The 69,612-nt window shown below is 44.7% G+C and overlaps 3 protein-coding genes across 8 annotated transcripts; 2 read left to right on the top strand and 1 right to left on the bottom strand.

Annotated features, from left to right (window-relative positions):
- Window positions 1-18,643: 18,643 nt before the first annotated feature.
- On the top strand, window positions 18,644-33,837 carry LOC120974938 (uncharacterized). 6 transcript variants are annotated; one of them, XM_073510824.1, is made up of 5 exons: window positions 18,644-19,194; window positions 19,279-19,724; window positions 20,516-20,589; window positions 21,839-27,671; window positions 28,449-33,837. In XM_073510824.1, exon 5 carries the CDS (start codon window positions 30,103-30,105, stop codon window positions 31,432-31,434), a length of 1,332 nt encoding a protein of 443 aa, XP_073366925.1. In that variant the 5' UTR covers window positions 18,644-19,194; window positions 19,279-19,724; window positions 20,516-20,589; window positions 21,839-27,671; window positions 28,449-30,102; the 3' UTR covers window positions 31,435-33,837. The 6 variants fall into 6 exon arrangements, with proteins under 6 accessions (XP_073366925.1, XP_073366929.1, XP_040257541.2 ...); XM_073510828.1 differs by having other exon boundaries at window positions 20,499-20,589; XM_040401607.2 differs by having other exon boundaries at window positions 18,644-18,896; window positions 18,977-19,194; window positions 19,279-27,671.
- A 13,192-nt stretch (window positions 33,838-47,029) lies between these two features.
- LOC109737001 (ras-related protein RABC2a) lies at window positions 47,030-50,980 on the top strand. Its single transcript, XM_020296233.4, has 6 exons — window positions 47,030-47,455; window positions 48,346-48,414; window positions 49,097-49,162; window positions 49,988-50,109; window positions 50,292-50,420; window positions 50,613-50,980. The coding sequence occupies exons 1-6, from the start codon at window positions 47,311-47,313 to the stop codon at window positions 50,724-50,726; spliced, it is 645 nt and encodes a 214-aa protein (XP_020151822.1). The 5' UTR covers window positions 47,030-47,310; the 3' UTR covers window positions 50,727-50,980.
- Window positions 50,981-56,945: 5,965 nt separating this feature from the next.
- LOC109737000 (protein fluG) lies at window positions 56,946-65,414 on the bottom strand. Its single transcript, XM_073510815.1, has 18 exons — window positions 65,103-65,414; window positions 63,309-63,560; window positions 63,065-63,131; window positions 62,858-62,974; window positions 62,649-62,754; window positions 62,402-62,558; window positions 62,227-62,322; window positions 61,410-61,458; window positions 60,648-60,913; window positions 60,122-60,294; window positions 59,833-59,953; window positions 59,669-59,721; window positions 59,458-59,587; window positions 59,171-59,316; window positions 58,612-58,800; window positions 58,153-58,385; window positions 57,410-57,552; window positions 56,946-57,214 (listed from the first exon to the last, which is right to left on the bottom strand). Exons 1-18 carry the CDS (start codon window positions 65,268-65,270, stop codon window positions 57,152-57,154), a joined length of 2,529 nt encoding a protein of 842 aa, XP_073366916.1. The 5' UTR covers window positions 65,271-65,414; the 3' UTR covers window positions 56,946-57,151.
- Between the last annotated feature and the right edge of the window lie 4,198 nt (window positions 65,415-69,612).

Genomic DNA, 69,612 nt, shown 5'->3' with positions numbered 1-69,612 from the left:
ATACATTGTAGTGAATGACTAAATATGCAATCCCAGGCTACATAGCAACAAGGAAGAGTGTTACCTTAATGTTCTGATGATGTCTAGATATACATGTAATAAAATCTTATATAATGGGATGGAGCGAGTGTTGTACTACATAATTTTTCAATTGTTGTTTAGCTTCTAATATTAACTTGGTGCTTTTAGGTACATATATCATTGCCAAAGTTCCACACTTTGACCCTTTCTGGGGCAATGAGATATTCATGAACCAACATCAAGTGAGGAAACTGATAAAGATTGTTATTAAAATGGGTCCAAAGACGTCAATCGAACTATTTGTTTACACTTTATGCAAGACAACAGTGAACTGCAGGATGGTAAGTAAGAACCCTGTAGCCTTCTTTTTACTGCCCGTAATGAGTTGTGTTAGATGACAATGTATGAATCTTTTTTCCTTTCCAGTGGAACCTGAAGCAGTTTACTCAAGATTACCTCTCAAACTACATGATTGGTGGCCAGCCATCACAAGGGGTTGGACTAGAGTCATGCATGCCTTCTGCATCCAGGAGAGCACAATAGGGCCATTCTGCTTCACCTTGTTCAGCAACAGGAATGTATGTCGCCTCTTTCTTTACCATCTGTAATCTACAAGTATAGAACCCCGGTTCATCATTCTTTATTTGGTGCTTATGTAGTTCTTAAACATATGTACCTGTGAATCGAATAATGCATTGGTTGTTTGAACCAGATGGATATGAATAAAGCTAAGGCCTACTTTCAAGTTTAAGTTAGGTACAATTTTAAATAGCAGCAATTAAATTAGGGCAAATTTCAGGTCATTATGGCGCACTCGGTTAATAAAGCACAACATGTGCGATATACATCATAATCTGACACGGTTCACAGAGAGGAAACGTGTGTAACAATGCACCCAGTTGCCGTTTGCAAAGCGTGTGTGATGTCAGACACCATCGCATACGGTGCGGGAAAACTAAATGTGTGTGATTGTCTACCTATCGTACACGGTTTATAATCATGAACTGTTTGTGATGTGCCGGGCATCGTAAAACTCCCGTGCCTGGAATCTGCCTGGATTTAGGTAAAACCACAAAACTCCGACTACGATGGCAATGGGAGCATAAACGAGTAGCAAGGATGAAGCGTTTGGGGTATTCGAGATATCGGAAACGGTTATATAGGGACAACTGTATGCATCAAGGCTCCCTATCCCCGACGGTTTCTGGGTCGTGTGGGAAGGACCCCCCTATCGCCGTCACTCACTAGCCGACGGTTCCAAATGCCGTCGCGGAAAGGGGTTAAAAACCGTTTGTATGGCACTGACGTGTACTAGTGAATAGATCAAGTTGGCCAAACAAAACCCAAAATCGGAGAAGAAATACGAGGCTATTAGCAATCATGCATATAAGAGATCAAAGAAACTCAAATAACTTTCATGGATATCAAAAGATAGATCTGATCATAAACTCAAAGTTCATCCGATCCCAACAAACACACCTCAAAAAGAGTTACATCATATGGAACTCCAAGAGACCATTGTATTGAGAATCAAACAAGAGAGAGGAAGCCACCTAGCTACTAACTACGGACCCGAAGGTCTACAAAGAACTACTCACGCATCATCGGAGAGGTACCAATGGAAGTGGTGAACCCCTCTGTGATGGTGTCTAGATTGGATCTGGTGGTTCTGGACTCTGCGGTGGCTGGAATTGATTTTCATCGACACCCCTGGGGTTTCTGGAATATTGGGGTATTCATAGAGCAAAGAGGCGGTCTGGGGGGCACCCGAGGTGGGCACAACCCACCAGGGCACGCCTGGGCCTCCTGGCGTGCCCTGGTGGGTTGTGCTCCCCTCGGAGCACCCCCCAGGCGCAACCTTGGCCCATTGGGTGTCTTCTGGTCCAAAAAAATCTCCGTAAAGTTTCGTTGCATTTGGACTCCATTTGGTATTGATTTCTTGCGATGCAAAAAACATGCAGAAAACAGCAACTAGCACTTGGCACTATGTCAATATGTTAGTACCAAAAAATGATATAAAATGACTATAAAATGATTATAAAACATCCAAGATTGATAATATAACAGCATGGAACAATCAAAAATTATAGATACGTTGGAGACGTATCAGGTACTTGTCCTGTGCATGCTTAACGCAATGCCTACGTTCGCGCTCACCATCCTGCAAGTCCAGAAGAAGCTGCTTAGAAAGGTTGGCAAATGCATGCGGCAATTCTTGTGGCGGCAAGACGAAGAGATCTCGGGAGCCAACTGCAAAGTTACCTGGCCGGTGGTGTGCTCGCCGACGGAGTACGGGGGCCTGGGTATCCACGAGCTGCAGCACTTCAGCAGGGGCCTCCACCTACGCTGGCTATGGATCTCCTGGCACCACCAAGAGCGGCCATGGGTGGGCATGGAGCTGCCCTACAATGCGTACAATAGGGTCTATTCATTGCCTCGATAGCGTGGCCATCGGCGATGGGCGTTGGCCTCCTTCTGGCACTCTGCCTGGATTGGCCAAGGAAGCCTAGCACAGTAATTCCCGTCGCTCTTCAGGAACTCACGGAGGAAGAATAGATCAGTTCGGGACACACTCAAAGAAGACACATGGATTAAGGACCTCGCCCATGGCAACCCCCAACAACTGCTTTAGGAGTTCATGGCCATGCACCGAGCACTGAGGGGGGTGGCCGAGACCCTACTAGAAGGCACGTCGGACACACTGACCTGGACCAGAGAGTTCTCAGGGAGGCACTCGGCCAAATCAGCCTATCTGGCGCAATTCCAAGGGCGGATGGCAACATGCTTCGACAAATTCATCTGGAAAGCGTGGGCTCCGAGGAAGATTAAGATGTTTACCTAGCTTTTGCTCCAAAATTGACTATGGTGCAATGACAGACTACAACGGCGCGGCTGGACGAATGCCTAATTCTGTCAACTCTGCGTCAGGAATTTGGAGTATTCGCGCCACCTCTTTTCGAGCTGCCCGGAGACCAAGAAGTTTTGGGACGAGATCGGCGATGGCAGGGTTGCTCCTCGTTCACACCCAAGGAGAACTAGCACCAGAGCCACACCACTGTGATCGTCCAGAACACCCTAGAGCAAACTGAACCAAAGTGGCAACAGAGGGCAAGAACGATCCTGCTGCTGGCTTGCTGGGAGATCTAGCGGGAGCGAAACCACTGAGAAGAAATTACCGTGTGTTAGAGGCATCATCAAATGGATCAGAGATAGAGTCGAGTTGTGGTGGGTCACAGGAGCGACATGCATAGAGATCCCCTTTAGGGAACCTCCATGAGATATAGGCAAGGACAGTGAGGGCTCACCGTGTGTGGCCAGCCCCTTTTTGATCCTAGGATCCACACCACCACTGTATTTCTTCATGTTGCTTTCTGCTTATGATCAATGAAAAGCGAGCAGTTCCTGGATCTTTAAAAAAATCCATGTGTTCTGGAGAGGCTCAGTGCAAGCACTAGGAGGCATTTCGCTGTAAGAAAGGCTACCATAGGCACACAACTAGGTGTCGAACCCCACACATAGCAATACATATCACACGTACGCATAACATGCAAGTATGTGTTCGTACAACATGGCATCACAACATAACTCTACAAACTCAAGTATAGATACGGCTCGAAGAGCCATGCAAAGCATGTTTATTACAAAGAGGGGTATCATGACCCTACACATAAGGTCATACAAACAAGCGGAAGCATAAACTTGTCTGTGTACATACAATTGAAAATATAGAAGGCTAGAAAAATCTATAGACCCTCCCAAGAGTGCAAGATCGTAGCTGGGGAAACAAGCTACTCATCACCATCGATGTCTAGGTAGAACCCACCTGTAGTATCGGGGAACTCCTTGATACGTCTCCAACGTATCTACTTTGCTAACGCTTTTCCTCTTGTTTTGGACTCTAATTTGATTGATTTGAATGAAACTAACCCCAGACTGACGTTGTTTTCAGCAGAACTACCATGATGTTGTTTTTGTGCAGAAATAAAAGTTCTAGGAATGGAACGAAACTTCGCGAGGAAATTTTTATATAATATATAAGAATTTCTGGAGCCAAGACCTACTGGAGAGGGGCCCCTGGGTGGGCACAACCCACCAGGGCGCGCCCCCCTCTCCTGGCGCGTCCAGGTGGGTTGTCCCCACCTGGTGGCCCCGCTGACCCTGAAACTGACGCTATAAAATCCTATTTTCCAGAAAAAATTAGGGAGAAAGAATTATCGCGATCCACGAGACGGAGTTGCCGTCACCTCCTGTTCTTCATCGGGAGGCCAGATCTGGAGTCCGTTTGGGGCTCCGGAGAGGGGGGGTCTTCGTTCTTCATCATCACCAACCCTTCTCCATCGCCAATTCCATGATGCTCCCCACTGGGAGTGAGTAATTCCTTTGTAGGCTCGCTGGTCGGGGAGGAGTTGGATGAGATTCATCATGTAATCTAGTTTGTTTTGTTAGGGCTTGATCCCTAGTATCCACTATGTTCTTAGATTGATGTTGCTATGACTTTGCCATGCTTAATGCTTGTCACTTTGGGCCCGGGTGCCATGATTTCAGGTCTGAACCATTTATGTTATCACCATTATATCCATGTTCTAGATCCGATCTTGCAAGTTATAGTCACCTACTACGTGTTATGATCCGGCAACCCCGGAGTGACAATAACCGGGACTTCTCCCGGTGATGACCGTAGTTTGAGGAGTTCATGTATTCACTATGTGTTAATGCTTTGTTCCGGTTCTCTATTAAAAGGAGGCCTTAATATCCCTTAGTTTCCAATATGGACCCCGCTGCCACGGGAGGGTAGGACAAAAGATGGCATGCAAGCTCTTTCCATAAGCATGTATGACTATTTACGGAATACATGCCTACATTATATCGATGAACTGGAGCTAGTGCCGTATCGCCCTAGGTTATAACTGTCTCATGATGACTATCATCCAACAAGTCACCGATCCAATGCCTACGAATTTATCTTATATTGTTTCTGCTAAGTTACTACTGCTATCACCACCGTTACACTTGCTACAAAATACTGCTATCACTGTTACCGTTACTATTACTGCTGTCACTACTATCAAAACTATCATATTACTTTGCTACTGATTACTTGCTGTAGATAATTAATCTCCAGGTGTGGTTGAATTAACAACTCAGATGCTAATACCTTCAAATATTCTTTGGCTCCCCTTGTGTCGAATCTATAAATTTGGGTTGAATACTCTACCCTCGAAAACTGTTGCGATCCCCTATACTTGTGGGTTATCAAGACCTTTTTCTGGCGCCGTTGCCGGGGAGCATAGTTATATTTGTTGAGTCACTTGGGATTATTATCATATTATCACTATGAAGAATCTGAAGGATCTAAGACTAAGATATTTCCCTCAAGTATAAGGGGAGGTAAGAAACTGCCATCCAGTTCTGCTTTAGATTCACCTTCTGTTATGAGTAAACTTGCAACACCACCACATGCTATTAATTCTGATATGTTGCAAGTTATTGATGATGCTACTTCTACTATGAATAATGCTTATGATGATGCTAGTACCTTGCTTGATAATGATGATGTGCCACTTGGTGAATTTTTTGATGAACAAATTGCTAGAGTAATACAACATGATGTTGTTGAATCTGATGATGAGCTTGAAACTGAATCTCCTGAAACACCTGCTAGAACTAGCCTTCGTAGACATGAATTGCCTAAGGTACCGAAAGGTTATGTTATGAATGAGGAGACAACTAGAGATATACTTGCTTGCAGAGATAGAGATGATCTAGAGAAATTATTATGCAAGTATAAAGAAAAATCTCTGAATGCTAGAATGAAATGTGATCCTAAGTTTGCTACTTCACCTATCTTTATTGATGATAAGGATTATGAATTCTCTGTTGACCCAGAGTTAATTACCTTGGTTGAATCTGATCCTTTCCATGGTTATGAAACTGAAATTGTTGTGGCACATCTTACTAAGTTGAATGATATAGCCACCCTTTTTACTCATGATGAGAAGACTCGCTATTACTTTATTATCAAATTATTTCCGTTCTCATTAAAGGGTGTTGCTAAAGCTTGGTACAATACTCTTGCTCCTGGTTGTGTGCGTAGTCCCCAGGATATGATTTATTACTTCTCTGAAAAATATTTTCCTGCTCATAAGAAACAAGCTGCCTTACAGGAAATATTTAACTTTGTGCAAATCAAAGAAGAGAGTCTCCCACAAGCTTGGGGGAGGCTTTTCCAATTACTTAATGCTTTGCCTGATCATCCTCTTAAGAAAAATGAAATACTTGATATCTTCTATAATGGACTAACCGATGCTTCTAGGGAGTTCCTAGATAGTTGTGCTGGTTGTGTTTTCAGGGAACGAACTATTGGACAAGCTGAATAATTATTGAATAATATATTGAAAAATTATGATGATTGGACTCTTCCTGAACCACCGGCTAAACCCACTCTGAAGAAGAGGGGTATATTATATCTCAGTCCTGAAGATATGCAAGAGGCAAAGAAATCTATGAAGGAAAAAGGTATTAAAACTGAGGATGTTAAAAATTTACCTCCTATTGAAGAGATACATGGGCTTGATACACCACCACTGCCTAAGGTGGTAGAGGTAAATTCTTTAATGAATTTCAATGACAATGACAATCCTCACAACATGCATCCTAGCCAATGCCTTTATGAGTTTGAAAACTATATTAGAAAACAAGATCACTTCAATGCAAATGTTATGAAACAATTGAAATATAATTCTGATATGATTGCTTGCTTGAGTGACTTGTTATTTAGAATCTCAAATGATGTTAGAGGTGTTGGAAAGCATGCTTCTCTGGTTCAAACTCAGTTAGAACAAGTTGCTAAATCACAAAGAGAACTACTTGATGAAATGAATAATAATATGCATGACTTTGCTGTAAGAGTTGCAACTAGAGGAGGTAAAATGACTCAGGAACCACTTTATCCTGAGACACCCAAAAAGAATTGAACAAGATTCACAAAGAGTTAACACTGATGCACCTAGTCCCTCTAGAAAGAAAAAGAAAAAGAAAAATGATAGGACTTTGCATACTTCTAGTGAACCTGAAATAGAGAAACCTCCTGATAATGATAATGAAACTTCTATCTCTGATGCTGAAACTCGGTCTGGTAATGAACATTCACCTAGTGATAATGAAGAAGATAATGATGAGGTTCATGAAGACTCTCAACCCAATGAAAAAGAACCAGGTAATGATGTTGAGATAGAACCACCAGTTGATCTTGATAACCCACAACCTAAGAATAAAAGGTATGATAAAAGAGACTTCATTGCTAGAAAACATGGTAAAGAAAGAGAACCGTGGGTTCAAAAACCTATGCCTTTTCCACCCAAGTCAACTAAAAAGAAAGATGAAGAAGAATTTGAACGCTTTGCTAAAATGCTGAGGCCAGTCTTTTTGCGTACTCGCTTGACTGATATCCTTAAAATGCCTCCTTATGCAAAGTATATGAAAGACATCATCACAAATAAGAGAAAAATATCGGAAGCGGAAATCTCCACTATGCTTGCTAATTATACTTTTAAAGATGGAGTGCCTAAAAAACTAGGAGATCCGGGAATACCAACTATACCTTGCTCCATCAAAAATAATTATGTGAAAACAGCTTTGTGTGATTTAGGAGTTGGTGTTAGTGTTATGCCTTTCTCTTTATATAACAGACTTTACTTGAATAAACTCACACCCTACTGAAATATCTTTGCAAATGGCTGACAAATCAACTGCCATACCTATCGGTATTTGTGAGGATGTGCCCGTTGTTGTTGCTAATGTTACTATTTTGACTGACTTTGTTATACTTGAGATGCCCGAGGACGACAACATGTCGATTATCCTTGGTAGACCCTTCTTGAATACTGCAGGGGCTATTATTGATTGCAATAAAAGCAATGTCACTTTTCATATCAATGGTAATGAGCATACGGTGCACTTTCCGAAGAAACAATTCCAAGTGAATGGTATTAATGTTATTGAAAAATCTCCGACAATCACTATTGGAAGTTTTCAAATACCTCTACCTACTGTCAAAAAGAAATATGAAATGCTTATTGTTGGGGACATTCATATCCCCATTGAGGTAAGTTAGTGATTTACAAAAGTTCTTCGGTTTCATGCTAATCGAAAGTGGTTGTTAATAAGACCTGATCAACCTTATTAATGAATCATTTTTGAGTGGTATGAAGTTGATGAATTTAGTAAGCACTACCTTCTGTCCCTACTTTTTTTATTAGTTAAATAAAATAAAATGCCATGTTTTGTCTATTTTCTGAATTTCCCGTGCAATTAAAAAATTACCCAAAAATAAAAGTTCTCAGAATGCTCTGAAAATCTAATATGATTTTTTCTGAATATTTCTGAATTTCTGGTGCAAATAATACCAGAGGGAGGTGCACGAGGTGGGCACAACCCACCTGGGCGCACTAGGACCCCCAGGCGTGCCCTGGTGGGTTGTGGTCCCCACGTGGGCCCCCTAACTTATCTCTTCATCCCACATCATCACTTACATCTAGAAAAAAATCTCCATTGCTCTATGTCTCGTGTTCTTGCCCTCAAACCTGCGGATTTTGATCTCTTTGCTCGAAGCTCCGTTTTCGAAACTGTTTCGGGGGATTGTTGCTTGGTATGTGACTCCACTGTTTGTCCAATTAGTTTTTGTTTTAGTGGTTTATATTTTGAATAATTAGCTACTCTTGGTGCTGCCGTAGATTAACTTGCATGTTAAATTCTTAGAGTTCTAAGTATTTTGAATGCTTGCTATGGCCTCTATGCATCCCTATGAGTAGTTGCTATCTATTTTGTGAAGTTTTGTTGAGAAAAATTTGTGGACTAAAAATTTCAGAATTTTTGTTCATAGGAAAACCATGAATATCTTTAGGAAGTTTGGCTCTAAGAAGAACTCCAAGGGTGTTATTGGGGAGTCCTCTGACAGTAATCTCCATCCTCGGAGGTTGGCGGAAGTACGGCCGTGTGAATGGCCGCACATCCCGTTCCTAGAGGAGGCTGGAATCCTTCAAGAGTTCACACAATATGCTGCTAATGCCGGCCTCACCGACTTCATCGCAGATGAGTGTGAACAGCATCAAATCCTCACAAACATCTTTGTTCAAAGTTTTACTTTTCTGCCTAGGAATAATCCTCCTGAAGTGAGCTTTGATTTATATGCTGAAAACCATCAGATACCACTTACTAAATTTTGCGACATATACATGATCCCTTCGGATGGGAGCTTAGCCGAGCCTAGGCCGGCTGGGTTTGAGGCCTTTTATCGCACTTTAACAGTGGGAGATGAGAGAGGGGTGTCAGCTACCACTGCCGCTGGCTTGCATTTTCCTGTTGTTCATTACTTTGCACTTTTCATTACAAAATGCTTGCTTGCTAGGGAGAAGGTGGGTGCACTTAGCTCACCAGACCTTGTTGTTTTACGCCGTGCTTTAGAGAGCGACAACACTTATAGCTTGGGGGCTATTGTGGCTCGTCGCCTCCATCTTAATGAATCCCAGGGTAAAATACATGGTGGGATTTATGCTACTCGTTTGGCGGCTCACTTTAATGTTGGGATACGCCCTCATGATTACCCTCTGACCAAAGTTTACCTAGACCGTGCAGCCATGGATCACCACCATTTTACTGATATCGAATCTCCTAACATCCCTATTCCATATAACCTGGTTTTTAGTGTGAGGACTCGTGATGTTATTCCATTGCCTGCTCCTGCTTTGTTTGATCCTGTTGCCAGGGGTAGATATAGGATTATGCCTGCGAACATCATTGCCTACCGGAACGCTCAGGCTGCTGCGGAGGCAGCACAGGAACCTCAGCAGTGGGATGAGTGGATGCCTGCTCCTTAGCACCCCTACTACCATCCAGGCTACTGATTGACTACCAAGTTAGGCCAAAAGCCTAAGCTTGGGGGAGTACGTGTTCTCACCAACATTATATTCATGTCCACTTATTTTCGGTTGTCGGTGTTCACACTTTTTCATTGTATCATCCATGCTTAGATTTATTTTTCTTGCTTTCTTCTTGTGTGTTTGAAAAACTTTAGAAAAAAATAGTTGTAGCTAGTTTACTTTCTATGCATGCTTAGTGGTAATATTAAAATAAAACCCAAAAAGTTTTCCCAATTCTTCTTTTGCTTGTTGGGAGCTTTCCCGTGTAAATAGTTTTTCTTGTTTTTGCTTTTCCCTTTTATTTGCGTGTTTAAGAAAACCAAGAACTCCAAAAATATTTCAGTGTGTTTCTCTGAATTTCTTTTCCTTTTTATTCGAGTTGTACCGAGGAGAAGACCACGATGAAAATGTTGAGTGGCTCTCATATGAATAACTGTTGATCTAATAAAGAGCACATTTTACCTTGTCTTCTCCTGTTGAATAAAATGTTTGCAGATTCCAGCTTAGTCCACGGCACTCTTGCACTATTATTATTTTCGTATCGTTCGGTCGTCCAAGTGAAAGGCAATAATGACGATATTCGATGAAATGGTCGTGGCAGAGAGAAACGGGTATGAACTCGACTTGTTCTGTTTGTGTAAATATGTTTAACCTAGTATCCATGATTCAGCCCGTTATGAATGAACATGTTTGCAGTGACAATTAGAGATTATAGTTTCTCATGCCATGCATAAGTAGCTAGAAGTGGATAATGATTTATCTTGGATATCAACATTGCGTTAAAATGATTGTGATGTAGTATGATGATATGGTATCCTCCTCTGAATGTTCAAGTGGCTTGACTTGGCACATGTTCATGCATGTAGTTGAATCAAAACCAACATAGCCTCTATGATATTTATATTCATGGTGTTCATATCCTACTCATGCTAGTGTCCAATGTTACTTATGCATAATGCATGGTTATGACCGTTGTTGCTCTCTAGCTGGCCGCTTCTCAATCTAATTGCTAGCCTTCACCTGTACTAAGTGGGAACTCTGCTTGTACATCGAAAACCTTGAACCCAAAGTTATTCCAGATGAGTCCACCATACCTACCTATATGCGGTATTACCCTGCCATCCTAAGTAAATTTGCATGTGCCACCTCTAAAAACTTTTAAATAAATATCCGTATTGTGTACCTGGATCATTCATGGAACGACAGGAGGTGGTCGGTACCTTCCATGCTAAGCGGGTTATTCTCAGGTCGAGTGTTTATTCACTCGCCATCGCACGAGAAAAGGGCAGTAATAGGGATGCCCAGTCCCAAACTGCAAACTGAAAAAGAGTTAATCTCCCAAGTAATCAAACAAAAACTCCCAATGGAGTCAAAATCTTTACTTTTATCGCTTGGGAACCGCCACTAGCGTGCTTAGCATGGAAGATATTGATAACTGATGGTCGTGAAGTAAGTGAGAAGGGTGCATATTTCAAAATATCATTTACCTCTGTTTTAAAATTTGAGCTCTGGCGCCTCTGCAAATCACTGCTTTCCTCTGCGAAGGGACTATCTATTTACTTGTATGTTGTGTCATCACCTTCTAAAACAAGCGCTAGAACCTGAGAGCATGGTTGTCATGACTTATGCATTGTGTGTAGCTAATGTTGGGTGCATCATGACTGGATCTTTTCTAACATGAATTACAATGTTCGCTGCTTGAACTTTGGAGGTGCTCTGCATTTATGTTTTGCGGTCTCAGAAAGGGCTAGCGAGATACCACTATTGTCATATTATATCATGGTTGTTTTGACAACGTGTTGCCGTTTGAGATACCGTATTATTGCTCGCTAGCTAATTATGTCATTGATATGAGTCAATATAATCTTTAAGAGTTATTGTCAGCATGGTTAGTTATAATGTTGGCTAAAAACCTGGGTGCTGTTTAAGCTTATTTATGCAAACAAGAGCAAAAGAGTTTGTAAAAGTTTTTCTTTTTCACTTTTAGTTTCTCAACTGAATTGCTTGAGGACAAGCAAAGGTTTAAGCTTGGGGGAGTTGATACGTCTCCAACGTATCTACTTTTCCCAACGCTTTTCCTCTTGTTTTGGACTCTAATTTGCATGATTTGAATGAAACTAACCCCGGACTGACGTTGTTTTCAGCAGAACTACCATGGTGTTGTTTTTGTGCAGAAATAAAAGTTCTCGGAATGGAACGAAACTTCGCGAAGAATTTTTATATAATATATAAGAATTTCTGGAGCCAAGACCTACCGGAGAGGGGCTCCTGGGTGGACACAACCCACCAGGGCGCGCCCCCCTCTCCTGGTGTGCCCAGGTGGGTTGTCCCCACCTGGTGGCCCCGCTGACCCTGAAACTGACGCTATAAATCCTATTTTCCAAAAAAAATCAGGGAGAAAGAATTATCGCGATCCACGAGACGGAGCCACCGTCACTTCTCGTCTTCATCGGGAGGCCAGATCTGGATCCCGTTTGGGGCTCCGGAGAGGGGGATCTTCGTTCTTCGTCATCACCAACCCTTCTCCATCGCCAATCCCATGATGCTCCCCATCGGGAGTGAGTAATACCTTCATAGGTTCGCTGGCCGGTGAGGAGTTGGATGAGATTCATCATGTAATCGAGTTAGTTTTGTTAGGGCTTGATCCCTGGTATCCACTATGTTCTTAGATTGATGTTGCTATGACTTTGCCATGCTTAATGCTTGTCACTTTGGGACCAGGTGCCATGATTTCAGATCCGAACCATTTACGTTATCACCATTATATCCATGTTCTAGATCCGATCTTGCAAGTTATAATCACCTACTACGTGTTATGATCCGGCAACCCCAGAGTGACAATAACCGAGACTTCTCCCAGTGATGACCGTAGTTTGAGGAGTTCATGTATTCACTATGTGTTAATGCTTTGTTCCGGTTCTCTATTAAAAGGAGGCCTTAATATCCCTTAGTTTCCAGTATGGACCCCACTGCCATGGGAGGGTAGGACAAAAGATGACATGCAAGTTCTTTCCATAAGCACGTATGACTATTTACGGAATACATGCCTACATTATATCGATGAACTGGAGCTAGTGCCGTATCGCCCTAGGTTATAACTATCTCATGATCAATATCATCCAACAAGTCACCGATCCAATGCCTACGAATTTATCTTATATTGTTTCTGCTAAGTTACTATTGCTATCATCACTTCTACACTTGCTACAAAATACTGCTATCACTGTTACCGTTACAGTTACTGCTGTCACTACTATCAAAACTATCATATTACTTTGCTACAGATTACTTGTTGTAGATAATTAATCTCCAGGTGTGGTTGAATTGACAACTCATCTGCTAATACCTTCAAATATTCTTTGGCTCCCCTTGTGTCGAATCTATAAATTTGAGTTGAATACTCTACCCTCAAACTGTTGCGATCCCCTATACTTGTGGGTTATCACTCCTCTACAAGAGTTAATTAAGCAAACTTGAGTACGAAGGTACTCAACAAAACTTACATCGGAACTAACTACATATGCATCAGTATCAAAAGGAGTCTTGTGGGGTTTAAGTGCATCAAGTCAACTTTGACTCACTGGCTATCCTAGTTTAATAAGATGAGAAAGCGCACATGCGTCCACTAGCTAGTCACCACAAAAATACAATACTATGGATCCCCTCCCATCTCCCTACGAGAAGGTCATCCATAACACTCACACTTAACATGCCCATTTTAGAGTATCCACTTAAAGTTGTCTATGAACCATATAAGTATCCAAGTAGTCCATTTCCAAGGACACAGCTATCCGAATAGTTTGATTAACCCTGCATGGGTATACTTCTTCACACACACTCTCACCACCTACCACCATATACACGTCATGTATCTCGGCAACCTTCAAGCGGAAGCCTGGCGAGGGTGTCAGCCACAACTTGACTAACCGTGCAAGACTCTAGTTTAGGTTTATCGCCTAATTGAGGTTGTATCCACAAAGGAAGTCTGGCCGAAGTTTCTATCACGGCCCCAAATGATGTGAGCAGGGTTCCCAAGTCCACCTTGATGGATGGTACTATGCTTGGTACACCGTGCCACATGCCTAGCCATCCGAATTCCATCCCATCGGGTAGTACTACGCTTGATATGGCCAATAGCACATCCTACAAACATCAAAAGCTAGTTGCAACTCCTGCTCAGAGATCAGGGTGATTAATAAGTCGAGAGAGTCAATTAAGGATCACAATATGTGGTATTAACTAGTCTTGGATAACATACGCAGACCACAATTCTTAAGGATGGTCTCAATGAGACAACCCACCGTGTACTCCTACATGTCCTTTCATCGCCACCTTTACCAAAATGTGTTCACACACTTAACTCTCAACAGTAGGGCATGATCACAACCATTCCAATTCATCCCAGATGAATCAGACCCGACACAACTCTAAGCAATAGCAAGCATGGCATGGATGAATTCACAACATGGCTCAAGCAACTCCTAATCATTCTAGGAAGGGTTAGCTATTTACTATGACAATGATAGGTCATGCAAAGGAATGGGTTTAACTACCACGACATGTAACAGTTGAATCATTGTTGTCCTAATGCAATAAATAGAGAGCAGAAGCAAGAGAGTGTGATGCGGAGCATCCTATGGTCATCCCCATGAACCTATCATCGTCTCACCAGTGCCAAGAGGACCAATGACACGAGCACGCGCAAGAACTCTCGAGACCGAGGTGACATATCTCCTTAATGAACTTCCATATGAATCATGTGAGACATGGCTACTACCTCAAACGGAAATGCTAGGTGTGCTTAGGTACCTAGAAGACCCTCTCGGAGATGTTCGTGAAGACGGACAAGTCTCCAAGTTCATGGACGAGGAGAACCATTGGAAGGAGTCGAGAACAGCTCCCAGGACCCCGGACATCCGGCCCCTGGAGGTGTAGCCAGCCACAACGGCCCAGCAGCCAAGTCTACAGGGCCCGGACATCCGGCCCCCGGCCCAGAAATCCAGCGTTCAGACCGGACATCCGGACAAGCCCATCCAGAGAACAGAATGACAGGCCCGTCAGCCCGGACATCCGGCTAAGGGCCTGGACATTCGGCTCTTCCTGAGTCGCCGGACATCCGGCCTCCCTCCCGGACATCCGGACCCCACCTATCTAGAGAGCACCGAGACCAGCCTTGACCGCCCGAACATCCGGCGCCAGCCCGGACATCCGGCACTTCATGAAGGCCCAGACATCCGGCCCGACGCCCGGACATCCGGCCTCCCCTGTCTGCGCATAGTGTAAGGGCCCGAGGCCCATGTACCCCTTCGCCCCCAAGAGTATATATACTCCTCCTCCTCCCTCTTTCTAGGGTTAGCAAAGGATTAGATCATTTGAGAGATAGAGCTCTGCTCATCCACTTGGTTACTTCTCCATCGGAGTTCACGACCTCTACAGAGAAGATCCCCCAAGTGGATTCAAGACACCTAATGGGAAGACCCTCAAGACCTCCTCACAGAGAAGAACTTGCTACTTGTATTGTCCCTTGTTGATCGTGGATCGTGTATCTCATTGTGTTTTGAGGATCTAGCACATGTGTAATCGAATCTTGTTGGTTTGAGTGATTTCTCTCATGTTTACCCTCATGTTTTCCCTCGCGTTCTTCATAGGATCCACTCCAAACGTGAAAGATCGGCCCTAGGGTTTCCACCCTACATCATCTTGGTATCATGAGCCTAGGTTGATCACGAATTTGGAGCCCCTACCCTTGGAGCCCCTGCCCTTGTTTCTAGCCTAATTTTGTTGTGTTCTTCCCCAATTTTAAAAATCCCCACAAAAATATCCCCCAAAAAATTTTGTGATTTGTTGGTGTGATGAAGTTTTGTTGGATTTGATCTGCGGATTTCGTGTGTACCAGGTAGATCTAGCTTCCCCTAACTTTTCTCCCAATTCCATCCACGCAATCTCTCAAATTTTGCCCCGAAATTTCGATTTCTCCACGAGATCCACCGAGTTCGTCCACGCAGCCAGGACCCAGACATCCGGCCCGTGACCCCCGGACATCCGGCCACCCCGGACATCCGACTCCTGGCAGCAACATTTCCATCCACCACTTCGTTTCCCGCCTAACTCTCGCCAATTTTTACCGGCATACCACCATCAATTCCGCATACCACCACCGCTTTCCACAACCACCACCGCTTATCCGCTACCTAACTATGAACACTTTGACATGTTTTGTTTTGAGAATTTGAGTTGCGGTTTCAGTTTCCTAACGCGTTTTGGCAACTTAGGGACAGTTCGACATCAACATCACTGCCGCTCATCTTCGCCACGGACTCGTCATCGACAACAACCGTTCGACTATTTTGACACCCTAACCGTAAGCAAGAACGGTAACTTACACATCATCTTGGTATTGAAGTATATCATCATTCTTGCCATTGCATTGATAAACCCATAGACCATTTTGCGTACCTTACCTATCGAGACTAGCCATTTGAGTATTGCCGGCAACGTTGCTTGTGCACATTAGTGATCATAGCTCCCATTGCATACATACCATATCATCTTGGTACATATCTTGATATCATCTCTTGTGTCACAAGGTTGTCATAGCATATATGCAATTGCTATCTTGGTTTGTGAAGTTTTGCATGAGAAAGAGCTCACAAGTGAGAGAGCCAAACAAGCTTTTAAGCAAAAGGAAAAGATAAGCAAAGAGCTTTTAAGCAAGAACCATAGCATCATACTACATTAAGATTGTCATACTCGATAATCTTGGATCATATCATCGGAACACCATACACATAGCATACATGGGATAGAAGTCGTTGCATTTTTGCTTAGTAGGTTGTGCACAACTTCTGTATCTGCCTATTGTGCAATCGTGCTAGCGTCTCTCTAGAGTTGTGCAACAAGAGCATTTTCGTGGATTCCACATTGTGGCTCATTCCTTGGTTGCACGACCCCATTTATCTATCTGTATTTGTGTTTCCGTGTACCACTATTTGCTATTGGTCTACTTGTTGCATTTGCAAATTTGCGAATCTTTTTCAACATTATTGAGTCACCCTAACAATTGCATCAAATTTTGTGCCACCATCTTAACCGAGCTCCACCATAAGCTTTTATTTGTGTAGGTGTGAGAACTGACAAGAATTGGTACCAATTGTGCTATTCCCTTGTTACACAATTGAGTGATCATCGATCCATCTTCAATATCGGTCAAGGTACATTTGGTATAGTTCTTCTCTTTCGCACACTCACACATTTGCTTGGAATGATGGATAGGCCAAGTTCTTCTACCAACCCACTCTTCATCGAGCAAGATGACGACCCGAACACCTACATCACCAAGAACCACCTTTTCGGCGCACAACGAGCTTTGCATCAAGAACACCAAGCATTGAGTGACCGCATCGACAACCTCGCCACTGACTTGCGTCTCTCCGAGCAACGTACAAGAGACTACTTCGACAACAAGCTCGACGAGCAAAAACAAGAGAATAATGCAAGAATGGATGAGATTCGTGCCTTGTTGGTCAACTGCTCTTCTACCACTTCGTCATACTCAAGACGGAGCCACTCGAGTCGACACTCCTCCGACAACTCAAGTACACCAACGTCGAACACTCTTCGCCAAGCCGCGCGCCACGACCGTCAAGCAAACCGCAATCATCTACACGACAATCGTACACAAGAACAACTTGATGAGCAAGCACATCGGCGTCGCCAAAATCAAACTACCTTTGCGCAAGCACAAGAACAGCAACGTCTACGCCAACAAGAGGAAGAGCGAGCACGTCTGCACCAAGACGAACAAGATGCCGAGGCATAACATCAAGAACAACAACGGCAAGAAGCTCAAACACTTGAGGCACAACATGCCCTCCACGACACAAGTCGCGCCGTTGCCGCACGCAACCACCATAGGCGCGAGCAAGAAGAAGCACTTCGAGATGAAGTTCAAGAGAGGATTTATCAAGCACGGTTGCACCGACAAGTTCCTCAAGCTCCTCCACACGCTAGTCAAGCTACTCCACAAGCTCGACAAGAACCTCAAGTTCACCAAGAGCAACACGACAATGGAAATCCTCCACACCAAGAGCAACATGAGGTTGACAACCTGCCACGTCAAGGGTGTCATCATCCCCAACCCCAACACAATGAAGAGCAACGCTACGACAAGCTAAAGTTCACCATGCCCAAGTTCTCCGGAAGCAATGATCCCGAAGAGTACCTTTCTGTAACGCCTCGAGACCGATGCTCTAGTTGCCTTCCTTGTTTTGCGAGTCAGCTGTGTTATTTATTTATGTGTTGCTTTCATCATCGCATCATTTGCGTTGCATCGGCACTTCGTTGCCGTCATGTTTTAAAAATTTGCATTCGTTCGTAGTTGCCGCGTTCCCCTTGTCTTCGTTGACCGTTCTGAGACCAACCGTGTTTTCGGTTCCCTCTTGTCAAACCAACTAACCTCTCTCGTCAGCCCGCGATCCCCTCCCGCGCGTCCGAAAGTTGTCCCGTACCCGACCCGGTTTGTTGTTACCGTTGGGTCTGGATCATCCCCTAACATCAACAAAACATCACCGTTTTCTTCATTGGACGTCCTAACCTATAGTTTCTCAGCCGCCCGATTAAATCGAAAGGCCCGAACCTAATCCTATTGTTCCATATATAGACCAACCCCACCCAAATCAGACCAAACCCTATTTTTGTAGGGATCCTCCCCTGTCCCATCCATCTCACCGCCGCCGCCACTGTTCTCTCGGGATCCATCCCGAGCCAACCACTGTCCCTCCTGCCCGATCCATCCAGCCAGCGCTCTCCACTGCTCCTCCTCGATCTAGGTGCCCGCGCCCCCGATCCAAACCCCCTCTCGATCTCTCCCCGCCAACTAGTGCCTCCCCTGGATCCCGCGTCTTCGCGTGCCACGCCGGAGTTCCACCTCGCCGGAGCACAGGACCCCCTCTGCCGCCGGTGAGATGCCATGCTGCTGCTCCTCCGTTTTCCCCTGCACCTCCCGTGCCTCACATCTCCCTCTCGACCTCCTAATGCAGCGCCATGGATGGCTGCAGCCCAAGCTCGCGTCCGACCTCTTCGATCCGCCTTTGCTCCGCCTCAAGCCGCGTCCTCGCCGGGCCTCTCGCGCGCCTGAGCTCCACCTTGCGTGCCCGCCTCCTCGTCCTCGTGGCCGAAGCAGCCGAACAGGAGGCCGAGCGCCCAAGCCCAGTCCCCGTAGCCTCCCGTCCACGTCGTCTCGTCCCGGACCTCGCCGGTGAGACCCCGCTGCCGCGTGTCCCTGTCTCTCTCTCCTTTGCCCTCTCTGACCTCCCCTGCTCTCCCCTTCTCGGTTGAACAGGAAGGAGCATCACCACCTCATCCCTGGAGCCGCCCCTGCCGAATCCGCGTCCTCGCCATGCCGATGATCCGCCCGTCGTTCCTCACCCGCCCGAGGGCGCCATCTTCCCCCGTTCCAGCGCGGCTGCTGCCGGCCTCGTCTCTCTGCCAGGGAGACGAGCCCCTCGCTCGTTGACCTCGGCCTCCTCAAGCCCGGCACCGCCAAGCCGCTTCCTCGCCAGTTTCTCCTCCCCGCCACCACCTGCGCCGCCCCGGTCACGCGCCATCGACCGCGAGACCCGCCGCGCCAAGCCCCTCCAGTCGCCGGTCTCCTTTGCTGCATCGAGCAGCATCAGTTCAGGCAGAGGAGGGCGATGCCTCTGCCTCGACACCTCCCGTTGACCGCGACCCGTGGCCCAGCAAGACACTGCAGCCAGCCCCTCTCCTCCAGCCGGCCCATGAGGCCTGGTGAGAAACCGCCCCCCCGAGTGCCCATGTCCTATTTCGGCCCGTGACTTGTTTTTTTCCTGTGCTGTGATTTTGTCATTAAATCCTGGACATGCTTATTATAGAAATGCCCCTATTTTAAACTGCTAATAACTATTTAACCATGCATCCAAATAAAACATGTCATATATGTAACATGCTTAGAATTTCATCTAGTTTCACAATATCCCACTTTCATCCATGTTTAAAATGTTTAAATTACTGTTTGCATTTAATTTGCATAAATGCCATGTTAAAATGATTTATTTCATAACTAAATAACCGTAACTCGGATTTTAATAAACTTCATATGTAAATGGGGTAGAAAAATGCCTAGTTTATTTGGTGCACTTTATTTTGCTGTTTAACAACATTAAAATTGTGTTTATGGCAGAACAGTACCAAATCTAAATTATGACTTGAGGATTTTCCGGGAATTGCTGTTTGTCATTCCGGCCTCATTTAAATTGCCTAAAATAGGTAGTTTCCTTATGCTTCACCTCTTGCCATGGTTAATAACATTTAATATTGTTGGGTACATAACCGAGAGAGAACTAAATAATTGACGTGGTGTTTCGTCAATATGCAACCCGTTGCATATTGAGCTCCACTTAACTTGTAGTTTCGTTTGTACTTTTGCCATGCCATGCCTCATTAAACCGGACATGCATCATATTTGTTTTTGCATCATGCCATGTGTATGTGGTGGTTCTTTACTATGTTGTTTGTTTCTTTCCGGGTTGCTTCTCTCGTTAGCTTCAGTTTCGTTTCAGAGTTGTGAGGATTCGTTCGACTACATCCGTTTGTCTTCTTCATGGACTCGTTCTTCTTCCTTGCGGGATCTCAGGCAAGATGACCATACCCTCGAAATCACTTCTATCTTTGCTTGCTAGTTGTCCGTTCTATTGTCATGCTGCGCTACCTACCACTTGCTATCATGCCTCCCATACTGCCATGTCAGCCCCTAACCTTTTCACCCTTCCTAGCAAACCGTTGTTTGGCTATGTTACCGCTTTGCTCAGCCCCTTCTTATAGCGTTGCTAGTTGCAGGTGAAGATGAAGATTGCTCCATGTTGGATTATATTTATGTTGGGATATCACAATATCTCTTATTTAATTAATGCATCTATATACTTGGTAAAGGGTGGAAGGCTCGGCCTTATGCCTGGTGTTTTGTTCCACTCTTGCCGCCCCTAGTTTCCGTCATACCGGTGTTATGTTCCTTGATTTTGTGTTCCTTACGCGGTTGGGTGATTTATGGGACCCCCTTGACAGTTCGCTTTGAATAAAACTCCTCCAGCAAGGCCCAACCTTGGTTTTACCATTCGCCTACCTAAGCCTTTTTCCCTTGGGTTCTGCAGACTCAAGGGTCATCTTTATTTTAAACCCCCGGGCCAGTGTTCCTCTGAGTGCTGGTCCAAACTAGAGCCACTTGCAGCGCCACCTCGGGGAAACTCGAGGTCTGGTTTTAGTTGTACGTAGTGTTCATCCGGTGTGCCCTGAGAACGAGATATGTGCAGCTCCTATCAGGATTTGTCGGCACATTCGGGCGGCTTTGCTGGTCTTGTTTTACCATTGTCGAAATGTCTTGTAAACCGGGATTCCGAGACTGATCGGGTCTTCCTGGGAGAAGGTTTATCCTTCGTTGACCGTGAGAGCTTATGATGGGCTAAGTTGGGACACCCCTGCAGGGTATTATCTTTTGAAAGCCGTGCCCGCGGTTATGTGGCAGATGGGAATTTGTTAATATCCGGTTGTAGAGAACTTGACACTTGACCCTAATTAAAATGCATCAACCGCGTGTGTAGCCGTGATGGTCTCTTCTCGGCGGAGTCCGGGAAATGAACACGGTTTCTGGGTTATGTTTGACGTGAGTAGGAGTTCAGGATCACTTCTTGATCATTGCTAGCTTCACGACCGTTCCGTTGCTTCTCTTCTCGCTCTTTTTCGCGTATGATTAGCCACCATATATGCTCAGTCGCTGCTGCAACCTCACCACCTTACCCTCTCCTACCCTTAAGCTTAAATAGTCTTGATCTCGCGGGTGTGAGATTGCTGAGTCCTCGTGACTCACAGATACTTCCAAACAATTGCAGGTGCCGACGATGCCAGTGCAGGTGACGCAACCGAGCTCAAGTGGGAGCTCGATGAAGACCTTGTTCGTTGTGTTGTTTCTTATCATGTTGATCAGTAGTGGAGCCCAGTTGGGACGATCGGGGATCTAGCAGTTGGGTTGTCTTCTCTTCTTTTGGTTCCGTAGTCGGACCTATGTGTGTACTCTGAATGTTGTATGAATTCATTTATGTATTGTGTGAAGTGGCGATTGTAAGCCAACTCTTTATCCCATTCTTGTTCATTACATGGGATTGTGTGAAGATGACCCTTCTTGCGACAAAACCACAATGCGGTTATGCCTCTAAGTCGTGCCTCGACACGTGGGAGATATAGCCGCATCGTGGGCGTTACAAGTTGGTAATCAGAGCCATCCCCGACTTAGGAGCCCCCTGCTTGATCGAATCGCTGACGTTGTTGAGTCTAGAACAAAAATGTTTTGAGTCTTAGGATTATATATATCGGAGAGTAGGATTCCTTTTACTCCTCAGTCCCTTCGTCGCTCTGGTGAGGCCTCCTGACGTAGAAGTTTTGACTTTTCTCTCCTCAAATTTCACTAAAAAAAATTTAGGATCACGCGGGTATCTTGGAATCGTTCCGATGGTTTTGTGATGAGAACATTGTTCTTGGTGCCTCCTGACATTTAGGGGTTGTGGAAGTGTCCCGGGGAGTTGAGCTCCGAGGTGTTGTCGTCACAATTTTATCGTTGCAGTTCTGGAATACCTGAGTTTCGCCGACATCGAAATCTCTTTTATGCAGTTGTTGGTGAGATCACCTCGACGCCACCCAGTACTGGGGCGGGAGTTCGGGAGTATTGCCATAACTCGTATAACGGATGTTTTTCGAAGGTTGAGGTAAACGATTTCCGGAGTTTTCTTGGTTATGTGTTGAAGGATGGATACAGCTGGATCTAGGTATTGTTAGTTTGGGTGATATATTTTGTGTCCCCTGTATCCCCAACACCTGATTGCATAACCAGAAAGTTTCGGGAGTTTATAAGTGGGAATTCAAGTAGCTCTTAGGATATCTTTTCGACAGATGCATGATATGAGATTGGGGTTCGACGTCTAGTGGTCCGCCTTTCCACGGTTGGTTTTACAGTGGTCTCGTAGTGTCTTAAAGAGTCCTTGGCTATGCCGACTCGGGGACGCTTCGTATGTCATGTGCACTGCCTTGTACATGATGGTGTTGTACGATCGAGCCCGTGTGGGCCCCACCACGAAAACTTCGGACGAAATCTCTATCATATGTTTGTTCCGGCTTATTCTGCAAGCCAAATCCTTTGTTTTGTTTTAAGTTGTGGTATTCGAGTTGCTTCAATGTCAAATGTTGATTCCATACCTTATTCTAAGCGGTGTTCTCATATTTCTATGGGAGTGCTAATCCTTCTTGTTCATCGATGTTGCCATGTTAATTCCTTCCCAAACGGTGTGCTTCTCTTCAAGTAAATCCGATCATTTCAACATTCGCGAGATCAATTCTCAGTTCTTTGCAACGGTGTTTGCTTCATCCGTCCCAAGTTTTCTTTGTTTTCCCGCCCTCCCACCCTTTTTCTTGAAACACTCAGATTTCTTAATCAAGTATCCATCTTATGGATGTGAAGTCTCTTCATTCTTTTCCTCCATGTTCTTAACCGGTGGTTCTCATGAAGATGTTCTTCAAGTTTATCATTATTCGTTCTCTTTCTTCTCCGGTGGACTAAAGTCAAGCTTTCAGTGTTGATCGTATTCTTGTCCTCGTTTCAAATGCTTTCTCATGCAGGTGTACCTCTTAATCATCCACCTCTTGCTATTCATGTTATATGGAGTGCTGAAGATATCTCTGAAGATTCGCAGTTTCCATTCTCAATTCACTCAAGCTATTTTGAGGTTGTTACCTCATTCAAGCCATTTAATTCAACCGGTGCAATCTCCTTTTCAAGTAATCATTTCAACGGTGTATCTTTTGAGTGGGCCCTAACCCATAGGTTTTTTTTCCAGGATCTTACCTGACTCTTCTAATTCTTTTCGGAGTTATTCTCAAATTTATTGCAAAGTTTGACGTAAGAATAAATTTTCATCAGTCATATGTCTTTCTCCAAGATCTTTCAAACTCTTTTCATTGTTGGTTCAATCTTTCTAATTTTCATCCGGAGTGCCAAAACAACTCATGGTGGTGTTTCTCATTGTCATTCTCGGATTTTGAAAACCGAAGAAGAGTTTCCCTTAAATCTTGGTCCGTTCTCTTAAGATTCATGGTTCTAACTTGTTGCCACCCTCTCATAATTGTTTCGATTGTGAAAATTATTTTCACCCACCCGGAGCATTTCACAAGTCTTTTCAGTTTGATTCTTCGGAGCCCATCATCTCAGAATTATTCATTCAAGCTTTCAGCTCTCGTTCTCCAAATCATACTGGTGCATCACTCAAATATCCTCTAATCAGTCCATGATCTCTTCGTTCTCGTGTATCTAAATCCTGTCAAGTATCTTCATTCTTTTTCTAATTCTTTCCGTTGAATCGTGCCTTTGCTACTTTCATTTTCAATTCTCGCGGTGGTTCGTTCAAGATTTCTCTTCCTTCGTTATCATATCAATTTATTCGTTCTTTCTAATCCTACCGGTGTTTCGATGAAGACCTTCACAAGTTTGCGCAATATCTATCTTAATCCTTTCTACGAGAATAAGTAGTATGCAAAAATCCGTTGCTTGTCATCAATTTATATTGGTGAAGGATACGCATAACATAATTCTTATCCTTGTTTCATCCAAGTGTTTAATCCTTTCTTTTGGAGTTCGTTCATGATATCAAATTCTTGATTTCAAGTTGTTCATCTTTTCTTTCCGGAGATCCAAGTTATTTCAATTATATCATTTCAAAGCTTCATCTAATCATTGCAAGGTTTCTCCCGGAGTTCTTTTCAATTTTCCCTTTCGTTTGATCATTCTTTTATTACCGGAGTTCTTCATGGAGGCTCTACATCGTGGTTCGTTAAAGAGTTAATTCATTTTTAAGTGTTCATCAAGATTTTGTTGGAGGATCTCAAGCATTCTTCATCTTGAATTCCGAAGTGCAATTCTTTCTCTCTTATCTTTTGAGGTGGTGTTATGTCCTTCTTGACAATTTCCATCCATGTTCCATGTTTCACATGTTGTCAAGAATGAGATATTTCAAATCCACCAATCTCTTTGTTGGATTTATCTTGTGTCATGTTTCACCTAAAGCCTTCCCTAAGGAATGTTGCTATTATGGTGCTTATCAATGATCCAAGTTTTCTCCTATCCTCTCGGCGAGAGAAGATTTCATCTCTTCGTTGATCTCAAGCAAGCAATTGTTTTCGTTAGTGGCAAAAATTTCACCTCATAATTTTGAGATGTGTTCCATAAGCCCTCAACAAGCTTGTTCTTTTAGTTGTTGGTTTTTTTCCAACAACTCCGTTCTAACCTTCTTGCAAGGATACGTTCCAAATTCATTTGTGGAAGGTGTTGTCATTTTCTTCTCCATTCTGTTATTCCAATGATCTATCTTCTATTCTTTCTTCCGGAGGTTTTGTGATGTTGCTCTCTTCGACCAATCATCTTGTTTTGTCAAGATCATGTAATTTTTCCTTTCTTATCCGTTTAGCCGGAGCGTCGTGTTTTCATTCGAGTTCTCTCATCTTATCAAGTTTTGTCTCCTTCCTCAACCGGAGTGCTGTCTGAAATCTTTCTTACCCCTTGTGCCTTTCTTTCAGTAGTTCCGGAGGCATGTGTTCTTAATTTCATCGAGTATCCTATCATCTTGTCAAGATCATGTTCAATTCCTTCCATTTACAGTCGGAGTGCTGCCCAAATTATATCATTCTTAGTCCTTATTTATCTTGTTTTAACCGGAGTGTTGTGTCTATCATTCCTCTTCTAACCGGAGTCTCATCCAAGTGCTTTCATTCTGCCAAGTCCATATTGTACCCCTTCCATTTTCCAACCGGAGCGTTATCGTAATTGATCATTATCGTTCCTTGTACATCTCGTTTCAACCGGAGTGCTTGCAAGTATTTCTCGTCCATTGTTCTCGTCATTCATAACTTTGCAAACTCCAAAGTTCACATGGTGTTCCTTGTTTCTCTTTTCTACCGGAGTCTTCTCAATTTTGTTCACCTCCGTCGTGTCATTTCTTCAAGCTTTGCGACCTCTCAAGGTTCTTTGGTTTCCCTCGTTTGTCAAGAAGCAATTTCTTTTACCTCTTCCCCTTTCGTTTCTCTCCGGTGCCATCCTAGATCTCGGGACGAGATCCTCTTGTAGTGGTGGAGTGTTGTAACGCCCCGAGACTGATGCTCTAGTTTTGCGAGTTAGCTGTGTTATTTATTTGTGTGTTGCTTTCATCATCGCATCATTTGCATTGCATCGGCACTTCATTGCCGTCATGTTTTAAAAATTTGCATTCGTTCGTAGTTGCCGCGTTCCCCTTGTCTTCGTTGACCGTTCCGAGACCAACCGTGTTTTCGGTTCCCTCTTGTCAAACCAACTAACCTCTCTCGTCAGCCCGCGATCCCCTCCCGCGCGTTCGAAAGTTGTCCCGTACCCGACCCGGTTTGTTGTTACCGTTGGGTCCGGATCATCCCCTAACATCAACAAAACATCACCGTTTTCTTCATTGGACGTCCTAACCTATAGTTTCTCAGCCGCCCGATTAAATCGAAAGGCCCGAACCTAATCCTATTGTTCCATATATAGACCAACCCCACCCAAATCAGACCAAACCCTATTTTTCTAGGGATCTCCCCTGTCCCATCCATCTCACCGGCGCCGCCACTGTTCTCTCGGGATCCATCCCGAGCCAACCACCGTCCCTCCTGCCCGATCCATCCAGCCAGCGCTCTCCACTGCTCCTCCTCGATCTAGGTGCCTGCACCCCCGATCCAAACCCCCTCTCGATCTCTCCCCTCCAACTAGTGCCTCCCCTGGATCCCGTCGTCTTCGCGTGCCACGCCGGAGTTCCACCTCGCCGGAGCACAGGACCCCCTCTGCCGCCGGTGAGATGCCCTGCTACTGCTCCTCCGTTTTCCCCTGCACCTCCCATGCCTCACATCTCCCTCTCGACCTCCTAATGCAGCGCCATGGATGGCTGCAGCCCAAGCTCGCGTCCGACCTCTTGGATCCGCCTTTGCTCCGCCTCAAGCCGCGTCCTCGCCGGGCCTCTTGCGCGCCTGAGCTCCACCTTGCGTGCCCACCTCCTCGTCCTCGTGGCCGAAGCAGCCGAACAGGAGGCCGAGCGCCCAAGCCCAGTCCTCGTAGCCTCCCGTCCACGTCGTCTCGTCCCGGACCTCGCCGGTGAGACCCCGCTGCCGCGTGTCCCTGTCTCTCTCTCCTTTGCCCTCTCTGACCTCCCCTGCTCTCCCCTTCTCGGTTGAACAGGAAGGAGCATCACCACCTCATCCCTGGAGCCGCCCCTGCCGGATCCGCGTCCTCGCCATGCCGATGATCCGCCCGTCGTTCCTCACCCGCCCGAGGGCGCCATCTTCCCCCGTTCCAGCGCGGCTGCTGCCGGCCTCGTCTCTCTGCCAGGGAGACGAGCCCCTCGCTCGTTGACCTCGGCCTCCTCAAGCCCGGCGCCGCCAAGCCGCTTCCTCGCCAGTTTCTCCTCCCCGCCACCACCTGCGCCGCCCCGGTGACGCGCCATCGATCGCGAGACCCGCCGCGCCAAGCCCCTCCAGTCGCCGGTCTCCTTCGCTGCATCGAGCAGCATCAGTTCAGGCAGAGGAGGGCGATGCCTCTGCCTCGACACCTCCCGTTGACCGCGACCCGTGGCCCAGCAAGGCGCTGCAGCCAGCCCCTCTCCTCCAGCCAGCCCATGAGGCCTGGTGAGAAACCCCCCCCCCCCCAGTGCCCATGTCCTATTTCGGCCCGTGACTTGTTTTTTTCCTGTGCTGTGATTTTGTCATTAAATCCTGGACATGCTTATTATAGAAATGCCCCTGTTTTAAACTGCTAATAACTATTTAACCATGCATCCAAATAAAACATGTCATATATGTAACATGCTTAGAATTTCATATAGTTTCACAATATCCCACTTTCATCCATGTTTAAAATGTTTAAATTATTGTTTGCATTTAATTTGCATATATGCCATGTTAAAATGATTTATTTCATAACTAAATAACCGTAACTCGGATTTTAATAAACTTCATATGTAAATGGGGTAGAAAAATGCCTAGTTTAACTTGGTGCACTTTATTTTGCTGTTTAACAACATTAAAATTGTGTTTATGGCAGAACAGTACCAAATCTAAATTATGACTTGAGGATTTTCCGGGAATTGCTGTTTGTCATTCCGGCCTCATTTAAATTGCCTAAAATAGGTAGTTTCCTTATGCTTCACCTCTTGCCATGGTTAATAACATTTAATATTGTTGGGTACATAACCGAGAGAGAACTAAATAATTGACGTGGTGTTTCGTCAATATGCAACCCGTTGCATATTGAGCTCCACTTAACTTGTAGTTTCGTTTGTGCTTTTGCCATGCCATGCCTCATTAAACCGGACATGCATCATATTTGTTTTTGCATCATGCCATGTGTATGTGGTGGTTGTTTACTATGTTTTTTGTTTCTTTCCGGGTTGCTTCTCTCGTTAGCTTCGGTTTCGTTCCGGAGTTGTGAGGATTCGTTCGACTACATCCGTTTGTCTTCTTCATGGATTCGTTCTTCTTCCTTGCGGGATCTCAGGCAAGATGACCATACCCTCGAAATCACTTCTATCTTTGCTTGCTAGTTGTCCGTTCTATTGTCATGCTGTGCTACCTACAACTTGCTATCATGCCTCCCATACTGCCATGTCAGCCCCTAACCTTTTCACCCTTCCTAGCAAACCGTTGTTTGGCTATGTTACCGCTTTGCTCAGCCCCTTCTTATAGCGTTGCTAGTTGCAGGTGAAGATGAAGATTGCTCCATGTTGGATTATATTTATGTTGGGATATCACAATATCTCTTATTTAATTAATGCATCTATATACTTGGTAAAGGGTGGAAGGCTCGGCCTTATGCCTGGTGTTTTGTTCCACTCTTGCCGCCCCTAGTTTCCGTCATACCGGTGTTATGTTCCTTGATTTTGCGTTCCTTACGCGGTTGGGTGATTTATGGGACCCCCTTGACAGTTCGCTTTGAATAAAACTCCTCCAGCAAGGCCCAACCTTGGTTTTACCATTCGCCTACCTAAGCCTTTTTCCCTTGGGTTCTGCAGACTCAAGGGTCATCTTTATTTTAAACCCCCGGGCCAGTGTTCCTCTGAGTGTTGGTCCAAACTAGAGCCACTTGCAGCGCCACCTCGGGGAAACTCGAGGTCTGGTTTTAGTTGTACGTAGTGTTCATCCGGTGTGCCCTGAGAACGAGATATGTGCAGCTCCTATCAGGATTTGTCGGCACATTCGGGCGGCTTTGCTGGTCTTGTTTTACCATTGTCGAAATGTCTTGTAAACCGGGATTCCGAGACTGATCGGGTCTTCCTGGGAGAAGGTTTATCCTTCGTTGACCGTGAGAGCTTATGATGGGCTAAGTTGGGACACCCCTGCAGGGTATTATCTTTCGAAAGCCGTGCCTGCGGTTATGTGGCAGATGGGAATTTGTTAATATCCGGTTGTAGAGAACTTGACACTTGACCCTAATTAAAATGCATCAACCGCGTGTGTAGCCGTGATGGTCTCTTCTCGGCGGAGTCCGGGAAATGAACACGGTTTCTGGGTTATGTTTGACGTGAGTAGGAGTTCAGGATCACTTCTTGATCATTGCTAGCTTCACGACCGTTCCGTTGCTTCTCTTCTCGCTCTTTTTTGCGTATGATTAGCCACCATATATGCTTAGTCGCTGCTGCAACCTCACCACCTTACCCTCTCCTACTCTTAAGCTTAAATAGTCTTGATCTCGCGGGTGTGAGATTGCTGAGTCCTCGTGACTCACAGATACTTCCAAACAGTTGCAGGTGCCGACGATGCCAGTTCAGGTGTTGCAACCGAGCTCAAGTGGGAGCTCGATGAAGACCTTGTTCATTGTGTTGTTTCTTATCATGTTGATCAGTAGTGGAGCCCAGTTGGGACGATCGGGGATCTAGCAGTTGGGTTGTCTTCTCTTCTTTTGGTTCCGTAGTCGGACCTATGTGTGTACTCTGAATGTTGTATGAATTCATTTATGTATTGTGTGAAGTGGCGATTGTAAGCCAACTCTTTATCCCATTCTTGTTCATTACATGGGATTATGTGAAGATGACCCTTCTTGCGACAAAACCACAATGCGGTTATGCCTCTAAGTCGTGCCTCGACACGTGGGAGATATAGCCGCATCGTGGGCGTTACACTTTCATGGGCATTGAAGGCCGACAAAATCTTCCGTTTGCACAACTATGAGGAAGAGAAGAAGATCGCCATGGCATCCCTTGAGTTTCAAGACTACGTACTCATTTGGTGGGAGCAAGTCATTGAACACCATGAGGAAAGAGGTGAACCACCCATCACAACTATGGCGCAAATGAAGGGTGTCATGAGAGCACGCTTCGTGCCAACCTACTACAACCGCGACCTCTTCAAGAAACTCCAACTTCTCAAGCAAGGAACAAAGAGCGTTGAAGAGTACTACAAGGAAATGGAGATTGCCATGATACGAGCCAATGCCACGAAAGATGATGAGCAAACTATGACACGTTTCTTGAATGGACTCAATCATCCTATCAAGAAGATCGTCGACTTCCAACCATACTCGAACCTCATCGAGCTAGTGCACCAAGCCACCAAGGCGGAACGTCAAGTGCAAGATGACTTCAAGTATGCCAAATACTCTTCCAAGACATACCGCTACAACAACCAAGCTTCAACGACTCCACCACCTTCTACCTCAATCAAACCTTCTACAAGCAACGGCGACAAGTCAAGTTCCAAGAAAACTTCGACAACTTCAAGTCGTCCTCCTACTACAAGCAACTTCAAGCCGAGAGCTTCTTCATCATCTACTCCAACCGATGAGACCATCAAGGCAAGTTCAATCAAGTGCTTCACATGCGGCAGCCGAGGCCACAAGTCCTTTGAATGTAGCAATAAGCACACCATGATCCTCAACAACGACGGAACCTATGACTCCATGAGTAAAGAGGAAATGGAAGCCCTTGACCAAGTGGCCATGCACCGGCAAGTGAACGAAGATGAAGATGATCAAGTCTTTTGTGACGAGGATTCGAGCCCCGCTCTTGTTGTCTCCAAGGTCTTGACACTTCAACATCAACAAGACGAAGACCAAAGATGCCATATCTTCCACACCAAGGCCGACATCAATGGGAGGTCCGTGAAGGTCATCATCGACGGAGGAAGTTGCCATAACTTGGCGAGTGAAGAACTATGCTCCAAGCTCCAATTGGTCAAGATGAAGCACCCGCATCCCTACAAGGTCCAATGGCTGAGTCTGGCACTATTCAAGTGGAACACATGGTGCAAGTTTCCTTCAAAATTGGAGCATACGAAGACACTTTGGAGTGTGATGTTGTTCCTATGTACGTTTTCCACCTCCTACTTAGACGACCATGGCAATTTGACCGAGGCGTCATCCACAACGGGCGGACAAATCACTATAGCTTCAAGATGAAAGGAAAGGAGTATGTGCTACGACCTATGTCTCCAAGCCAAGTGATCGCCGACAAGCAAGCCACCCATCATGGAGAGAATAGTGAGATAGTGAACCACCAAAAAGAGAGTGAGCGTCACAAGCCCAAATTGAGTGCCTCCACGATGCGAGACAAGAAAAACCTAATACTTTTGCCACCAAAAGTGAGATGAGAGAAGTGTGTGAGAACCCATCAAGTGTTATGCACTATGTCCTTTTGTGAAGGACGAGGCACCAAAAACTAACACCTCTCACAATCTACCTTTAGTGTTATCTTCTCTATTGCAGGAATTGGAAGATGTTTCCCCCGACGAGCTACCTCCGGGTCTACCTCCGGGTCTACCTCCTCTTCGAGGCATCAAACACCGCGTCGACCTCATCCCCAGAGCACCTCTTCCTAACAAGGCTCCCTACTACGTGAACCCCGAGGAAACCAAGGAGATCCAATGGCAAGTACAACAACTTATCGACAACGGACATGTCCGAGAAAGCTTGAGCCCATGTGTCGTCCCGGTAATCCTTGTTCCCAAGAAAGATGGTACATATCGCACGTGTTCCGATTGTCGTCCTATCAATGCTATCACCATGCGTTATCGTTACCCCATTCCACGCCTAGATGATATGCTAGATGAGCTTAGCGGAGCCACAATTTTCTCTAAAATTGATCTTAAAAGTGGCTATTACCAAATCCGCATACAAGAAGGTGATGAATGGAAAACCGCATTTAAGACCAAATTTGGCTTATATGAATGGCTCGTTATGCCAATGGGTTTATCCGAAGCACCCGATACTTTCATGCGAGTCGTGCATTTTGTTCTTAGGCCCTACATTGGTGTATTTGTTGTGGTCTACTTTGACGATATTCTTGTCTTTAGCAAATCCCTCAAAGATCATGTCACCCATCTTAGAACCATTTTACAAACTCTTAGAAAAGAGCGCCTTTATGCTAATATGGACAAATGCCTTTTTGCTGTTGATAAGCTTGTTTTCTTGGGTTTTGTAGTCTCCTCTAAGGGTGTTCATGTAGATGAATCTAAGATCAATGCTATTAAAACTTGGCCCCAACCAACAAATTTGCAACAAGTGTGTAGTTTCCTTGGCTTAGCCGGTTTCTATCGTAGATTCGTTAAGGACTTTAGCATTATTGCTTCCCCTTTACATGCTTTGAGTAAGAAAAATGCACCATTTGTTTGGGAGCCATCTCAAGATACCACATTTAATGAACTTAAGAATTTGCTTACTCATGCTCTTGTGCTTGCATTACCAAACTTTGACAAAACTTTTGAAGTTCATTGCGATGCTAGTGATAATGGCATAGGAGGTGTGTTAACGCAAGAGAAGCGCCCCATAGCTTACTTTAGTGAGAAACTTTCCAAAGCGTGATGCGGCTTGAACTACGTCGGTATTTCCCCAAAGAGGAAGGGATGATGCAGCACAACTACGGTAGTTATTTCCCTCAGTGACGAGACCAAGGTTATCGAACCAATAGGAGAACCACGCAACACCACGTAAATAGCTCCTGCACACAAAGAACAAATACTTGCAACCCGACGTAAGAGAGGGGTTGTCAACCGCTCATGGGTAAAAAGATAGGTAAAGTTGTAGTAGATTGGATAAATAGATCTAGCAGGAACGCGAGATAAAATAAATAAATATAAATTGGAGCAAGGTCTTTTTTATTTTTGGATTAATATATCTAAAAATAAAAACAAATAAAAATAGATCACGAAGGAAAATATAATAAAGAAGAGACCCCGGGGCCGTAGATTTCACTAGTGGCTTTTCTCGAGAAAAATAGCATACGGTGGGTAAAAAAATTACTGTTGGGAAATTGATAGAACTTCAAACAATCATGATGATATCCAGGCAATGATCATTATATAGGCATCACGTCCAAGATTAGTAGACCGACTCCTACCTGCATCTACTACTATTACTCCACACATCGACCGCTATCCAGCATGCATCTAGTGTATTAAGTTCATGGAGAAACGGAGTAATGCAATAAGAATAATGACATGATGTATACAAGATCTATTTATGTAGAAATAGACCCCATCTTGTTATCCTTAATAGCAATGATACATACGTGTCGGTTCCACTTCTGTCACTGGGATCAAGCACCGTAAGATCGAACCCATCACAAAGCACCTCTTCCCATGGCAAGAAAAATCGATCTAGTTGGCCTAACTAAACAAAAGATTCAAAGAAGAAATACGAGGCTATAAGTAATCATGCATATAAGAGATCGAAATGCTCAAATAACTTTCATGGATAAAAACATAGATCTGATCATAAACTCAAAGTTCATCGGATCCTAGCAAACACACCGCAAAAAGAGTTACATCAAATAGATCTCCAAGAGACCATTGTATTGAGAATCAAAAGAGAGAGAGGAAGCCATCTAGCTACTAACTATGGACTGGTAGGTCTACAATGAACTACTCACGCATCATCGGAGAGGCACCAATGAGGATGATGAACCCCTCTGTGATGGTGTCTAGATTGGATCTGGTGGTTCTGGAACTTGCGGCAGCTAGAATAGATTTTTGTCGACTCCCCTAGGGTTTCTGGAATATTGGGGTATTTATAGAGCAAAGAGGCGGTGCGGGAGGCCACCGAGGTCGGCACAACCCACCTGGGCGCGCCTGCCCCCCCAGGCGCACCCTGGTGGGTTGTGCTCCCCTCGGAGCTCCCCTCAGGTACTTTCTTGGCCCAACCGGTGTCTTGTGGTCTAGAAAAAATCCTCAAAAAGTTTCGTTGCATTCGGACACCGTTTGATATTGATTTCCTGCGATGTAAAAAACAAGCAGAAAGCAGCAACTGGCACTTGGCACTATGTCAATATGTTAGTCCCAAAAAATGATATAAAATGATTGTAAGACATCCAAGAATGATAATATAACAACATGGAACAATAAAAAATTATAGATACGTTGGAGACGTATCAGCATCCCCAAGCTTAATTCCTGCTCGTCCTCGAGTTGGTAAATGATAGAAACATAATTTTTGATGTGGAATGCTACCTAACATGTTCATCACATATTCTTTTCTTTGTAGTATAGACATTTGGACTTTTATATGGTTCAAAGCAATAGTCTAGTTTTGACATGAGGACTTTAATACTCAACATATCAACAAACAACCATGTCTTTCAAAATATCAACACTAAAGCAAGTTATCCCTAACCCCTTATGCTCAATCATTGATCCATTCATGAAACACACTCGCATATTAGCTACACCCAATGCTCAAGTATGATCATAGTGCCCCTTAGTTGGTGCTTTATAAGAGAAGACGGAGACTCAAGTAAAAACAAAAATTCTATAAAGTAAATAGAAAGGCCCTTCACGGAAGGAAGTAGGGATTTGCAGAGGTGCCAGAGCACAAAGTGAAAAAGATAGAGATAAAAACATTTTGGTTGGCATGCTTTTCCTGTCAAGGAAAACGATCGAGTAGTTCCCAATACTTTCCATGCTAGATATATCATAGGCGGTTCCCAAACAGAAAATAAAGTTTATTCCTTTTTCCACCATACTTTCACTTTCCATGGCTAATCGTATCCATGGGTGCCTTCCATACCAACACTTTCCAAGGAATTTATTATTTGACAATATAAAGTAAATTCATTTTTCATTTCGGGACTGGGCATCCCTAATACCTTTGCCGTACTCTCGTGCAGTGACAAGTGAATAAACACTCATCTTGAGAATAACATATCTAGCATGGAAATATATCAGCCACCCCTACCATTTCATGAGAGGTACGAGCACACAAAAGAGAAATTTATTTTGAAAATTAGAGATGGCACATACGAATTTGCTTAGAACGGCAAAAGAATACCACGTATAGGTAGGTATAGTGGACTCATGTGACAAAAACTGGTTTCAAGGATTTTGGATGCACAAGTAGTGATCATACTTAGTAGAAATGAAGGCTAGCAAAAGATTGAGAAGCAATCAACCAAGAAATGAAAAATCTCATAAGCGAGCATTAAGCATAACTAACACCGAATAATGCACCACAAGTAGGATGTAATTCCATTGCATAACTATTGACTTTCGTGCTTGCATAGGGAGTCACAAACCTTAACACCAACATTCTTACTAAAGCATAATTACTCATCAACATGACTCACATATCACTATCGTCATATCTCAAAACTATTACAAAGAATCAAGTTTATTTGTCCAATGGCCTTCATGAATTTTTTTATTATATCCTCCTTGGATATCTATCACTTTGGAACTAGTTTCATATGTTGCTTTTAATAAGCTCAAACAAATATAAGTGAAGAACATGAGCATCATATTTCTTTCTCTCAAATTAATCTAAGTGAAGCATGAGAGAATTTCTTCAAAGATAACAAAGCACACCGTGCTCAAAAAGATATAAGTGAAGCACTAGAGCAATTCCATAGATCATAAAGATTTGAGTGAAGTATAGAGAGCAATTCTAACAAGTCATAGCATAATTTTGGCTCTCTCAAATAGGTGTGTACAGCAAGGATTCATGACTAAAAACCAAAGGCAAAAACAAGCAAAGACTCAAAACATACAAGACGCTCCAAGCAAAACTCATGATATGTGACAAATAAAAATATAGTTTCAAGTAAAATACCGATGGTTGTTAGAAGAAAGAGGGGATGCCACTCGGAGGCATCCCCGAGCTTAGTGGCTTGATACTTCCTGAATATTATCTTGGGGTGCCTCGGGCATCCCCAATCTTAGCCTTTTGCTAATCCTTATTCCTTCATCCATCGCGATCTCACCCAAAACTTGAAAACTTCAATCACACAAAACTCAAAAAAACCTTCGTGAGATCCGTTAGTATAAGAAAGCAAATCACTACTTTAAGTACTGTTGCAAACCCTTTCATATTTCTCTTTTGCATTATATCTACTGTATTCCAACTTTTCTATGGTAGAAACTCTTCAGAGGAAACCATAGAATCATCAAAACAAGCACACAACGCAAAGAAAACAGAATCTGTCAAAAACAGAACAGTCTGTAGCAAACTGGATATTTCGAATACTTTTGTAACTCCAAAAATTCTGAAAAATTACGACAACGTGAGCAATTTGTATATCATCTTGTGTAAAAAATTCAGAATTTTTCGTCGCTTCTGTGATTTAAAAAATATATTTTTCTGGACGCAAAAGTTTCTTTTTTTCAACAAGATCAAAGCAACTATCACCCAACATGATCCCAAAGGCTTTGCTTGGCACAAACACTAATTAAAACACAAAAACACAATCATAACAGTAGCATAATTGTGCAAACACTCAAGAACAGAAAGAAAAAGACAAAAATAAATTTTATTCATTGGGTTGCCTCCCAACAAGCGCTATCGTTTTATGCCCCTAGCTAGGCATAATGCAAAGGATCTAAGTTTGCCATCTTTAGTTTCATTTTCCTTAGAGATGTCTTTGTCAGGAGGTTTTGCAAAAACAACATAGAACACCTTATCCATAGAGACTTTAGCACTATCAAGTTGCTTATCATCATATCCTTTTTGATTTCCGGCAACAATCCAAGAATAGTGTTGATTAACATCATTGAAAACTTGTTGGATTATATCTAAAACAGGGACTTCCTTTTTAAGATTCTCATCAAAGATTTGATTATCCCCAAGAAAATTTCTTAGCACATAATCACTATTATAAAGAATTTCATCTATCACCTGTTTTTCACGATTCATACCATAGAAATAAAAAAATTCCCTTGCTTCCCATACTATGTAATCAAATTCATTCATAAGAACAAGGGTGGCCAAATTTTTAGCCTTGGGATTCTTTATAAAGGGTAACTCAACAAAACAATTTTTGTAAGGTAGAATGGGTACGGGTAAATTTATTTTCAAGTTTCAGAACCAGTGCTGAAATAGCTTCCGCATAAGATTTAGTTCTCTTAAGTATAGGAACATCTTCAAGACTTAAACTTCCAACACAATTGAAAAATTCTTGGATACGTTCGTTTCCTATAACATTCCCTTGCCCCAAAACAAAAGTTTTAGCATCCAGATTGCCAGATCGTCCAATTTTAGGAGTTAGGCCATCATCTGTTTCTGCCATACCAAAGTCACTCATGATTGCAAGCAAAAAGATAGATCTGACGAGAAAACGGCGAACAAAAAAGAGGGCGAATAAAACGGTAAATGTTTGTGAAGTGGGGGAGAGGAAAACGAGAGGAAAATGGCAAATAATGTAAATTGCAAGGAGATGAGATTTGTGATTAGGAACCTAGTAGATGTTGATGATGTCTCCCCGACAACGGCGCCAGAAGTTCCTTTTGATGCGGCTTGAACTACGTCGGTATTTCCCCAAAGAGGAAGGGATGATGCAGCACAGCTACGGTAGGTATTTCCCTCAGTGATGAGACCAAGGTTATCGAACCAGTAGGAGAACCACGCAACACCACGTAAACAACTCCTGCACACAAAGAACAAATACTTGCAACCCGACGTAAGAGAGGGGTTGTCAATCCCTCACGGGTAAAAAGATAGGTAAAAACTGCAGTAGATTGGATAAATAGATCTCGCGGGAACGCGAGATAAAATAAATAAATAAAAATTGCAGCAAGGTATTTTTGTATTAATAGATCTGAAAATAAAAACAAATAAAAATATACCGCAAAGGCAAATATAGTAAAAAAGAGACCCGGGGGCCGTAGATTTCACTAGTGGCTTCTCTCGAGAAAAATAGCATACGGTGGGTAAACAGATTACTGTTGGGCAACTGATAGAACTTCAAATAATCATGACGATATCCAGGCAATGATCATTATATAGGCATCACATCCAAGATTAGTAGACCGACTCCTGCCTGCATCTACTACTATTACTCCACACATCGACCGCTATCCAGCATGCATCTAGTGTATTAAGTTCATGGAGAAACGGAGTAATGCAATAAGAACGATGAAATGATGTAGACAAGATCTATTTATGTAGAAATACACCCCATCTTGTTATCCTTAATAGCAACGATACATACGTGTTGTTCCCTTTCTGTCACTGGGATCAAGCATCGTAAGATCGAACCCATCACAAAGCACCTTCCCATGGCAAGAAAAATCGATCTAGTTGGCCTAACTAAACCAAAGATTCGAAGAAGAAATACGAGGCTATAAGTAATCATGCATATAAGAGATCAAAAGACTCAAATAAATTTCATGTATAAAAACATAGATCTGGTCATAAACTCAAAGTTCATCGGATCCCAACAAACACACCGCAAAAAGAGTTACATCAAATAGATCTCCAAGAGACCATTGTATTGAGAATCGAAAGAGAGAGAGGAAGCCATCTAGCTACTAAATACGGACCCGTAGGTATACAATGAACTACTCACGCATCATCGGAGAGGCACCAATGAGGATGATGAACCCCTCCGTGATGGTGTCTAGATTGGATCTTGTGGTTCTGGAACTTGCGGCGGCTGGAATAGATATTCGTCGACTCCCCTAGGGTTTCTGGAATATTGGGGTATTTATAGAGCAAAGAGGCGGTGCGGGAGGCCACTGAGGTACTTTCTTGGCCCAACATGTGTCTTCTGGTCCAGAAAAAATCCACAAAAAGTTGCGCTGCATTTGGACTCCGTTTGATATTGATTTCCTGCGATGTAAAAACAAGCAGAAAACAGCAACTGGCACTTGGCACTATGTCAATAGGTTAGTCCCAAAAAATGATATAAAATGATTGTAAAACATCCAAGAATGATAATATAACAACATGGAACAATAAAAAATTATAGATACGTTGTAGACGTATCAGCATCCCCAATCTTAATTCCTGCTCGTCCTCGAGTAGGTAAATGATAAAAACAGAATTTTTGATGTGGAATGCTGCCTAACATGTTCATCATATATTATTTTCTTTGTAGCATGGACATTTGGACTTTTATATGGTTCAAAGCAATAGTCTAGTTTTGACATGAGGACTTTAATACTCAAGCATATCAACAAACAACCATGTCTTTCAAAATATCAACACTAAAGCAAGTTATCCCTAGCCCATTATGCTCAATCATTGATCCATTCATGAAACACACTCGCATATTAGCTACACCCAATGCTCAAGTACGATCATAGTGCCCCTTAGTTGGTGCTTTATAAGAGAAGATGGAGACTCAAGTAAAAATAAAAATTGCATAAAGTAAATAGAAAGGCCCTTGGCGGAGGGAAGTAGGGATTTGTAGAGGTGCCAGGGCTCAAAGCGAAAAAGATAGAGATAAAAACATTTTGGATGGCATGCTTTTCCTGTCAACGAAAACGATCGAGTAGTTCCCAATAGTTTCCATGCTAGATATATCATAGGCGGTTCTCAACAGAACATAAAGTTTATTCCTTTTTCCACCATACTTTCACTTTCCATGGCTAACCGTATCCACGGGTGTCTTCCATACCAACACTTTCCAAGTAATTTATTATTTGACAACATAAAGTAAATTCATTTTTCATTTCGGGACTGGGCATCCCTAATACCTTTGTCGAACTCTTGTGCAATGACAAGTGAATAAACACTCATCTTGAGAATAACATATCTAGCATGGAAATATATCAGCCACCCCCTGGTGGGTTGTGCTCCCCTCGGAGCTCCCCTCAGGTACTTTCTTGGCCCAACAGGTGTCTTCTGGTCCAGAAAAAATCCACAAAAAGTTTCACTGCATTTGGACTCCGTTTGATATTGATTTCCTGCGATGTAAAAAACAAGCAGAAAACAGCAACTGGCACTTTGGCACTATGTCAATAGGTTAGTCCCAAAAAAATGATATAAAATGATTGTAAAACATCCAAGGATGATAATATAACAGCATGGAACAATAAAAAATTATAGATACGTTGGAGACGTATTAGAGCGCAACTCAGTTATCCCATCTATGACAAAGAGCTATATGCTTTAGTGCGAGTTTTGTGTGAGTGGGAACATTATCTTCGCCCTCATGAATTTTTCATTCATACCGACCATGAAACGCTTAAGTACCTTAAGGGTCAAACTAACTTGAACAAGCGTCATGCTAAGTGGAGTGACTTCATTGAGTCGTTTCCTTATGTCAGCAAATACATCAAAGGTAAGGAAAATGTTGTGGTGGATGTTCTTTCCTGCAAATGCATGCTTGTCACCAAACTTGAATTGAATGTCATTGGTTTTGAGCACATAAAAGACTTATATGCGCATGATCCTACTTTTGCTATTCCTTATACCAAATGTTTGACGCATACATCTTGGGAACGCTATTACACCAAGGAAGATTATCTTATGAGAGCTAACAAACTATGTATTCCCGAGTCTTCTCTTCGTTTGTTACTTTTGCAAGAATATCACAGAGGAGGACTAATGGGACACTTCGGACGCGACAAGACATTCGCTACGCTCTCCAAGAACTATTTTTGGCCCAAGATGTTCCGCGACGTCTCACGCTTCACCAACAGATGCTCTACATGTCGCAAAGCTAAGTCTAAAGCTCAATCCCATGGTCTCTATATGCCACTTCCTATCCCATATCACCCATGGGAAGATATTAGTATGGACTTTGTGCTTGGTTTGCCTAGAACTAGAAATGGCAAAGATTCCGTGTTTGTTGTTGTGGACCGATTCTCTAAAATGGCTCATTTCATCCCATGCAACAAGATAGACAATGCTTCACATGTTGCAAATCTTTTTTGTAGGGAAATATTGTGCCTCCATGGAGTACCAAAGACGATTGTCCCAGACCGCGATGTCAAGTTCTTGAGCTACTTTTGGAAGACCTTATGCGCCAAGCTCGAAATCAAGCTTTTGTTCTCTTCGGCATACCATCCTCAAACCGACGGCCAAACGGAGGTCACGAACCGGACACTCTCCACTCTACTGCGAGTGTTGATCAAGAAGAACATCAAGGAGTGGGAGGAGTGCCTACCCATCGCCGAGTATGCCTACAACCGTGCAAGACATTCTACTACCGGCAAGTACCCCTTCGAGGTCGTCTACGGTTTCAACCCGTTTTCCCCATTGGACATTCTTCCTCTACCACTACATGAGCGCATCAACATGGACGCGAGTGCTTGAGTGAACTACCTCAAGAAGATGCATGAAGATACAAGGCACACCATCGAGCGCCAAGTACAACGACTCGCGTCCAAGTTCAACATCAATAGGCAACCCATGGTATTCAACATTGGAGATCTTGTGTGGCCACACCTTCGCAAGGACCGCTTCCCTAACGAACGCAAGTCCAAACTTCTACCATGAGCCGATGGGCCCTTCAAGGTGCGTGAACGCTACAACAAAAACTCCTACAAGATCGTCATCCCACGTGACAAGTACTCCGTGAGCGACATCTTCAATGTCAAAGATCTCTCCCCTACCATGGTGATGAGGATTTTGATCCGAGGTCGGATCTTTCCCAAGGGGGGGGGAGATGATGTGGAGCATCCTTTGGTCATCCCCATGGTCCTATCATCGTCTCACCAAGTGCTAAGAGGACCAATGACACGACCACGTGCAAGAGCTCTCGAGACCGAGGTGACATCTCCCCTTAATGAACTTCCATATGAATCATGTGAGACATGGCTACTACCTCAAACGGAAATGCTATGTGTGCTCAGGTACCTAGAAGACCCTCTCGGAGATGCTCGTGAAGACGGACAAGTCTCCAAGTTCATGGACAAGGAGAACCATTGGAAGGAGTCGAGAACAGCTCCCAGGACCCGGACATCTGGCCAGGACCCCGGACATCCGACCCCTGGAGGTGTCGCCAACCGCAACGGCCCAGCTGCCAAGTCTACAGGGCCCGAACATCCTGCCTCCGGCCCGGAAATCCGGTGTTCAGCCCAGACATCCGGAAAAGCCCATCCAGAGAACAAAAGGGCAGGCCCGTCAGCCCGGATTTCCGGCTAAGGGCCCGGACATCCAGCTCTTCCCGAGCCGCCGGACATCCGGACCCTACCTATCCAAAGAGCACGGAGACCAGCCCCGACCGCCCGGACATCCAACGCCAGCTCGGACATCCGGCCCGACGCCCGGACATCCGGCCTCCCCTGTCCGCGAACAGTGTAAGGGCCCGAGGCCCATGTACCCCTTCGCTCCCAAGACTATATATACTCCTCCTCCCCCCTCTTTCTAGGGTTAGCAAAGGATTAGCTCATTTGAGAGACAAAGCTTTGCTCATCCACTTGGTTACTTCTCCATCGGAGTTCACGGCCTCTATGGAGAAGATCCCCCAAGCGGATTCAAGACCCCTAACGGGAAGACCCTCAAGACCTCCTCACAGAGAAGAACTTGCTACTTGTATCATCCCTTGTTGATCGTGGATCGTGTATCTCTTTGTGTTTCGAGGATCTAGCACATGTGTAATCGAATCTTGTTGGTTTGAGTGATTCTCGTATTTTCCCTCGTGTTTTCCCTCATGTTCTTCATAGGATCCACTCCAATCGTGAAAGATCCGCCCTATGGTTTCCACCCTACATCAGAGTGGGATCGTATCGGAATGATCAAGGGGTTTGCTTGCCTGGAAGATCAGCAGGGAAGCATTGTTCCTCGGATAGGTAGTCGGTGCCACTCGCAGAGGCAGAACCTATCGAGAAGAACGGTACTAGAGAGGCAATCAATATACATCCAATGCAACAATATGATGCATGATCATGACATGTCAAAATGCTATGAATGGTGCTAATGCATGTAGCAACAATTTGGATGAAGTCCATTTGAACCAAGGACCTGGCTAGCGAGCGCCCGTGCGCTCCATGGTGGTGGTTGTGAGCAGACCTGCCATATTTAGAAAGACTAGTTTTTTGTACGTCAGTCTCACGTGGTTGACCCAATTTGGAAAATACCCAGCCCTCTTTTCCCTCGCTACGCTTGCCGACAATGTAGCAGTCAGGATCATGTCTAACACATATTTATTTTCAGTTTCTAAAAATTAAAAAGCCATAACTTTTGATTCAAACATCGAAATTCAAATCCGCACCGTTGGTTTCTTGCGAGAAGCTCTTCAAAATTAGATCCCATATGAGTATGTTTAGACAAAAAAAATCACGAGCAACTCTGGGTGCTACCGAGGCAACTTCAGTGCTATAAGAAAGCAACTTCTTGTTAGTTTGCAAAAATGATTGCCTATCACCAGAAAATCATAATATAGTTAACTACCATGACTACCAAGCTAGCTAGATTCACCTCTAAATTGCCTACCATAACTAGCGAGTATCATAACACTATGCTTTAGAGTATAGGCAACTTGAGACAATGATGGACAATTTTTCATAGTACTGTAGGCAACTAATTAACGATGGCATGCAACTAGTTGTCATCGGTAGGCAACCAATGAACAATTTCGAGCAACCTATAGCACCCATGATAGGCAACACTAACCAGCGATGACAGACAACTAAGCACAGTAGATGATTTCATAATATTATATGCAATTTAGAAACAACAACATACAAGCATCAATGGTATACAACTTAGAAGTAGTGGTGTATATTTAGGATAATGTTAAACAAAATTAACTAGAACACAAAATGTAGTAAAGTTGCCTATTTATTGCAAAGTTGCGTCTAGTAGACAGAAAGTTGCTTATAGAAAAGTGATGTGATGCTACCTGTCTGTCTTTTGAAGTTGTTCAATGTTATTAACTAGTTACATATCAGTGCTAACTAGTTGTTTCTAACATAAATCCTAATTTAGTACATATATGATATAGGAAACTTCATAACCATAGTAGACAAATTAGGAGAAATGTTTATCTGCTTTTACAAGATAGGGATATCTGATTGTAGGACCGTGTATGCATAATATATATTGTATGCACCTTCATAACGCAAGTTGCCTCCTTCAGTGTTGAAAGTTGCGTCCTTCGGTGCTGGAAGTTGCCTACTTTAGTACCACACTTGCCTACCGATGATGCTCAGTTGCCTATATATGGTAAAAATTGGTTGCCATGGTTTTTAAGTTGTCTACGTTAGGTAAATTCACTAATACATATGGTGCAAGAAAGTTGCTTTTGTTTATTAGTAAAGTTGCCTCATCTAGCATCAAAGTTGTTTTTGAAATAAAATCATCAAAATATATTCATATGGGATCTAGTTTTGAAGAACTCGGCGCAAGTGACCTAACGGTGAAAGCGGAACTCAATTTCGACGTTTCGTTTAAAAGTTATAGCTTTTTAAAATTTTGTTAAAGAAAATTAAGTGCTAAAGGAGACATAGTTCTGCAGCATACACGCTGCATTAACGATACATCACACCTCATATGAACGCATTAAAATGCTCTTGGTGGCTAATCCAGTGTCACTTTTCATTCTCTTAATTAATTAGGACCACCACATGAAATGAAACAGAAAGAATCCATGCATCAGACACTGAACGTGAGGGTGCGCTCGATTTAACTAAATAGTGCAGCTACACTAATAAGTAATTAGGTTGAACCAAAAGGTTCAAGTACAACTCCAATTTAAGCATTTTGAAATGCCATTTAGTTGTTTTCACTTATACAGTAAGTATAAGTTGCTTAAACATGCATGAAATTATTACAAATGGATCATTTGTATTTTTTTATCATTTTTCATATATAACTTATTTCAACCTAAGCTACAGTTGATTTTCTCTGATTTTTCTAAGGTTGGTGAATTTTCTGAATTTACAAATCATTTCTGATATATAAAAGCCCTAGAAAATAATTATGACATCAGCATGGCGTAGCAGGTCAACTGAGCCGTCTAGGGTCAAACTTGACCAGTGGAGCCCATTGGTCAGTGGCTCATTTCACTACAGTGGTGGAGAAACTGCCGATTCGGCCCTCACTCGCGGGACTGATCCGAGACTGTTTTAAGTTCTGTGCCCGAGATGTAGATGCAGCCAAGGCAACCAAACAAATGTTTTTCTTCCCGCGCGGGCCTGGTTGGGCCTAATGTAGGCAACCAAACATGTCAGTATTGTTTTGTTGCTCGCTAGACGGATATGCATTGTCGCTAAAGTTTCACTTTGTAGCCTACTCGTGCTTGTGTGGTGTATAAGAAGTTGGAGAAGAAGTCCTTCACCGTCATGCATTATTGGTTGAAGTTGAATAAGCGACCGAAGTGGAGCCTTTTCATTGCCAAGACCGCTGCCCAAGCCAACGAGAAAGAAACCGGTGACCCTACCGACCCAACTCAAGAACCGCCAAAGAAGGTTAGAAGAAATTTACGATGGAAAAAGTGGGAGGAGGAGAGGACAGAGCGAGAAGGTGCGGCGGCCAAGCTGGTAGAGGGGTTCGGGGACATCTTGACGAAGAAGGAGGAGGCATGCGTGAAGCACTCAGAAATCAAGGAGGAGAGGAAGGCGAAGAGGTTCAAATTGTTGATGAAGGCAACGGACAAGAAGATCAAGCTCGAAGAGAGGAGGATCATGATCGAATAGAGGAAGGCCGCACTAGAGGAAAAAAGGGTGAAAATCGCCGCCAATGTGGAGGCCACCAAGATGTTGACCTTGAATATGGACTCTTTGGATGCCGACGCAAGAATCATCGTGCAATTCCGCTACCAGATGTTGCAGCGGCAGAAAGATGAGTTGATGGCGATGGACTATGAGGACGCGGCGGAGGCAGAGGCTGCCAACGCAGCAGTGACGACACCACCTTGATCGGCCAGCAGACGGCTGGGATTGCCGGGCCGCCAGGCAGAAATGCACGAACTGCCAAATTTATATTCTTTTGGATTCGGGCATGTAAAAGCTAACCATATTTGCTTTTTTGGGGGGGTGGGGGGTTGTGATCGGGCTTACGATCTGGCGCTGATCTGACCCGGCACGTTGTCTAGATCAGAGCATATTTGAATTTAAATTTATTGACGAACATATGCAGGTTAGTGTTGGATGTCTTTCTTCTTCATCCGTGTTCGTGGACTGGTCCCGCTACCTGCGGACGGATGCGAAAGGATATTTATGAGTTGTCGTTGGAGATGCCTTATGATAAGATATAATCCCATTGTCAGCGTGAACAAAAACGCGCCACGAGACAAAAGAAGTCTCCCAGCGAGTGCCGTTTCGTGCACACAGTTACACGAAAGGCACTCGAGATAACAACCGAAAGATACAAGTACGTAGCCGTAATATCATATGCCCACAAGGATACGGTTTTAGACACAGACGCATGCCGAGTCACATGACATGATCGATCACCTCACCTGGAGAGGCCGGCCGGACACGTTAACGCCGTAGTCACGCAGACAAAAGCTACGCGCCGGCCGAAGCGACACACGCGTCGCCAGGTGTTGCATGACGCCTAAGATACTGCGTACGTATACCTGGTCTGGTCTCCCCATCACCATCAACGATCACACATCCTACTACTCTACGTACGTACCATCTCTGCCGCAGCAACAACATTATTCGCCCCACCAATCATACATCCCGATTTGTTTAAAAAATCACCGTTCATCACTCCAAGTCAAGAAACCAACCCCACCGCGCCGATCGGGCCGGGAACCCGTCGCGCTCACCGCAACGAGCCAGAAACGCCCGACCCGACCCGATCCAGCCGCGCCGCGCGCACTCGCAGGCAGGCAGGGACAAAGCCAAACACCACCCGACCCATACCATACCAGACCCCCGCAGACTGGCGCGCATCATCATTTTCCACCCGGCGCGCGGCCGGCCGTGCCACCGCGCCACTTGGACCGGACGGAGGCTCTCGGCCCCGCGCGGCTCCTTGCCATAAACCAGCCGTCGCGCCCCACCTCTTCTCTCCTCTCCTCTCGCCCAGTCAAAGCCAGAGAGCACCAGCCTCAGCCTGGCTGGCGGGCTGTCTCCTCTGCCGCTGCCGCCTTCCCCTCCGCCTCTAAATCCTCCGCCCCTCCCCGCCTGACCATCCACTCGACCGGCGCCGAATCCGGGACGGCGCGGGGGGATGGGGGTGTCGCCGGGGGGCAGCGCCGGCTACGAGTGCTCCTTCAAGATCCTCCTCATCGGGGACTCGGGCGTCGGCAAGAGCAGCCTCCTCGTCAGCTTCGTCGCCGCCGCCAACCTCGACGACGACATCGCGCCCACCATCGGTACGTCTTCTTAGTCTCACACCACCACCACGCCACGTCCACTCCGATCGCTCTCTCGCTCTGCTTGGTACTACCAGACTAGTACGAGGTTCAGTGTACGCTCGTCGTATTGCTTCGGAGTATATAGTGTGGTGGCAGTAGGTAGCGGATTAAAGGCATCAGCGATTCCGCCCATTTCGGTGAACGAAACCTTTTCCTTTTAAGTTTTAATTAATGTCCGAGCTGTTCTCTGCCTTTGATTCTGCTGAATTGTCTCCACTTTCTTGTTGTTTGTTGGCGTTGGCCAGGGCTGGGAGTTAGTCTCCATGCTAAGTAGCACCATATGTCCTTTACAGTTGGTCTTATATGCCACTAATAGGTTGGTCCCCATCAACCCAAATGCTTAAATGCTGAAGCTAGTATTTGGGGAGATAGGAAAGCGATCCATGCTTGTGCAACAAAACCTGATTGCGCACTACAGAAAATTTACTAGTGCTACCTTATTTCTATCTCAAGCAGCCATTTCAGAAAAGTCATTTGGACAATTTTACCTTGCACGTAATCTATGGGAATGGTTCAACTCGCTGTTGTCCTTATGTATGTCCTTCCCGCCACTATGTTTTCTCGCCAGTTTAGCCTTATGGCCTATGGGTGAACTCTTTGTGTTATGCACTCAAGATTGTGTGAGAGACAATATGTCCTGGCTCGTACAGTTCGAAGGAAAATAATTATAGCCAACTCCAGTCTACCCCTTAGACCCGGGAGATCACAGTGGTGTTATGCTTGTACATGCAGCTCTGTATACTACTCTGATTTCACACCATCACATTTTTATTCTATAAATTGCATGCTCTTTTGTATGATATGTATAGTTCACATGTCTTATAATTTTGTTTCACATTGATTTCCAGGAGTTGATTTCAAAATCAAGTTTCTTACTGTTGGTGGAAAGAAACTGAAGCTGACTATATGGGATACTGGTGAGTTCACAATTTCCTCTCATTCTCCGACTGTTCAAGTATGGTCTTCTGCAGTAGGAACTAGCACAAATAAGTCCTAACTTCAAGTAAGTGGTCGTGTATGCAAGACTTTTATGATCCAAGAACAAGTGCTTGGAATTTGCTCATAGAGATGCAGCAATGTTTTAATGTGCCAAAAACTACCAGGAGTTGTTACAAGCACCAACTAGAGAAAAAAATAGCAATAAAGATCATCTCAGAAAAAAGAAAGACGATAAGCATGGAAAATTCCTAGATTTAGCTTGCCAGTCATCTTGCCCTCCCATCCTTCTCTGCCATCATTACTTCCACCATTTATAAGATACTCCCTCCGTAAACAAATATAAGAGCGTTTAGATCACTAAAGTAGTGATCTAAACGCTCCTATATTTGTTTACAGAGGGAGTACTTTATTATTTGGGTGCACCCATCATGTTACTCCCTTTCTCCTGACATCATCTCGATCAGAGGTTCCAATCTTATGAGTTTATAACCCCACTCCAGTGCTGTCCTAAAGAATAATTCAGAGCTGCACCATATTACCTACTTTTCACGACAGTAGTACTACTGGAAGGTATCTTAGTTATATGTAAACAAAGTAAATTATGACATGGTGTCTACGATATTTTAAATGTTCTACAAGTCATTTTCTGTTGTTTTGCAGCTGGCCAGGAGCGGTTTAGGACAATCACTAGTTCTTACTATAGAGGTGCTCAAGGAATTATTCTAGGTAAAAAAAATGTTCTTAGTTGTTTTTGAGTTCTTACATATACTGTTGTTCTAAGATGATGTCAATTTTTCTCACTCGGAGATCAGATATCCAGGATATGCCATAGAACTTTTTAGGTTGGTCTATTCAATCATTCCGTTAATATACTCACCAGTAGGTCAGCTACTTAGTGCTACAATATGTAGATCGTGTTTTTCTGTAGCACAGTTCTCTTGCATTTCCCTTTGTATTCATGATTTCTCCATTGATGAACCCAAATCAACTCTGTTACTTGCAATGCATGGAATTATGAGAAGTTGGTGACCACAAAGATGCACCCTTCCATCAAACGAGAAATATTTTTCATTATTTTGTGGATACTTCTTTCTATGTGTATGCATGGACAATCTTATTAGTTAAGAGTATCTTATTTACTCATGTTTGAGCGCCGCTCTGTAGGCTAGCAGCTTCTGTGCTCGCTCAGCCCACCTGGGTTTGAGGCTTGGCCTCTCGGCGGTGCCTCATGGTTGTTCTTCTAAATAAGAAAATGCTACAGGTGCTAGTGCATACCGGTCAATATTTTTTTTATTTGCTGATGTTTTGATCACAGTGTGAATTAGATATCTAGTGAAACTGTGGAACCTTTGGTCATACTTTACAATAATTTAGTTCCTGCTAATCATTTGGTCATGGCAAATATGAAAGCATGTGCATAGGTTAACGATGGCAAATATTTGATTAACTTGTAGTGGTAAATTATCTTGAGAATTATGGTCCTTTGTGTATTATGTTTTTCATGCTATAAAGTGGATTAAGGTCTAATGTCTTATAGTATTTTACACATAGTATATGATGTCGCGAAGAGAGAGAGCTTCACAAATTTGGGTGATGTATGGACTAAGGAGATAGACTCAAACTCATCAAACAAAGACTGCATAAAAATGCTTGTTGGAAACAAAGTTGATAAGGTACCATTTTTTTCGAAACAGAAATTGTTATTTTTCCTGAATATTTTGTTCCAAACTTGTTATTTTCCAAAACTAAATTGCTTTTTCTACACAACTTTATATCAATTCAGGAAATCACTCATGGGTCAAGTAGACATCAATTCAGTTCTTAGCTTTTAATTTTGATGGTCCCATCTTTACAGGATGATGAGAGAACAGTCACAAGAGAAGAAGGTCTTGCCTTTGCACAAGAATCTGGATGTCTGTTTCTTGAGAGCAGTGCAAAAACACGAGAAAACGTCGAGAATTGTTTTGAAGAACTTGTGCTAAAGGTAAAGACTCCAGAGATACTGTGCCCCACAACCTTAGATCTTAAGGCTTTTATACAATTATTAAGATGCAAACACATGGGGCACAACTGAAGAACTCAGTTGCATTTTCAGTTTTGTGGTTGCTTTTTCTTCTAGTAGGCAAGCCCTTAGATACATGAATCACAAACAGACTCAGTTTTGTCCGTCGTGCAGATCCTTGAGGTTCCAAGTCTCCTGGAGGAAGGCTCGTCATCGGTTGTCAAGAGGAACATTCTGAAAAAGCAACAGGAAAGTCATGCAAAGTATGGTGGTAGATGCTGTCAATAGATTCGTGAGTATGATTGAGCTCGCTATCTGTGGTCATCGTATCGCAGGCAAGTTCGTGATACCCAAACTGTAGATGTTGTCGCGTTCTCGTTGTATATGAGTTGTGTCTAAACAACCTGTGATTAGAAAAGGTGGGGAAATTGGGGAAAGTAAGTACAGTAGTTTGTAAGGTTTTGGAGAGTGGTTAAAATTGGTTTGTACAAAGGGAACGCTGTGTCTATTCTTGCTGTCTAATAAGGTATAATTTGCGCAAATTGCTTTGTCCTGGTGATGAGACAGACCTTCCCTACTTTCTTGATTCTTGATGTTAGCGACTATCGCATGGACGGCACTGAAGGTTTATTGTCGAGATGTGCGCATTCTGCTCTTTTGATAATTCCAGCAAACAAAAGATTACCCTGGAGGGTAGGCCCTTGATGAACAGGACACTCCTGGATGATGCAAGGCCAAGGGCCAGGGGAAGTGAAGAGGCCATCCTTCCCTTCGCACATTTTCCAGATTTCCCAGCAAACAAAGATATGTCCATGGAGCGTTAGTTTTTCAGGATTCAGCCAAAGGTGCCGAAGAGCCCAGGGGCTATAGATCAATGTTTTCAAGCCCGGAGTTCACTTGACAGTGAAAGAAATTGGAAGCATTACTTGACTGAACTGAACCCTAACCGCAAATTGATATCGGATTTTTGCTAGGCGTCTTTGTTCCACTTATGCTGATGTGGAGGCATAGCCTATATTTAAGCGGTTGTAACATATGTGATTTTTTGGGTTCCAAGTAAGTGCCAAAAGCATGGGAAAGTATCAGGTACTCCCATCCTTGGGGTACTCCCGGTGCTCCAAGTTTAAAAAAACATTTATAAATATTTCAAAAATGCCGTAAAAAAAGATGAATGTTGGCAAGGAATGTAATTACAACTTCTAAAAATTTCAGGTCCAAACTCGAAATGTACATAAGAAACAAACATGTGAAATCTGGCATGAATAGTGTAAGAAAAAAACAAAATCAACACTGACACTATTCACATCTCGATTTCACATTTTTGTTTATCAATGTACATTTCGAGTTTGGACTTGAAATCTCTAGGGGTTGTAGTCATGTTTGTTAGAGTTATAATATAGGTCATGTACCCCTTTGTATTTATCCCGTTGTATAAGGGGTTTTCTGCATATGTTCCACACCTGTATATGTATATATATCGGCCTATGGCCTCATGGGAATACAAGTTGCTTATTCCTAACATGGTATCAGAGCTCTAGGGTTTCTTTTCGCACGCCGCAACTCGTGCTCGATCCCGTCGTGACGGCCGCCGCTGCTCCGATCCGCTGCCCCGGCCTGAAGCGTCCACGCCCGACGGCCTCCTCATCCCGCGCCGGGGCGCTGCTCCTTCTGGACGCTCCTCAACACGCGCCGGGCGCTGCTCCTTCTGGCCGTCGTGCGGTCGTCCGCTTCCGCCAGTTCCGCTTCTGCTCGTGGTCTCCCGCCTGTCTCCCGCCTGCTCGTGGTCTCCCGCCTGTCTCCCGCCTGCTCGTGGTCTTCCGCCTGCCGTCCGGTGCTCTGCTGATTTCGGGTCTCTCCTAAAAAAATGTCTGCTGCATCGGGCTATGTTGTTGTCCCTCGCTGTCCGGTGATTTTCGATGGTACTAACTACACCGAGTTCGCTGGCTTCATGCGCATTCACATGCGTGGCATCCGTCTCTGGGGTGTTCTTTCTGGCGAGGTCTGCTGTCCGCCACGTCTGGTTCCTCCGGTGGCCCCTACTCCGCCGACTCCACTGGTTCTTCCTACGGATGCTAATCAGGCCGCCAAGGATGCGGCTAAGATTGCTGATGAGGCTGCTGATCGTGCCTATGATGAGAGGGTTTTGGCTTATGAGGAGGCTCTTCAGACGTATCATGGTGCTTTGTCTGTTTACACCCAGTGGCTTGATGATGATGCTCGTGCTGCAGCTGTTCTCACTGCTAGTGTTCTGCCTTAGTTTGCTTCTGAGTTTCTGGGTCTTCCTACTGTCTTCCAGATGTGGACCTGTCTTCGTCAGCGCTATGAGCCCTCTGGTGATGCCTTATACCTTTCTGTGGTTCGTCAGGAGCATGCTCTTCAGCAGGGTGACTCTACTGTTGATGACTTTTATGCACATAGTTCTGCTATCTGGCGCCAGCTTGATTCTCTCCGCAGTGCTGGTTGTCGTACTTGCCCCTGCTGCCAGGCTGTCCAGGCCGATTTGGAGTTTCATCGCGTCTACGAGTTCCTGTCTCGGCTCCGTAAGGAGTTTGAGCCCCGGCATGCTCAGTTGTTTGCTCGTGGCCGTATTTCTCTCATGGAGGCGCTTTCAGAGATTCGTGCTGAGGAGACTCGCCTACGTGGTGCTGGTTTGCTGGAGGTTCCCTCTGTGCTCGCTACTCGGGCTTCTTCCACTCCACCTGCTGCACCGCCCCATTCTCGCTCGAGTGCTCCGCCGCTCTTGCCCACTCCTTCTGGAGGCTCAGGTCGCCCCCGTCCACACTGTGACTACTGCAACAATGATGGTCATATTGAGTCCCAGTGCTACACCAAGCGGAAACACCTGCGCAAGGCGCGATCATCCTCCTCAGGGACTTCGCCATCTCCCTCGCCAGCTTCAGCCATTGCTTTGACTGAGCAGGATATTCTGAGACTTAAGCGTCTGCTCGCGGCTTCAGGTTCTTCCTCGACGGGTACTGCTGGTTCTGTGACTGATGCTTCCCGCACTGAGCACCCGCCCTCTACACAGTCAGGTACATCCCCATGGGTTCTGGACTCTGGAGCTTCTTTTCATATGTCTTCTCATTCTTCCGCTTTGTCCTCTCTTCGATCGCTGGATTCTCCTGTTCATGTCTTCACTGCTGATGGTACTCCACTTTCTGTTGCTAGTAGAGGCCATCTTTCCACTCCTTCTTATTCTGTTCCTGATGTTGCTCATGTTCCTCGACTTACCATGAATCTGTTTTCTGCTGGTCAACTTACTGATTCTGGTTGTCGTGTCATCCTTGATGTTGACTCTTGTTCTGTCCAGGATCGTCGCACGCACACTCTGGTTGGGGCTGGCCCTCGCCGCCGTGATTCTCAGGGTCTTTGGGAGTTGGACTGGCTTCATGTTCCCTCCGCTGCCACCACCATCGCCAGTCCCTCCGCTGTTGTCGCCTCTGTTACTGGTTCCTTCAAGCAGTGGCATCATCGACTTGGTCATCTGTGTGGTTCTCGGTTATCGTCTTTAGTTCGTCGAGGTCTTCTGGGGTCTGTCTCAGGAGATGTCTCTTTAAAGTGTCAGGGTTGTCGTCTTGGCAAGCAGATTCAGTTACCATATTCACATAGTGAGTCAGTGTCTAAGCGTCCTTTCGATTTAGTCCATTCTGATGTATGGGGTCCGGCTCCTTTCGCTTCGAAAGGTGGTCATAAATACTATATTATTTTCATCGATGATTTTTCTCGTTACACATGGCTTTATTTCATGACTTCACGTAGTGAGGTGTAGTCTATTTATAAGCGTTTTGCTGCCATGGTTCATACTCAGTTCTCTTCACCCATTCGTGTTTTTCGTGCTGACTCCGCTGGCAAGTATATCTCTAAGATGTTGCGTGGTGTTCTTGCTGAGCAGGGTACTCTTGCCCAGTTCTCTTGTCCTGGTGCTCATGCTCAGAATGGCGTGTCTGAGCGCAAGCATCGTCACCTTCTTGAGACGGCTCGTGCTATGATGATCGCCGCCTCTCTTCCGCCTCATTTTTGGGCCGAGGCTATCTCCACTTTCGCCTATCTCATCAACCTTCAGCCGTCCGCTGCTTTGCAGGGTGGTGTTCCTTTTGAGCGTCTTTTTGATCGTTCTCCCGATTATTCGATGCTTCGCTTGTTTGGTTGTGTTTGCTATGTTCTTGCCCCTCGCGAACGCACCAAACTGACCGCTCAGTCTGTTGAGTGTGTCTTCTTAGGCTACAGTGATCAGCATAAGGGCTGTCGTTGTTGGGATCCTATCGGTCGTCGGATGCGTATCTCTCGAGACGTGACTTTGATGAGTCTCGTCCTTTCTACCCACGCCCATCTTCCTCGTCTTTTTCAGTGGAGGATATCTCTTTCCTCACTTTTCCTGACTCACCTATCACCCCCGTCGCGCCTGTGCCTATTCGTTCCACTCCCTCTGCTTCTCCACCCCTCATCGATTCGCCGCCACCATCTTCCCCGGTCTCCTCACCTAGCATGTCACTGGATTCTACACCTTCATCTCCGGTGACTTCTTCGTCGCCACCCCCCGATTCTACCTTGGCGATTCCTCCTTCTCTTATTCCATCTTTGCCTCAGCATTACACTCGTCGTTCACGACCTGTGGATGCTTCCTTGGATGAGTCGTCCTCTTCCTCTCAGCCTACTTATGGCTTGCGTTCTCGTCCTCGTCCGCCTATTGATCGCTTTGGATTTCCCACCGCTGGTGCTGCTGTTCTTGAGCCGACTTCTTACCGTCAGGCTGTTGTTCATCCTGAATGGCAGTTTGCGATGGCAGAGGAGATTGCTGCTCTTGAACGCACTGGTACCTGGGATCTTGTTTCTCTTCCTCCCGGAGTCCGTCCCATCACTTGTAAGTGGGTCTACAAGGTTAAGACTCGCTCCGATGGTTCTCTTGAGCGTCACAAAGCTCGTCTCGTGGCTCGTGGTTTTCAGCAGGAGCATGGTCGTGATTATGACGAGACTTTTGCTCCTGTGGCCCATATGACCACTATTCGTACACTTCTTGTCGTTGCCTCTGCACGCCACTGGTCTATATCTCAGCTTGATGTTAAGAATGCCTTTCTTAATGGTGAGCTGCGTGAGGAGGTGTACATGCAGCCACCACCTGGGTATTCTGTTCCTGATGGCATGGTGTGTCGTCTTCGTCGCTCTCTCTATGGCCTTAAGCAAGCCCCTCGCGCCTGGTTTGAGCGTTTTGCCTCTGTGGTCACTACTGCTGGTTTTTCAGCAAGTGCTCATGATCCAGCATTGTTTATTCACCTTTCTCCTCGTGGCCGGACTCTTCTTCTTCTCTATGTTGATGATATGGTCATCACTGGGGATGACCCTGAGTATATTGCCTTTGTAAAGGCCCGTCTTAGTGAGCAGTTTCTTATGTCTGATCTTGGACCTCTTCGCTACTTTCTTGGGATTGAAGTCTCTTCTACCTCTGATGGCTTTTTTATATCCCAAGAAAAGTATATCCAGGATCTTCTTGCTCGTGCTGCTCTTACTGACGAGCGCATTGTTGAGACTCCTATGGAGCTCAATGTTCACCTCCGTGCTACTGATGGTGATCCTCTCCCTGACCCGACGCGTTATCGTCATCTTGTTGGCAGTCTTGTCTATCTCGCTGTCACTCGTCCGGACATCTCTTATCCGGTTCATATTCTGAGTCAGTTTGTCTCTGCTCCCACATCGGTTCACTATAGTCATCTTCTTCGTGTTCTCCGATATCTTCGGGGCACGATCTCTCACCGTCTATTCTTTCCTAGCTCCAGTTCTTTACAGCTTCAGGCCTATGCGGATGCTACGTGGGCTAGTGATCCTTCTGATCGCCGTTCACTTTCTGCTTACTGTGTTTTTCTTGGCGGTTCTCTCATTGCCTGGAAGACGAAGAAACAGATTGCAGTTTCCCGTTCGAGTGCTGAGGCTGAGTTGCGAGCCATGGCTCTTTTGACGGCAGAGGTGACTTGGTTACAGTGGTTACTTCAGGATTTTGGTGTTTCTGTCACTACACCGACCCTGCTCTTATCTGACAGTACAGGTGCTATTAGCATTGCGCGCGATCCTGTGAAGCATGAGCTCACCAAGCATATTGGTGTTGATGCTTTCTATGTGCGCGCTGCTGTGCAGGATCAGGTTATTGCTCTTCAGTATGTGCCTTCCGAGTTACAGTTGGCGGATTTCCTGACGAAGGCCCAGACTAGAGCACAACATGGCTTTTATCTCTCCAAACTCAGTGTTGTTCCTCCACCATGAGTTTGAAGGGGGGTGTTAGAGTTATAATATAGGTCATGTATCCCTTTGTATTTATCCCGTTGTATAAGGGGTTCTCTGCATATGTTCCACACCTGTACATGTATATATATCGGCCATTCATGGGAATACAAGTTGCTTATTCCTAACAATGTTCCTAGCGAACATCCCATTTTTTTTCAAATTTTTTGAAAACATTTAAGATTTGTTTTTGAACTTGGAGCACTGGGAGTACCATAAGGATGGGAGTACTAGATATTTTCCCCCAAAAGCATCAAGTTTTTCCGTTGGATTTTTTGTCAGAAAAAAAGAATGTCCAGTGACAGATTTCATATTCTAAAAGCACTTTATTACTAACTGAAAAAACACCAACGACTGCAAATTCAGTGATGAGAATCAGTAATTCGTGGGCAACATTATTTGTCGGCTTAACGAGAAAGCGGTCTTGAGACAAGTATCCTGTCTTAGTAACGGTGAATGAGATCGCCAAATGCCCCAGGGTTCTTCGAGTAGTGATCAATCTCAGCCTGAAAAAAAATAGAACCAAAGATGTTAGCCACGCTCGTGCTTTCATTTTATTTCTGGCAATTCTATCGAGTTATATCATGCGAAGGAAAATAATACTCCCTCCAATCCATAACAAGTGTTGTGGTTTTAGTTTAAATTTGAACTGAACCACGACACTTGTTATGGGTTGGAGGAAGTAACTTACAAGTACTAACCTTGCGTACAGCGATAACGGCTGTAATAAGCTTATCGCCGATTAGCTCATGCAAAGTTTTGTCTGCAGCAAGTGATTCTACAGATTCCAGAAGGTCCTGTGGTAGCCTTTTAAGTTTGGTAGCATAATCTGCAGGATTTGATTCTGGAAGAGACACAAGACACATGTGACATTTGCAGACACTCTCTGAGGAAACCAAAAGCTAGTTGGCAGAAAAAAAATACAATAAAATAATCTAATTCCAGACATATAACATAACATTTTTAGGGGCATACCCGATCCATTAGGCACATAAGGTGTAGTAATGTGTTAGATTATAGATTAGCAGCTTTAACGATAATGAAGAACTCCGACTTTTATTTCACTACATTGACACAGCATCTACATGTCTCAAAATCTCATCCAGTTGACTCGCAGCTCAACAAACAAAAATGACAAATCTGACTGAATAGTACCAGCCTGATGTGGCTTTTCTTTTATCAAGCTAGGAATTTCATTTTGATTTGACATTATGTGGGCATAATATATGTGCATTGTGTGTATGTCATGATGGTTTTTCTCAGAATTTTCAGGACCTTTAGATGTGTTTTTCGACAACTTTCTATCATGTTGTACATGTTCCTGCAAGGATCACCGCACATGCTCAATATGTTCCTAGGGCATTTTCAGACATGGTAGCACGACAAATATAAGTAATGCATGAGAGTAAGATAAAAAGGCCAAGCAACGAAATTCTTTTCATACCAATTGGTTCAGGCAACTTAAGGCCTTTCCTAAGTCCATCAATTCCAGCAGCGACAATAGCAGCAAGCCCCAAGTGCGGATTTGCGCACCCATCAAATGATTTAATTTCGAAGTTGCTGACCATGTCGAGAGGCACACCAGGTGGGCATGCGGTTCTCAATGGAGCCTCCCGGTTTTCTTTCCCCCAGCATAGGTAAGCTCCACTCCATGTATTTGGCTGAATTCGATCATAGCTACATATAGAGAAGCCAATAATGATGACCGTTAAAATGGCTACTTTGATGTTCTGGCATTTCTCCAACAAGTAGCAAACTGTGTTATCCGGATTCTAGATAATAAAAATACGTTGACATCCTCTAAGTATCAGGGAGTTTATGCAAGAAACAAGTACCAAAATGAGTTATCAAAGTTATTATCGAATTAAGACGTATTCTTGGAAGCTTTTCTGGAAGATGTTACCTGTTAGGGTGAGGAGCAGTAAATGCCAAGATTGATGGAAGATGATGGTATACTCCAGCAAGGAACTGTTCTCCAACGTTTGACATTCCATAGTGGCTGTATTCATTTGATCCCATAAAAACATTCTGATCATTCTTCCATAAACTCAGATGCACATGGGAACCCGATCCAATATCATTCAGGTCAGGTCTGTGTCCAGCAGAACAAATCATCAGGTACCAGAAAGGCAAGTTTCACTTGATTGACAATATATATATTTTTTCAAATCACACATGTTTGGTGATCTGGTACTGCTAAAACCTGATATTTACATGATGCATCAGACTATAACATAGGAATATCAGCAAATGTAAGTATTATTTGATCAACCGCAGCTCATTTCAGTTCTCTTCTAATCTTCTAAGTAAAAATTCAATTCTTTCACAAGTCAGTAATGCTGTCTGGACACACTGTCTGGTGTTCATGTATGATTTGCTGTTAACACAAAACAGTGTACACAATAGACTTCAAACTATAAAGCATGCTAATGTAAAAACAGAGTGTAGATCCATTGACTTACTTTGGAAGAAATGTTGCTATCAACCCGTGCTTTCGAGCAACGGATTTAATAATCTCGCGAGCATATATCAAATTGTCAGCAGCAAGAGTGCACAGGACATACTTCAAGGCAACCTCGAACTGCCCTTTTCCAGCTTCGGCATGCAGCTTTTATATTTTTGAGCAAGAAAGTGGATGTAAACATAGAAAAAACGATCAATAACTAAATCATGACATATAATAAAAAAGGTAAACAGTATATAACATCAAGAGTTTTGACATCTTTTTGGTGGTAAAATAACGTCTTACCTGCTCAACCACAATATTTGCCGCTTTAAGAGAAGAATACACTTCTTGTAGTATAGATGAGGCACCATCAAATGATGAGGTTGAGCAGTAACTGCTATTATCATATGGAACCCAACGCTCATGTCCCTCACTGTAGAGTTTTCTGATTTGGGTCAGGTACAGAACAACATGGCCTTAACATAATTTATTTTGCAGAGTCAGGAAAAGCTACCTTACTAATTTTCTGCGGAGATAAAATTCATTCTCGAAACCTGCCTTCATTGTCTACAAACAAACAACTAAGCATAAATACAAAAACTAGTGCACATACAGAACTCACGAGACAAAAATGATAGTCACAAAGTTATGTAGGCAAAATTCTGGGTTTATTCTTACCACATTGAATTCATCCAGCAGAACTTTTGTGACTTTTCTTAAGACATATCTAGGACAGTATTCCCAGGCTTCTCCAGGCCTAATTTGCATGTCAGCTATCACCATTTCCTCACGTGTCGACCTTGCAACATGAGTAAACTATCATTAGTTCAATGGTACCTTAATAAGTTCAGAGAATTGACCTACTGTTAACAAACAAGAAACTATTCATATATAATACTAAGTTATGGGACTCTAAGGGATAGTCCAATACAAAGTACAGAGATAACGTTAAATGAATTAACTTTACCATGGGAGTCTCAAAAGTGTCGACATATCTGGCATAAGCCTGATCTCGCCTACACCAGTAAGGTTTGTCCCATCAGCTGGGCCGTCGCAGAAGGAAGTCATTCCCATTGATGCAAAAGTCAGGCCGACACCCTTATTCCTTGCAATCTCATAAAACCTTCCGGCTGGGACAACCTGAATGTGAAGTTTATTTTCTCAAAATTGGCTTTGGTATTAGCAATTCTAATAACAATGCCGTGGTCCAGGTGGGTAAGCTGACCATCAACAGAGTCACACACACACACACTACACCATGCAATTATTCAGTAGTTTTATACATGCTAAGTTGACCGTCTATTGAAACGGAACAACTTGTAGGCAATCTTCAAACAAAGTTCATGCTAACTATTGCGTCTACTTAGTAGTTTATTTAAGACAATTTTCTAAAAGAGAATTTTTGGTCCACAAAAAAATAGAGAAATGATCAGTGAGAAAACTACATCACATAATGTAAACAATGCAGCATGTGGTAGGAAAGATGTGCTTACACGGCATCTATGTTGACCTGAAGCATCATTCCAGACGATGCGAACAAAGAGCACATCTTGCTCAACACAAGATGATGCTATCGTACTGTCAGCTATCATAGTTTTCTGGTGAATTGACCCATTGGCAACGTTCAACTTGTACAGATCCGATGCATTTCTTCTAAAGATGTCCTCAACTGCATCAATAGCTTCCTCAATGCTAAGATCACCATCTTCACATGCAGCTGATAGGACACGGTAAACGACATCACGTGCCCTTCTTGAACCTGCAAATCAGTACAAACTATATATTATCACTTAAAATCAACAACTAAATGGACATGCTTGTGTGGTTTTCGTATAACTTTTCTTATGTGCACTACTTATTTATATACTCCCTCCACTACAAAATATATGCCGCAGTCTTCAAGATGTAACTTCGACGCTATTTTTCATATGACATATGTTAGTAAAAAATATTTTGAAATTAACCTTTTGTTAATTAGTTGTCAAAGATAGAAAAGGTTGACTGTACACTTTCCGGAGGTAAGCCTCCTTTTCAAAAAAAAATTGTTTTGGAACAGAGGTGGTATATCTGAAGGTCTAGATCCTGTGCCAAATCTTTCTGTTCTTTTGTATATTTATATTGGTCCAAAAGTTTGTTTTCCTACTATGAGAGGATACTATTTGAACTACTTCATTTATGATAATATAGCTAACTTTTGTACTGTCGTACAATGATCTCTCATCATCTTATGAAAGGGTTAAAACTGATTATTGTACCTAGATAGTATGTCTCCGGAAAAGCATATCCATCTGAACTAAACATGACCTGCCAATGTTTAACAATTACCAAATAAAAATATCATGTGCATAGTATCTCCAGAAGCAAAAGAAACTGAGAATGAACATATGTGACTGACAATGAGACATACATCAAGAGTGCTATTAGAGAGGAAACTGAAGAGTAACTATTTCAGACAAGATAGTAAATCAGATGCATTGCAAGAACAAAAATAGGAGAGATTCTCAAACTTCGAATAAAGTCGACAGTAATCTATATTAAGCAATGAATACTGCTCGGACCTGGAATCTGGGACCATGTGTGCTGTAATTTTTCGTTCGAGAACATGGACGTACGTGTTACTGTAGTAATCTCTGTGTCTAATGGTCTCCTTCCAGTAAAGAAAGTGACATTTTGGGATACGTGCAGTCAAACTTTCTAAACTTTGGCTATTGATATCTCTATGACTATTGAGGGTCTCCAAATGAACATATGAAAATAAATATATGAGTATATTCATCTGAAAAAGTATTTTTTGTAATATTATAATGTTACTAAATCTTATCAGTAAATTGCATTAGTCAATGTAGAGTTATGGAGACCACGTCAGTGTCCCCAATAGCAATCTTTGTCACTGGAAGGAGTACTATGGCAAAAATGTAGATGTGGTGGCACAGTGGAGGATAATACGTTATTGAGTTGTGGGAGAATATTAATTAGTTCAGTTTTTCTGCACCATGGAAAAGCAAAATCTGTTTTCATGTTAATAACTTCTTCAGATTCTATATAAGCAATTATCTACGGCGGATATGGTACCTTGTTTATGGGAGCTAGCTCCAGAAGCTCTTTAAGTGATGACACCATTCCTTGAACACTTAGTTTTGGAATTGCCAAACCAAAATCAAGATAGACCTGTTTGCGGGTTGTGTAGGATGATTAACATAAATGAAAACTGAATGGGTGAATAAATGCACAAAGACGAGGCTCCAACCTGGGAGTAAACAGATGCAAGATAGGATGCTTCCTTAGAATATGGATAAGAAGCATGTAAAAGGACTAACTGGCACTTGGCGAATCTTTCATCCTCAAGAACAGCACGGAGATATAGAGGATTGCACTTCCGCAAGTCCAGGTCTTTATCTCCAAAGCTGAAATTGTGTAGAACATGTATATACTTGAGATCTTGACATGACCAGACAGGAAAGTGCTTTCATAAAATCTAAAATGCCAGTCATTACCCTGTGTGAATCTGCATTGGTAAGTGACTCTGCACAGAAATATCAAGACTACAAGTAAATAGATAGTCGATGAGGCTCTTATTTGTAATCCGAAGAGGTCTTTGCCCTGAAAAGTATGGAGTATAAGCAGAAAATAGATCTTACAATCATAGGGTACATGTTTTATCTGTTTGCACATTTCTCCTTCCTAGTAGAGAAAATATGTTCACCTGTTAGCTCTTTACGAAGACCATCCTCTGCATCTGTCTTGCTAACACATGGATCAATCTCTAAGCCACTTCTGTATGCAGCAATGCTTTTCAACCCAACAATTTTGCTGGCAACTGTGAGAAATTAGTCAAGGATGTTCATGTAGTTGAAAGAACAGACAAAAAAAACATCCAGTTTGTCCCAAATAAAAAAATCTGGAGGATATGATTTGAGCTTAGCCACAAAAGTTTCAGTGAATGAGTCCAACGTCCAGCTTGATCCACTGAATGAATCCTGAAAGAAGTAACTAATTTCATCACTAGCTAATCATAATCTTTACCTTGATACAGTATTATTAGAATAAGTTAACAACTGCAAAGGAAATACGTCAACATAGAACTGAATCATAATCTAGTTATTGCAAGGGTGGCCCAAAAAAGCCTTTATCGTTGACTACAGAGAGAGACTCACGTCGTTAATAATTGTTTCCGCCAGCCATTCGATTCTCAGAACTCTGCCGACTGTGGGAACAAATTCCTTGTGGACTTCCAGCTCAAGCATTTTATCAAATGCTAGGCCGTCGTCCACGAGGATGGCGGATACATTGGCAGCTTGGAAGCATTTCGAACCGATAGACGACAACCCTTGGGCTTTTCTGAACTCTTCCACCTTCTCAAGCGAGGCTTCACAGCCGTACAGGGCGGCGATCTCCTTGAGGCTTCTCTGCATTAAATGATATTGCAAGGATGTCATGAGTTGCTGAAATCTATCCTTAGATACCATGCAATAACTGTGGAATAAGCAACTGGAACAGCATTCCTATTTCTAGACGGAAGAACAGCATTCACACTGAAAGCATTTGGAAATTGGAACCACAGAAAAGTAGACAGAGCACTGAACAAACGGCCCACATCAGATGACGGCGTGAACATCTTAAGCTCAGAAGCAAGAAGCATGCCAAATAACCCCAGCACCTCCCGTGGGTCCAGCAGCGTGCCATTAAAAGCACACACGCCCATCCATGGAATGGACCTCACAGCAGGGCAAAGAGACGGGGCAAAAGGTCTACTGCACCCCACCGCACTGCAACCCGCCATACATTGGCAATTGGCCAAGCAGGCATAAAGCTGGCGATCTCTGCCGTGCCACCAGTTAAAGGAAAAAGACGAACTCATTCATCCGCATATTCTGCGGATACCGCCGGTCAGGAATAACAAACGGATCGAACATGGTGTCATTATAGACAGTAAATAACTAAATATGGACTCATTTTCATCTGTGCCCTCCAAAACCACCAGCTATGCTTGAAGTACGCGTTTTCTTAATCTTACGACATCCTGCGCTTTTATATTTAGAATAAAAATCATGTGATGCGCCACTTGAATATTTAAATTTTATACTGTTTGTACTTAAGTATGTCTAATGATAGTTTATATGCGTATGTGTTTCGAATGTCAAAAATATAGTTTCCCTAAATTACTTACGTGATTAATATATAATCAACATATTTATGTATAGTTTCTCTAAACACGTGCATGGTATATTCATGCGCATTTTTACATATGCCACGTCATATACGTAAATAGTGTATGATCTGTGTTCCAAAAAAAAGAATAGTGTATGATCTGGTGGAATGTAGCGTGACCAAACCAAGATTGGAAAGCAATGGTAACAATGACCAGAATGATACATTTCCTTATTTTCCTGCATGTTTTAATGGCACTATAATTTACTTCCTTATTTGCCAAATGGAAAGTCCATACTAGCCCTACATAATCATTGACAACATCTTTACCCCCACACAAGAGGTAAAAGTAATAGTATTAGCCATGGGATCATGAGAATGTAACGGCTCATATCGATTTGGGCCCATCTTAAAGGAGCTCAATTTATCTTAATCGAAATTTAGAGCACATGGCGTATTTGTAAATCAACCCGCCAACACGTATAGGACCCTGACTGTTAGAACAGGGCATAGTACACCTAACAAACTCTATGGCCGACACAATCTAGCACACACTCCACTCAGCAGGCAGCAACAGAGGGGGACATACACATACACATGCACACTAGACTAGAGGATGGTGTTGTAAATGATGGTACTATCTGACTTTGGAAAAAGAAAATGTTGCGATCTCGAGCAGGATGCAAGCAAGACGGCGCGGTGGAGGATGGCCGGCCGGGGAGTGGATAAGCACAGCAGCGGCGTGAAGCGAAGCAAGCGTGCGTGCGGTCAGTCAGTCGGTTACCGTAGTGCAGTAGTACCTTGAAGGAGAGGGAGTGGGGAGCGAAGGCGAGCGCGTCGCCGTCGGCCTCGGAGAAGCAGCGGAGGAAAGGGAGGGAGGAGGCCGTGTCGACGAGGTTGTGCGCGTGCGCGTCCACCGCCGCCGTCTCCTCCACCGCGCGTCGCAGCTCCGCGTACCTGGCCTCCATGCTCCGCCGCCGGTCGGTCGGTCGCTCGCTCAGCCGGGGAGTGGTGGGAGATTTTCCGGGGGCGGCGCCTTCTTGTTTGACCGTGCGAAAACCCGAACGGTCTTGCCTTGCGTGTCTGGGGACGGAGTGAGTATTGTATTGCAAATGGAGACTCGGAGGCAGAGGGTTTTTTATGCAGGAAGTAGGTGCTCCGCGACGCAGGCGCGGCACAACTACCGGTCAGTCCTGCTCCTGCCGCTGCTCGGCTAGTGACGAGTGGGGCAGGTTAGAAGTGGGAGTGGGATCCACTTGTCAGTGTGGTATTTTTGAGCTGGTGGTTTGGTGGACGTGTACTCTTATCTTTTTTCGATGAACGTGCACTCTATCTTCTAGTCAAACATTGCCACAAACATTTAATTTTTTTTAAAGAAGAAAGATGAACAAACGTGTCTACGTACATACACATGAAAAAAAATGTTTGCATACACTCTACTATTACTAATACTTTTTTTTCGAATTACTACTACAACTACTCATTAGCCTATTAATTCATGTGTATGGGCAGCGGGGCTAAGGTTAACTCCACCGCACGACACCATTCTGTCCGGATGTGTCCGTTTGGGGCAAAACGGACAAATGACGCAACCCAACTGCAAACCCCATCTTATTTTTTTGTCTGTTTTCTGTCCGTTCGACCCCATTCGCGACCCAAACTTGCGCTGGCTTTGAGGTAAAAGCGGACACGAAACGGACGAGTTTGTGGCGTCCTCGTCCGCTGCATGTCCGCCGGCCCCATGTGTTAGCCCCACCTCTCTCTCTCCTCCTTTTCTGTCTCCGCCCGTGACGAGCACCGACAGCATCCCGTCGTGGACGAGCGTGGCGAGGTGCGGCCGGTGGCGAGGCGTGCGCGAGCGGGGCGTTGCCGGCGGCGAGGCGAGGTGCGGCCGGTGGCGAGGCGTGCGCGAGCGGGGCGTTGCCGGCGGCGAGGCGAGGTGGGCGCGGCCGGCGGCGAGGCATGCGCGAGCGGGGCGGGGCGAGGCGTGGCCGGCGGCGAGGCGAGGTGGGCGCGGCGAGGCGGGGCGGGGCGAGGCGAGGCAGGCGCGGCAAGGCGGGGCGAGGCGTGGCCGGCGGCGAGGCGAGGGCGCGACGAGGCGGGCGCGGCGAGGCGGGGCGAGGGCACGGGCGGGCGGGCGTGGCGAGGCAGGGAGGCGGGCGCGAGCGGACGCGGCAAAGCGGGGCGGGGCGAGGGCGAGCGCGGCGGCAAGGCGGGCGTGGGCGCGACGCGGCGCGGCGGGGCGGGGCGGGGGCGGGGGCGGCAAAGCGGGCGCGCGGGGCGAGCGCGGTGACCGGGGCCGGGGCGAGTGCGTGGGCGGCTGGGGCGCGGCGCGGTGGCCGGGGCGCGGAGGAGGGCGCGGGCGCGCGGGGCGAGCGCGCAACGGTCGGGGCCGGGGCACGGCTGTGGCGAGGCGGCGCAGGCTCTGGGGCGGCAGGCGCGTGGCCGGGTGCCGGGGCGTGGCGAGCGTACCAGAGACGGACAAATTGATGTCGTCTGCAGCGTTGGGCGTCTCAAATGGCACACATGTCCGTTTTTACACTCATTGCCACCTCAAAGGAACAAAATCCGATCAAAGCGGACGTCCGTTCGGGTGCTGTGATGGAGTTGGCCTAAAAAAATAGAGTTAGCCTAATCATTCATTCACGATGGTCCACAATAGCTGACTGTTTTTTGTCCGAATCCTTAGCGTGTGTATGTTAGACCGATGACGAACCGACGTCGAGCGGCTCACGAAACCGACGCTGATGATATATCTGTCGATGGTTGCAGGACGGGAGGATGATGAGGCTGAGATGTCTTGTCATGGACGGCGCTCCAAACCCATTTACTATAAGCCTGGACCGGCCGGCTTGGTCGACTGTCACGGTCGTGCTGCAAGATAAGCACGTACGTAGTCACGCATACAGCATTACAGCCCCGGGCCGAGCTGCCACGCACCCGATGGATCGACCGGTAAAATGCCTAGAAACAGCACTAGCTGATCGACCGGTACAATGGTACATGGGTCTGCTTACGGCCGGCTGTGGGGCAAAAGCAACAAAAATAATGGAGGTCCTCCATGCGTGCATCGCACTCGCCCCGCGCGCTCTGACTTTTAAGCATCGTACATGTGCTACCTGCAGTTGGGACGTGCGCGTGCTATACGGACGCTGCCATGATGCCCACACTTTCGTGCTCCCCGCGTACTGATCGGTCGTGATCCGCCAACGAGGGCGGACAAAATTTTTGTTCTAACCTTTTGTGCTAACAAAATCAAAAATTGACCTCGTTTGCAAAGAAATTTTAAATCTGACTTTTTTGTCAGGCCAACATCTTTGACGTTTTGGCTCGCATGGGAGACGCCAGATTTGATGACGTTTGGCTCTAACCCACACTAACCTAGATGGCGCTGGAGTGGCACGGCGAGAAGCCATGGATCTTGGCGTTTTGAGCCTATCTGTCGTGGAATTGTCACGGCAGATGTCCTCGAGCTAGGACTTAGTCGTGGAGCCATCGCTACTAGGAAGCTTGAAGGGGTTAAGCGGGACAAGGAACACGAGGGTTTATACTGGTTCGGCCCCTTACGGTGAAGGTAAAAGCCTACGTCCAGTTTGCGGTGGTATTGATTAGGGTTTCGATGACCAGGGAGCTTAACTGCTATGCCTGGCTCTCGATGAGATTGTTCTTGTCCCTAAGCCGCTGCCGGGTCGTCCCTTTATATAGGGAGGCTGACGCCCTGCAGCTCTCAGAGTCCCGGCCGGTTCATAAGAGTGTCCGGCTCGGACTCTTAACTATTTTTGCCTTACACTACAGGTTCTACCATAATAATGATTGTAACTACGGGCCTTAAACCATATCCGGGTCTTAAGCCCATCTTCGGCCCACCGTCTTTAAGCTTGGCGCCGGGCTTCTGGCAATGACCATTAGAGTAACCCGGCCTCTCCTGGCGGGTGACTCTAAGGTCTATATCCTCAACATTAGGCCCCAGATTGATTTGAGCCGGCTCATATCAATCTTCAATTCTTCCGACAGGAAATCGCCGGCTTACAATTGTGTGAAGACCATAACCCGGCGTGACGTCATCCTCTGGACTCCGGATAATCCGCCGTGATGTCATCTTCCATTAAGTCCGTTTTTTACTCCGCCAAATCCGCAACGGATCTTTTATCTTTACTGTCATCCCGAAAATCGAGGCGTTTCGTGAGGAGATAACCACGCCGTGGACTCCTTGATTCTCGCGCCCACTTATGAGCTTGCCCTTATAAATAGGCCGGCCCGACGGGCTTCTCCGCCACCCTTCTTCCTCCTCGCGCCACTGCTCCTCTACTCGAGCTCGAACTCTGCCGCCGCCGCCTCGCCCCCGGTCTTCGTCAACCTCGGTCGCTGCATCACCCTGACTCGGTCCAGACAAACGGCGGCAACCTCCGCTCCTCTTCAGCATCGGTGAGTCCTTGCTACTCCATAGGGCAGATCCGCACTAGGGCTTCATAGTTCTTCCTCTGTTCTTCGTAGTTCCTCGCGGCCCGCAGTAGATTTGAATTTTACTGCCTCTTTTTGATCTTAGCATAGGGTAGAACTAGTGCGGCGGCTGTTTAGCATTCATCTCAAATCCAAGTAGCCTCGTTTTACTGCATAAGAGCCTTGTTCGAACTTAAGAACTTCCTCACGTCCGTTTCTAGGTCTAGAAACTTTTCTTTTGCCCGACCATTTTGATCCAAAATAGTTACTGCAATGTGTGAAACCTGTTTTACCACACTTAGTAAAAAACTGCGACCATTGAATCACGGCGGTTTACATTTCCGGCTTAAAGAGACCACACACCATAGAACCTTCCGGCTTAAAGAAAACCATGCTCCGTAGAATCCTCCGGCTTAGTTGTGATAAGGTCGTAGACAATAAATTACTCTTTAATACCCCTGCGGCTTAAATAACCCGCTGTACTTAGGTATATACCATTAGTCCCCTTCACAATCCGCCACCTTGACTCTGAACTGTAGATTTCCTCCGGCTTATAATTAATCCGGACGTTTTCCTTTTTGTCATAGACTGCCGACTTTCACCATGCCTCCCAAAGCTCCCAAAGCCTCCATCACTTGCAACTGGATGAGGTCCAATGTCACCAGTGAAACACTAGCAGATTTTGTCAAGTCTGGATATCTGCCCAAGAAGGACGTCATGTCCTACCGTGCCCCTGACCCGTCAGAAGAGAGACCACAGTCAAAGGACGGGGAGGTAGTGATTTTTGCGGATCATATGAGCCGGGGCTTCGCACCGCCCGGCTCAAAGTTTTTTAGAGACGTTCTAAACTTCTTCGACCTGCGGCCTCAG

The sequence above is a fragment of the Aegilops tauschii genome, chromosome 1 (assembly GCF_002575655.3).
Source record: "Aegilops tauschii subsp. strangulata cultivar AL8/78 chromosome 1, Aet v6.0, whole genome shotgun sequence".
In the NCBI taxonomy this organism is placed as follows: domain Eukaryota; kingdom Viridiplantae; phylum Streptophyta; class Magnoliopsida; order Poales; family Poaceae; genus Aegilops; species Aegilops tauschii.
The sequence above is the reverse complement of the archived record's forward strand: the minus strand, read 5'-3'. Positions and strand labels throughout refer to the sequence as shown.

Excerpts from the sequence above, each read along its gene's own strand:
- LOC120974938 (XM_040401607.2), top strand. The coding sequence starts at position 30,103 with ATGCCTCTAAGTCGTGCCTCGACACGTGGGAGATATAGCCGCATCGTG.
- LOC109737001 (XM_020296233.4), top strand. The coding sequence starts at position 47,311 with ATGGGGGTGTCGCCGGGGGGCAGCGCCGGCTACGAGTGCTCCTTCAAG. Across the intron at positions 48,415-49,096 it reads GCTGACTATATGGGATACTG|CTGGCCAGGAGCGGTTTAGG; the intron begins GTGAGTTCACAA and ends GTTGTTTTGCAG. Across the intron at positions 50,421-50,612 it reads TTGAAGAACTTGTGCTAAAG|ATCCTTGAGGTTCCAAGTCT; the intron begins GTAAAGACTCCA and ends TCCGTCGTGCAG.
- LOC109737000 (XM_073510815.1), bottom strand. The coding sequence starts at position 65,270 with ATGGAGGCCAGGTACGCGGAGCTGCGACGCGCGGTGGAGGAGACGGCG. Across the intron at positions 60,295-60,647 it reads CAGGTCAACATAGATGCCGT|GTTGTCCCAGCCGGAAGGTT; the intron begins GTAAGCACATCT and ends CTTCACATTCAG. Across the intron at positions 57,553-58,152 it reads TAAGTTGCCTGAACCAATTG|AATCAAATCCTGCAGATTAT; the intron begins GTATGAAAAGAA and ends TGTCTCTTCCAG.